Source organism: Populus trichocarpa, chromosome 11 (assembly GCF_000002775.5).
Source record: "Populus trichocarpa isolate Nisqually-1 chromosome 11, P.trichocarpa_v4.1, whole genome shotgun sequence".
Classification (NCBI taxonomy): Eukaryota; Viridiplantae; Streptophyta; class Magnoliopsida; order Malpighiales; family Salicaceae; genus Populus; species Populus trichocarpa.
In genome coordinates this window covers 18,077,727-18,137,705 of record NC_037295.2, presented here as the reverse complement: position 1 = coordinate 18,137,705, position 59,979 = coordinate 18,077,727, and the positions used below count along the sequence as shown (strand labels likewise).

Genomic DNA, 59,979 nt, shown 5'->3' with positions numbered 1-59,979 from the left:
CACCACCCACATTAGCCAACCAGATATCAGGTATCGATTATCAGTCATCTTGGCTAGGAAAAGCAGAACAAATTGCTTAAATTAAGAGATTAACTGATTATCTGACACATAAACTTTTACAAAAATCTATTTTATAATAGTTTTAACTATATATATTTTTTTAAACTATAATGAAAAATTTATTTACTTTTTTTTTAATCATAACCATGAAAATTACCGAGATACCATACACACACTTCATTTTGTGGGACCATGATGACTGAAAAGTCCATCGTGTAAAGTTTTTTTTCTTGAATATTTAAAGACCATCAAGAAGTCAGTGCACTCACAAAAATGGATGAGAAGAGATACAGGAAGAACAATGAGCCAAAGGCAATATCTCATTCTCACCATTCACTTCTTTTCTTATATACTATCTTATTTTCCTCTTGCTGGGTTGCCCTATCAAGTGGAGAAGAAGTGGTTGGCTATGGCTACACCATTGAATCTGTCTCTGTCAATCTACCTGGCAAATGGTTGTCTGCTAATCTCAGCCTTATCAAGAATTCCATTGTTTATGGAGCTGATATTCCACACCTCAACCTTTTTGCCAGGTAATTGGCTTAATCTATCTCATTATGAAGACTTTTGTTACATTAAGCTATCCTTTCCATTGTTTACTTAGATTTCTTGAAAAACTTATGATTGAGCATGATCTTACATGTTGTTTTGAGGATGAAGTACTTTGGTTATGACAGAAGTGATTAGCTCTTGCCTATTCCCTAATCTCTTCTACTTCAGGTATTTGTTGGATTCTATACAGATTACCAGGTTGCTTAAAACAATGTTAAACTTTATTGACTAAATTTAGTCGGGACCAATTTCTTAACTCATCGCCTAAAAAAAAGAGAAAATTGTTGATTCCGGTAATTTAGACCATTCAGTGGATAGAACAGTCGAGTGTTAATCATGAGGCTATGAATTTGACAACTGTGGCTGTCGCATTTAAGTCAAAGTCCTTGAACCCCTTCCCAGCCTCCCAGGCTGAGTAGGGCGCGCTAACCTAGAATAATTTAAAATAATATTATTTTAAGTTTTTTTTTAAAAAAAGTAAAATCGGGTTTTAACTAGATTTTTTTTTTTTTTTGGTAAACAATACTGATTTAAGCATACATGAATTGCAGGCATGGTAGTTTTCTTTAACTAGTTCCTGACTGCTCTCTGCCTTTGTGCAGCTTTGAAACAGAGGAGAGTTTAAGAATCCGAATAACAGATTCTGAAAACCGAAGATGGGAGATTCCACAAGAGATCATTCCTCGAAAAAACAACTCCCCAGAAAAAAAAATTCAACACCATGCCATACAGGAAAACCTGCTCCTCTCCCACTATAACTCTGACCTCCTTTTCACCCTCCGTGACACCACTCCTTTCAGCTTCTCGGTCACTCGCAAATCGTCAGGGGACATCCTTTTTGACACGTCCCCTGACGCATCCGATGCTGGCACTTTCTTAGTCTTCAAGGACCAGTATATCCAGCTCTCCTCCACGCTTCCTGAACACAGGTCTTCTCTTTATGGACTTGGAGAGCACACCAAGAGCTCTTTCAAGTTGACACCTAACCAGACACTGACTTTGTGGAATGCTGACATAGGGAGTGTTAATCTTGATGTCAATCTTTATGGATCCCACCCTTTCTATATTGATGTCAGATCACCATCTGACGATGGCAAAGTATCAGCAGGGACTACTCATGGTGTCTTGCTGCTTAATAGTAATGGCATGGACATTGTTTATGGAGGTGATAGGATAACTTATAAGGTTATTGGTGGTGTTATCGATCTGTATATTTTTGCTGGACCATCACCGGATATGGTTATGGAGCAGTACACAGAGCTTATTGGCCGGCCTGCCCCTATGCCATATTGGTCATTTGGTAAGTAGCATCATTTTTTCTGTGATGTACTTGTTTTCCTCCTTTGTTTTCATTGTTGTAATCTCTCTTGCTCTGAAAAATTGCTGTGATGTAACTAAGAACATGACCAAAAATAAATAAATTACGTTCCACAGATTAGGAAATTACAGGCAAAGAAACATTCAATTTGAGACTTTCTGGAGTTCAATTTCTATCAGTATTTATGTGCAGAATCATCTCTACTCAATATGCTGGATTCCCTTTTTATATCCTGTGAACTATGTCTCTGAGCACTCCTTTTTTCTTTTTTTTTTCTTTTTTTCTGTTTTAAGGATTTCATCAATGCCGATATGGCTACAAGAATGTTTCTGATGTTGAGGGTGTGGTTGCTGGCTATGCAAAAGCTGGGATCCCTCTTGAAGTTATGTGGACAGACATTGATTACATGGATGAACATAAGGATTTCACTCTCGATCCCATCAACTTTCCATTGGAACAAATGAAGCAATTTGTTGATAACCTTCACCAAAATGGTCAGAAATATGTGCTGATATTGGATCCAGGTAAGTGGTAACCTGAAGAAAACATCAACTCTTTTAACCTGAAAGTATCATATTTAGAGGTCTGCTGATTGGTATTATCTTTTGAAGAAGTGCCTTTTATGACTTCTTAAAGAGAACTAAGCTGCCTCTGATTCTCCACAGGTATTGGTGTGAACACAACATATGAAACTTACATAAGAGGAATGCAAGCTGATATATTTTTTAAACGCGATGGCAACCCTTACATGGGTGTAGTTTGGCCTGGATCAGTCTATTTCCCTGATTTTCTAAATCCAGCTGGCAGAGATTTTTGGAGTAATGAGATCAAAATATTCCGAGATCTTCTCCCCTTTGATGGTCTCTGGATTGACATGAATGAGATATCAAATTTCATAACCTCCCCTCCCACCCCGTTATCTACCCTTGATGATCCTCCCTACAGGATTAACAACGCCGGCATTCAACGACCTATCAACAATAGGACCATTCCTGCAACATCTCTACATTTTGGTAACATTACTGAGTACAATTTTCATAACCTTTATGGCTTTTTGGAATCCGAAGCCACCAATGCTGGTCTGAAAAATGCAACTGGTAAAAGGCCTTTTGTACTTTCTAGATCAACTTTCGTTGGCTCTGGAAAGTACACTGCTCATTGGACTGGAGATAATGCTGCGACATGGGATGATCTAGCGTACACCATTCCATCAATTTTGAATTTTGGACTGTTTGGAATTCCAATGGTTGGTGCCGACATATGCGGTTTCAGTAGAGACACGACAGAAGAGCTTTGTCGTCGCTGGATCCAGGTAAATCATTGGTTATTGCTCATGTAAAGATGTTATGAAGTCCTAATAATTCAGACTGATGTGCATTGGATAACATTAACATTCATGTATATGCAGTTACATTTTTGTTTCTTTCCTCTAGATTGAATTTCAGCGTAACAAATTGTTGTAAATTTTCTGCTGTGTAATCGATGCTGAAGTTATGTTACAATGCAGCTAGGTGCCTTTTACCCTTTCTCAAGAGATCACTCGGATCTAGACACCAGACGGCAAGAGCTTTATCTCTGGGATTCTGTTGCTGCAACAGCAAAGAAGGTTCTTGGCCTTCGCTACCAGTTACTTCCCTACTTCTACACATTAATGTATGAGGCACACATTAAGGGGATCCCTATAGCACGACCTCTTTTCTTTTCATTCCCTCAAGACCTCAAAACTTATGACATCAACTCACAATTTCTGATTGGCAAAGGTGTAATGGTATCACCTGTATTGGAGTCAGGAGCTACTTCAGTTAACGCGTACTTCCCTGCAGGAAATTGGTTTGACCTCTTCAATTACTCTAATTCAGTTACTGTAGATACTGGAAAGTACACAGAACTAAGTGCGCCTGCAGATCATATAAACGTTCATGTTCATGAAGGAAACATCTTGGCCTTGCAAGGTGAAGCCATGACGACAAAAGAAGCTCGAAAAACAGCATTCCATCTGCTGGTAGCTCTTGGCAGCACTGGAAACAGCACAGGGGAAGTTTTCATGGATGATGGGGAGAGTGTGGAGATGGGAGGGGAGGAAAAGAACTGGAGCTTTGTGAGATTTTACAGTGAGATAGTAGGAGATATGGCAATGGTTAGATCAAACATCACAAATGGAGAATTTGCTTTGAGCCAAAAATGGATTGTAAGTAAAGTAACATTCATAGGATTAGAAAAGACTAAGGGTTTCAAGTGGTATGAGTTGCAGACTTCCAAGGAAACAAAGAGTGGAAATTCAGGCGCCAAGACAAGCTTTAATAGAAATGGAGAGTTACATATGCTTGAGATGTCAGACCTTTCTTTGTTCCTAGGAGAAGAGTTCAAGTTAGAGGTGAAATTTAGCATGTAAGGATTGACAGCAAATATTTTCTACCATAAAGTTGGCAAGAATAAAATCCAATAAAAAGATTGCAATTCTTGAAATTCTAACTGCTAAATTGTTAATTAACAATTAACAATTAAGAGAGAAAGAAAACCCTAAAAGAAAAAGGATATTTACTGTTTATTTCTATCCACTATTTTCTTTTTCATTTCTTAGCAGTAAATATATTCTTAAGCAAGCTTTTGCATACAGAAAATATATTCCACCCACATCTAGTCTTTTAAGGAAAAATCTTTTTTTTTTCTTTTATTTTCTTATTGGATTAAAAATCTAAAAGTTGTTCCTTCAATTATTAGTCCAAGATGTAATGATCACATAACATAACAACAAGCCATATAATGAGTTTTTCATTATAAAATATAGCTCGGCTAGCTTAGATTAACCTCGGATCCTTATCCGAGCCAAGTTTATATTGAACTAAGTTGAGAATTGACTCGATCAATTTTAGTCGACATCAAGTCTAACTCGTAATCTAGATCCTGGGTAGGGTTAGAATGGATGTACTTAATTAATCTTAGTCAGCATCAAGCGTAACTCGTAATCTAGATGGTAGGGTAAGAACGAATGAATTTCCAATATACTCGTGTATCATATGCAAATTGCATTTATTTTTTGTCGTCCCCTTCTAGCCTATTGTTTTAGGATACAGAAACAGAGGATAGTGACTGGATACCAATCCCAACGTAACAGATTTAGAACACTAGTTCACTTTATGTGGCCAAGAAAGCTCCATTTTTTTTTCAAGTTGCCCGTGGAAACTACAGAAAGGTCACCATGGTTATGGTCATCTTGCTTTCTTTAGATATTTAAGCTTGGAACTTGAAACCAAGTAAGCACCAATGCCTCTAACTGATCATATGACCCAAAAAATGGAGAAAGAGAGGAACAAGAACAGTTGCAGAAACACAAAAGCAACATCTCCATCTCAGAGCAATCTTCAACTTCTAGTCTTGCTGTTGGTTTGTGGGGTGCTGCTGACTAGTGGAAAGGATGTGAAAGAAGAAGTGGTTGGTTATGGCTATAAAATTGGCTCTGTTAACTCTGGTTTAGCAGGCAAGTTGTTGACTGCTGATCTTAGCCTTATCAAGAGATCTTCAGTCTATGGAAATGATATCCAACATCTTAATCTTATTGCCGAGTAAGTAGCTTAGTTTCTTTCCTTATGGTTTTCATGATTTTGCTTACATTAATTTTTTCTTACTGTCGAATGTTCTTGAAAACAGAAAACATATAAATAATTGCTGCTTCTTCTTTTTTTAATTCTTTCTTGAGACTTAGACTAGTTCTAATGTTATGTTTTTTCTTAAAAAAATATAATAATCTTTTATGTTGTCTTTGCTTGGAGTAAATAAATAGACTAACCACTTAATTTATTAGTTAAAAGTTGACTTGCAAGGTTGCATAGCCTGCCTTTTAAAAAAAAAAAAATTCTAACTTGATTTCTTCTATTAAACTCGACCAAAAATAGAATTATATCCTTAGAAAAGAAGGGAAATTTTCATTTGGGCATGAGAGAATTCTTGTTTCTAAGGAGCATTCGATAAATTCAGCTACTTTCGTTGTTTGGTATTCAATTCATCACATGGCATATTTCTTTATTTTTTATATTTTATTTAATTGATCTGTTTGATTATCCTTAAACTTTTAATTTCTGATTAATCTTGACCCCTTTGTATAATTCATTAGCGCTATAAAGTCCAGCTCGACTTGACAGATTAATTTGAAACTTGTCAAAGCTGAGTTAAAAAAAACCAGATTTTTTAATTAAAACAACATTATTTTAGGTTTTTCTTATTAAAAATACTTGAGTTGACCCGGGTTAACCAACCCAACCCTAGACTTAGGTCTTATACATGGTTGATCCACATGTGGGTTCTTAATACAAATTGATTTGTCCAAAAAATAGGATAAAGGGGCTAATATGACCAGCCTTTAAAACTTAGAGGACTATGTGAATAATTTACCCTCTTCAAAGAATCATGTACGTTCCCCTCTGAAACAAGCAAACGACATGTCTTACTCATATATGATTGACATGTCTTCCAGCTTGCATATTCCCTGCTCTATGCGTTGACATGCTTTGCCTCCTACATGCAGATTTGAAACCAAGAACCGTTTGAGAGTCAGAATAACAGATTCCAAAGACCAAAGATGGGAGATTCCGCAACACATCGTTCCCCGGCAAAACCACTCTCCGAAGAACTACCTGCATTACTCTCCATTAAATCATCGACTCCTGCTAGATAACAACCTCCTCTCTGACCCCAACTCAGACCTGCTTTTTACCCTGCACAACACCATCCCTTTTGGCTTCTCTGTCACCCGAAAATCCTCAGGTGATGTCCTCTTCGACACGTCCACGGATATGTCCAATCCCGACACTTTCTTGGTCTTTAAGGATCAGTATATCCAGCTATCTTCCAGGCTTCCTATAAAGAGATCTTCTTTATATGGTCTCGGAGAGCACACAAAGAGCACTTTCAAGTTGAAGCCTGATGACACATTCACCTTGTGGAATGCTGACCTCGCAAGTGCTAATATTGATGTTAACCTCTATGGTTCCCACCCATTTTACATTGATGTAAGATCAGCATCGGCTGATGGCAAAGTACAGGCAGGGACTACTCATGGTGTCCTGCTGTTTAATAGCAATGGCATGGACATAGTTTATGGAGGAGATAGGATAACTTATAAGGTTATTGGAGGCATTATTGATTTGTATTTTTTCGCTGGGCCATCGCCAGATATGGTGATAGAGCAGTATACAGAGCTTATTGGTCGGCCGGCCCCAATGCCATATTGGTCATTCGGTAAGTAGCATTATTCCTTCCTTGAAACTTTCTAGTTGCCAATTTAACATGTTTCAGTCTGCAAAATGGTTTGATGCCTGAACATCAAATTCAAGAATTTTGGGCAATGAGAGATTTATTTTTTATAACTAGTGCTAAGTGATCAAACTATTCCAATTCATTAAGAGAGTCCTGAACTCTCTTACACTCAATGGTCAACTTATTAGACTTGGCCAATTATAGGAACTGCAATAGAGGCCTTAGTTACTGTTGTGTGGTTTCGGTTCCATGTGACACTGGATATTTATGGAGCATACTATTTTACCTCAGTTTTTGTGAACAAAGCTTGTTCCATTTGTAATATGTTTTTTTGGTCCAATGTGAAGGATTTCATCAGTGCCGATACGGTTACAAGAACATTTCTGATGTTGAAGGTGTGGTTGCTGGCTATGCAAAAGCTCGGATCCCTCTTGAAGTTATGTGGACAGATATTGATTACATGGATGCATACAAGGACTTCACATTTCATCCTGTTAACTTTCCCCTGGAAAAAATGAAGAAATTTGTCAATACCCTTCACCAAAATGGTCAGAAATATGTGGTCATCTTGGATCCTGGTATGTGATTAACATGAAGAAGCAAAACAATTATCTTCACATGAAATCCTAGAACTTCCACACTTCTTCTAATTGGCTTTAACAAAAAAGGAAGAAAGAAAGAATGGTTCTGCTACATTCTGTTGAACCTCCAATTTTCTGCAGGTATCAGTGTGAACTCAACGTATGAAACCTACATCAGAGGAATGCAGGCTGATATTTTCATTAAACGCAATGGGATTCCGTACATGGGTGAAGTGTGGCCTGGAAAGGTCTATTTCCCGGATTTCATAAATCCTGCTGGCCGAGAGTTTTGGGGTAATGAGATAAAAATATTTCGAGAGCTTCTCCCTGTAGACGGTCTCTGGATTGACATGAACGAGATATCGAATTTCATAGATCCAACACCCACCCCATTTTCTACCGTTGATGATCCACCCTACAGGATTAACAATGCTGGTATTCGACGGCCTATTAATAATAAAACTGTTCCAGCAACATCTCTACACTTTGATGTCATGAAAGAGTACAACGTTCATAACCTCTATGGCCTTTTGGAATCGAAAGCCACCAATGTTGGTCTGATCAATTCAACTGGTAAAAGGCCATTCGTACTTTCTCGATCAACTTTCATTGGCTCTGGGAGGTATACAGCACATTGGACTGGAGATAATGCTGCCACATGGGATGACTTGGCCTATACTATTCCATCAATTCTGAATTTCGGACTGTTTGGGATTCCTATGGTTGGTGCTGACATATGTGGTTTTTCAGGAAACACAAATGAAGAGCTTTGTCGGCGTTGGATTCAGGTAACTTTGCTGTAGGTGGATGTTGACAGACGCTATACTCTTTTTCTGTGTTTAAATTGTTCTGAACTTTTATTACAATGCAGCTAGGTTCCTTTTACCCCTTTGCGAGAGATCATTCATCGATAGACACAACACGGCAGGAGCTTTATCTCTGGGATTCTGTTGCAGCATCAGCTAGGAAGGTGCTTGGCCTTCGATATCAGCTGCTTCCATATTTCTACACACTAATGTATGAGGCTCACATTAAAGGAACCCCAATAGCACGACCTCTTTTCTTTTCATTCCCTCAAGACATCAAAACTTATGAAGTCAACTCACAATTTCTGATCGGTAAAGGTGTAATGGTATCACCAGTATTGAAGTCCGGAGCTACCTCAGTCGATGCATACTTTCCCGCGGGAAACTGGTTTGATCTTTTTAACTACTCTAATACGGTTTCTGTAAGTCCAGGAAAGTACATCAAACTTGCTGCACCTGCAGATCATATAAACGTGCATGTTCATGAAGGAAATATTCTGGCCTTGCAAGGAGAAGCCATGACAACGGAAGAAGCTCGAAAAACAGCATTTCATCTATTAGTGGTTCTTAGCAGCAGTGGAAACAGCACAGGGGAATTATTCTTAGATGATGGGGAGAGTGTGGAGATGGGAGGGGAGAGAAAGAGTTGGAGTTTAGTGAAATTTCATAGTGAGATTGTAGGAGATATGGCAATGGTTAGATCAAACATCATAAATGGAGAATTTGCTTTCAGTCAAAAGTGGATGGTGAGCAAAGTAACATTCATAGGATTGAAAAAGACTAATGGGATCAAGTGGTATGAGTTGCAGACTTCCAAGGAAACAAGGAGTGGAAATAGAAGGATTAGGGCAAGCCTTAATAACAATGGAGATTTTGATGTCTTGGTGATGTCAGGACTTTCTTTGTTCCTTGGAGAGGAGTTCAAGTTGAATGTGAAATTGTAATGATGGACAACCATTGTCTAGCAAGTTATTAATAAGAATAAATCAACAAGGATTGCAGCAGCTGCGTTTTATATTTTTTATATCTGCAACAGGAAAGAAACATAGTAATGATTTGGACAAAGCACCGGCAGAGACCTGCTCATGTTGTTTTGTTGCTTAATAGTAATGGCATGGATATAATTTATCAAGGTGATAGGTTAACTTATAAGGTTATTGGTGGTGTTATTGATTTCTATTTTTTCGCCAGACCAGCACCAGATATGGTGATACAGCAGTATACTGAGCTGATTGGTAGGCTTGCCCCAATGCCTTACTGGTCATTTGGCATGTAGCATTGAGTAGACATTCTTGCAGTCTTCTTTTAGACATGCCAGTAGACCTGTGTTGATTTCTTATATCTTAGTCGCCGCTTGCTTGACCAAGTCTTTTTGTTTTTTTTTACCTCAATGTAAAGGATTTCATCAATGCTGATAAGGTTATGCGAGCGTTACGGATCTTGATGGTGTGGTTGCTGGCTATGCAAAAGCTGGCATTCCTCTTGAAGTTATGTGCACAGACATTGATTACATGGATGGATGCGAGGACTCTGCTTTTGATCCTGTTAACTTCTCATTGGAACAGATGAGGAAATTTGGGGAAACCCTTCACCAAAATGGTCAGAAATTTGTGCTTATCTTGGATCCTGACATGTTCAAAGGAAATATCTTCACATGAAAATCCTCTGAACTCTAGCAATCTGCTTATTAGAATAGAGAAAACAGAACATTTCGAAGAATTCTTTTGCTGCTAAAGTGGATTTAATGAGTTGACGCAGCCTGAAATATACAGGTTAGGATTGAAAGGAAAATCAGAAAGACAAAAAACAAAAGGGCTATGGTAAAAATACTAAGGATACACAAAAAAATATCCCAAAACAGACCCGGACAACGGTTTCCTGCCATCTTCCCGCTGGTCTGTCCTGTCAAGGAAGTCCAGAGCCATTAATTCCGTATCTGACAGCTCATCCTCCAAAATCTCCTTCACTAAGAGTTTAAACTGCATCTAATTCTTCTACAGGTATTTATGTAAACATAACCTAGAACTTATGATAGAGGAATGGAGACTGATGCTTTTATTAAACGTGATGGCAGTCCTTGTATATTTGTTTTTGCTTTTAAAAAGTGTTTTTAAAAAAAATTAAAAAAATTTTGTTTTTGTTTTTGTTTCAAATTAATATTTTTTTGATATTTTCAGATTATTTTAATATACTAATATCAAAAATAATTTTAAAAAAAATATTTATAAATAAATAACACTTTGAAAAGCTTAGCATACTTTATTCGGTCAAATTCCAGACTGTTTGGAATCCCAATGGTTGGTGCTGACATTTGCGGCTTTCTCTCAACGATGGATTCAGGTAAAATTCTTGTTTGAAATTTTCCTTAAACTTGGTGCCCTCTACTCCTTTCCAAGATGCCATTCAAACAAAGGTTCAAATCGCTGACAGCTTGATCTCTGGGAGCCTGTTGCTGCAGCGGCCAAGAAGGTTATCAGCCTGCGATATCAGCTCCTTCCATACTCTACACCTTAATGTACGAGGCACACACTAACAGGATCCCCATGGCGTGGCCTCTTCTCTTTTCATTCCCTTGAGGCATCCAAACATACAAAATCAACTCACGGTTTCCAATCGGTAAAGGTGTGATGGTGTCACCTGTCCTGACATGAGGAGCAGTTTCTGTTGATGCCTGCTTCCCAACAGGAAACTGGTTTGATCTTTTCAATTATACCAACTCAGTTTGCATCGATTCTGAACCTGCTGATCATATAAATGTTCGTGTTCACAAAGGAAACATCTCTTGGTGGTTCTTAGCAGCAGTGGAAACAATACAAGGCAAGTTTGCCTAGATGATGGGGGGAAGCACAGAGCTGGGAGGGAGGAGAGAATAAGAGTTTCGTGAAATTTTTCTGGTGGAATTGCAGGGAATAAAGTAGCTGCTGGTTCAAATGTCATAAATGGAGAATTTGCTTCTGAGTAAAAAATGATATAGAAAAGGTGACATTCTTAGGACTAGAGAAAACTAAAGGTCAGTTTGAAGACTAAAAGATTGTTATTGCTATTTTAATTCATTTTGGAGAAATCTTAACAGCTTTTCTATGTTCTTGTGTTTTTAGTCAAGATTTGGTTAATATCATAGAACAGGAAAAACAGATACAATAGGACAAAAATATGTTAGGTTAGAGAGACAGAAATATATAAATAATTTCATCTATAAAATAATTTTAAAGTAAATTTATGTATGTTCAAAACAAAAAGTCTATTCTATCTCAATTAAAACCGTTTCTTTAGCTAACCAGCTTTAATGAATTTTAGTGAACACAGACTTGCACTAGATCACACATTACTCCCCATTGCCAGAAATAAAATAAGCCATTGTTTGCACAACACCATCGCTGTTTGCAGCCAAGATTTAAAAAATTATATATATATAAAAAAAGGCATACACAAACCATATTGACAATGTACCCACCCTGTAAAATTTTTGCAAATTAAACGTAGTTGATGATATCTTCAGGCTAATTTATGAACCAGTACATGAAGATAAGAAAGAATGGAAGACAGACAAAATGAACAATGAAATCGTGTTTATGGTACTAGAATACAATTATCTCAAGATTAAGCAATCGAGTGCATCTGAAAACGGCACATGGAAGAACAACTCGATAGCTAGAACCAGCTGTTCACTATTTCAAACAATTAAAAAATTGTATTATCTGCAAACTCCTACAAAAATTCTGCTTCAAAGACACTTCCTTCTGCAACATTTCAATGTTGATACATATGCTGTCAACTATTTACCTAAAAGCAATCAAAACACCTGAAATGAATTCCAATGATCAGAAACCAGCAAACTTTTCCATGCACGGAATCTGGTAGGGAAAATCATTCATTGCAAAAAGGGGATGGTACATCTATCCAGTATCTTGATGGTTTTTCTATGTTCATAGTAATTTGAATTCTTTACCCCCCCTGAAGGATGAAAAAAGAATACAAGAAGCAGATAAAAGAGTTTGACAACTCAGAACAGAGAAGTACCTCAAATTTATGCTACAAGGCAACTGTATAAGTTGAGAGCTGGTTCTACCATCCCATATCTTCCATAAAAATCATGTTACAGCCACACTAGAAGAGCAACCAATTTGACACTTGATGATGACATTTTTCAGCCAGCTTCAGACCCGAATCTTTGAACCAAAAATTCATCAAGTTGTCCCCAATTTGGGGTACCCGATTCACTCAAGTTACCAGAAGGTAATGATCTGATGCATCCAAGGATAAGTGTAATATCCCGATGAAGCCTGTTATATGGAACACAAATAAAGACAACTTTAGCTCAGGAAAATGATTTTCCACACAGAAGAAGACACCATTTAATACGCAGAATACTACTGGATGCACATGTGAGTAAATAAAAGGCAGTACCTGAACTTTGCTTGCTGACTGCTGATCTCCATCCGTGAAAATGCTTCTGAAATTTCTTTATGAAAGATTGTAACCACTTGCCTGAAAAAATCATTAGCAATGCAGGAATAAGCATTTTCTTCAAAATCCAAGGGAAAAAAAAGTTCTTGGGATTTGAGATTTGCTCGGTTTGTTTTCATGAGAATATATTTTTCATCAAGATATAATGCTCTGGATACTGTGGAAGCATTTAACATCAAAAACATTCTTAGAAAATAAGTTAGAACTAGATGCATCCATTCTAGAGATGACTTTCTTTGTTTAATCAGGCCACACATTGAAGCCAATTTCAGTTCAAGAAGATTATTAAATAGATAATCTGTTAAGAAAAAAAAACAAAAAACAGGAAGAGGCACCAAAAACTGCCTCAATATCAACTTCAAGACATTTTACCTCAGGCTTTTTTTCATCATTGGACTATGCATTGCACGACCATGAAATGAAAGTCAATACTCTACATTTTGTAGCATGGAACAGCATAGACACCAAAGTATATGCTGAAATTGTAGCAATCAAGTATTATTCACCAAGTTAAATTTAAAACTCACCTGAAAATTGCTTGAATATCTGCTTCATGTAAAGTTCTAGATAAGATTCGTTGAAGATAGGTAACCTCCTGCAACAAATTGAACAGCTAATTAAGTCCAACCCTCCTAGGAAAAGTTTGATTGAACAACTGTAAAGAGAAAAAAAGCACCTCCCAAATTCTAATATTGTGCTGATTATAAAAGGCACTCGAGCTCAAATTTCTTAAATAAGGCTATTTAGCAGGAATTTTCTAGATTATGTTCTTAACTAAACAAGCAAAGACAAAGTTAACATCGGGGTTGGAACACTTATCCATATCAATATAGGCAGCCACACTAGTTGAGGATTCACAATCAGGAATCAAAATGAGGACTGTTAGCATGCAGTAAATATTCACCAAACAACTCTATGCAGTGAAAAGACATCTGCATATCAACCTGCCATGTCTCCCCACACTTAAGTCTTCCTCAACTATGTGATCAGAGTAGGTATATTTGGAATTTCCAAATTGCCAAAATCTACAGTATGAGGACACACAAGCTTTTGGTGTATTAGGAAGTTTCGAAGTTGGAACATTCTAATTTACGATTAGTACCTTTACAAGCGTTAGAGCAAAAGGACTAGGCTGTGAATCAGTATCTACAGGTCTATTCCAGCTCTCAACAATCTGAGGCAGACTACGTAGATGATGCAACAACCTTTCCCTCATTATCTGAACCAGCTTTGTAAGTATCTCCTCTTGATGAACCTTGTAATCCTGAATTAAGAAACAAAACCCTGTGATATATGAAACTAAACATAAACACCTGTGCGTCCACACACAAAACTAAGTTCCAAACTACAAGAATCCCCCAAAAAAAAGGCATTGAAAGAGCAGTTCCATGAGATCTTCACCCCCATCACCCGCCCCTCTCCAAGAACATGAAGAGCTATGTGCAGTGGAAGTAACTTGATATGATTGGGAAAGAAAAAAGAAGAAAAATATATATTGAACTGGGGAGGGGGGGGGATAGAAATACTATAAGTCAATAGATGAATTCATTGTCATGAAGAAGCTATGTGTTCCTTTCACCAAAGGTATGTACCATGGCCCAATGACAACCATGATGCTTGAACTCATCATAAATTGCATGCATTATCAAATTTGAAGATTGCAAAAGTTTATGTCTCATGCACACCATCAATCAGTAGCAACAGAACTAATCAATTGAAGTTGAACGCATCATAATATTTGCTGAAGAATCAACTTAAACAGACACCTACCTGTGCTACTCGATCAATCTCTGACAACAGTAATACTTTCCGTGCTTCAGGTACTTTAAGGAAAAGAACTCGCCTGATTTCTTTGCTCAGACAGGAAGCACAAAGAAACTTAGAAACTTCAGATAATGAATGAAGAGCTCGCAATAAGAGTGGAAAAAAAGCTGTCTTTAAGACTGTCCATGCACATAACAATTTGGAACAAGAACACTTGTTAACTAGCTGAGGTACCAGCATCTCAGTCTATCAACCTACCAGGAATAATGGCATGTACAAAACCGATGACTTGACTAGCAAGGGCCAAGTGCTTTGAGGTAATAGACTTCAGACCCGACACCTGCAGCATGACATTGACCCCACTTAGTAGATAAATCAGCAACCAAGCTCACTTCAAATTGATTGTAAATGAAAGAGTATAAAATAAAATAATGCAAACAGGATGAGTGAGAGAATAAAATGTGCATGGTATATCAGTTTGTTGGCAGGCACAAAGATAGATAAAGAAACCACTCAAGGCAAGACTGTGGCGTTTGGGGAATCAGTGGAGCACTTCAAAGCTATCAAGGATGAGATATCAAATAAGTACATTCGATCTAATAAGTACCTTGTGTCAGAATTGAGAAATTCTCTGACTCAAATCTTTAATATTCCCTTATTTATTACCTGTGTCTACAAACTGGGATAACTGACAGAACAAAGATCATAAATGCATGCAAGACAAAAAAAGCTTCGTTTGTCTTTATGATATTAACCAGAAAATGTTTGCAAAAAATGATATTAACCAGAAAATGTAGACCTTTTTCTGAGCATTAGGTTATTAAAATACAACAAATTGTAGAATGCAAATCTGACTTTTACCTGCATGGCACCAGCTCCAAGAATAAGTTGGCAAGTCCTTGTATTGAAGAATTTTAAGATCTCCACGACACGATGAACAACTTCTGAAGATAGTGTTGGCAAAAAATTATTCATATCCATGTATTCTGACAACATCTTCAGCAATATTAAGCCACTGAGAAAGAATATACACAAATGGCATCAGCAAATTGTTCGCTTCAGAAAGTTCTTTTGATGGTTGAAAAATAAAAATAGTTTGCAAAATGAAAATAACAATACACGGTAAGGAAATCTGTAGATGATAATCAGTCAAATACACAAGAGAAAGGTAAAGTGTCATCAGGTAATGGAATGCCAAGCCACACTGGCAATAACTAATGGCATTAATTATGTATGGGATGCAAGGATTTCTAGAGGAAATAAGGAAGATTTTGTTGAGGAATTCGCAACCACATGCAAAAAACTGAAAAAAAAAGGTAAAACAAGAAAACTAACCAGTTTACCATGTGATAACCAACACCTCCACAAGAAAGTGTTTGGGAAGTAGATTTTCCACGCTCCTTCGCATTATGATTGTTACTATGAGCTGATGAAGTTGCAGCTATGACTTTATTGCTTTCAGTTGCCTCTGTTGAGGGAGTAGATTTCTTTTGCACAGAATTTTCCAAAGATATATCTGTAGAGTTCATTTGCACAAGTTCTTGTTCAGCATTTTGTGCTTCAGCATCAATCACAAGTGAACCATCATTGCCTGTGCCCACTTCACCATATCTGGTTGTCGCATCACCTTGAGTATCATTTAGGCCCACAGATTCAGAATAAAACAATGAAGCAACAATGGCCTGAAATTCATCAGGGACATCTACTTCCACCCACATCTCCTGATCAAGCACTGCCCTAATTTTTGTCATCTACATCCATCAAGGTAAAGGTTAGCCTGAAAACAAATTGCAAAGGTCTCACAAAAAACAAAGACCTAAATAAAGGGGAAGCTGGAAAAGGAAACTAACTCGCATTTCATGCTGGAAATCAACAAAAGCTTTAGCCTGTGATTGCATTGTTCCACGAATACTATAACCCAACCTTCCACCAATCTGTTTATGTTAGCATACAAACAGCATCACAGACACGAACAGCAAATTGTTTTCATTATGTAGAAAACTAAATAGCTGAATACCTTTTCAGTGGCAGTTATAAAATCTTGGGTGATGTTGTATATGCTTAAAAACTCCACCAATCTCAACTTTGGATGAAGAAGAGCACGGACACCAAGGAGCTTTGCCCATCTTCCATGAGCAGCATCACAAGCAGCAAAGACAGCTTCTGCATTCTCTCTCAATACATCGGCTCTGTCAAAGATTGTTACTTTCAGAAAACTACAAAGATTCAACAAATTTTTAATGAAAATAAAAATGAATCAACACCAATAATTTGGGGATGGAAACTGGAAAACCCAACTGAAGGTTCAACATTCCCTTCGTTGCCAGTCTTATTTCAGCAGGCACTGCTCTAACATCAAATGGCTAGATGGGATTTGAAGGTGGCCAAAATACCAGCCTATAAGAGAAGTGGCAGCCAGGCAGTGGCTAAGTAACAAGGGCAACTTGAAAAACCCATCATTGCAACAGAGCTTCTGATCATCATCAGCACTTTGGAGAGTACCTCCAAACATGGAGGCATTCCCAACCTTCTTCAAGTTTATTGATAATTCTTTTTTTTACAGCACTCTAAACTGGAAAGTTACTTGATGCCCAGTTCAGTTCAAGTTGTAAGAGATGGATACCAAATAAATTCATGCTCAACTATACTATTCCATAATAGATCAGGGTGAAGGAAAAATATAACTAATCCTGTTAAAATCTCTTTGGTATTCATTATATGGAATTTCATAACAGTTTTTAAATCTTTTCTTTGCCAAGATATTACTCTATAACTAAAATGAAGAAGATGGCACCTTTTATTATGAAAAGTTGTTATACACAAATAGCACGAAACATAGCTCTTGAACTCAGATCCTTAAATAGAAACAACCCACAAATTTCCATAAAGATAAATTATAATTATAACAGATCTTATAATTATAACAGATCTGATCACAGGAAAATATCATGAAAGAACTCATAAAATAAATAACCATAACGTTGTACAAAATTATAAGCCCAGCCATTATTTATGTTGTGTAGTGATTCTTGCAACATCGCTTTTTTATATAGTGTTACTCTCACTTAAAAGCTTAACATCACTCGAATAATATTGTAAAACTATCACAACAAAGGGACAAGAGTTCACCTAAAATTTCTTGAAATATTTGAGGGACTTGCTGCATCATTTGCTTTCAGCTGAGATGAAGCAAACTTGGAAGTACTTCTCTGTGGAGAAAAGGGGAGAAGAGAACCACCTAGACCATCACTCTCATGAGCTGTTTCAGCAGCTGCTGCACCAACTGCAATTGCAGCAGCAACTGAATCAGCAGCATAGTGTCCGTCAACGCTACACATAATCCACTCAATTGCCTTTTTCACTTCAGCAGCCCGCACTAAGTGTGCCTGCATTCACTAAAAGAAAATAAATCATATTACTTCTTACTTAAAAGGCACATAATGAGAGAAAAAAATAGAAAATTGAATCAAGCTATGAAATCATGTCTATGATAATCAAGAAGTCAAAATTCAAACCAAGTTCACCATAAGCATAATTAGAAATTAGCAACCTAAGTATGAGTTTTTATAAATATATATAAAAAACAATACTGAAGAATTAACCCCAAACCAAGGAAAGAAGGTGAAAAAAATAGAAAAATGCAAATTGGATTACATCATACTGTTAGAACTTCAAAGTACTGGCTTATGCGACGTGTAACAGTTTCTTGAAAAGTGGTTCCCTTGGTCTTACAAATAGACTACCTATTAAAATGGGCTAAAGCCCCCCATAATTTTGCAACCAGTCCATCCATCCAATCAACCTTGGACCACTGGACAGGCTAAGGTGCAGGGTAGACTACTATCTACTACAAACACGAATTCTGACCTGGGTATTCCATGCTAGTTCATGTGCCATGATTATATGAATAGTTCATTAAAATTACCAATCAAATCACAAGCAGGTTTAGTAGACAAGCACACTCAGTTCTATGATTACACAGTTTAAGCAAACTCAACACTTCAGTTTGAGTCCATAAGATAGATTCCTCATTATAATGTACAGCTTGTAAACCACAAACTCTTTTGAGCAAGGCCTAATCCAGCAACTATGCCCCCACAAAAAAATTAGATTTTGGTGGCAACAATCCACCTTCATTACATTCAGTTGGCCAGTATATCTCGGAATTAAAGTAAAAAATCACATCTAGTACATCATCAAGAACCTTAGAAACTATGTATTGAGGAAGATACTTGTGAAGTATACATTACCTGTACAATGTTGAAAATAGCACTTAAAAGTAGCACAAAATTTTCGGATGACAAGCTCCTTAACTTGCTTGCAAGTGATAAACCTCCACCTGAGTCACTCAGAAGTGTTAAAAAAGGAGAGATAAAGGAGCAGAAACAGATACCAAGTAACTTGTCTGCAATCAAAAGTGCATCTTAAAGAAAATAGACAAGTTACTTCTGAATTAATAAACTCAGGGGGGAAGTGTTAAAATCTAGTATTATGTACTTACCATCTGTATCTGCTGTTCGCTCTGCAGGTGTGAGATCTGACTCCAGAGATTGGGCTGAAAAGGTAGGAAGCAGCTCTGCAACCGCATTCTTAATGGTGTTTTTCATACTGGCTGTAAGGGTATCTCGGTATATTCTCAACACAGGGGGGAGCTTGGCCTGAAAGAAATCACTGAAACAATGAGTCCAGTGCTAAACCAAGCACAATCAACTAGTTCCCCATAATCATTACTGATAAGCTCAAATTGCAGTACTGATAACAACTAACATCTGACAAACATGCTGAAGGATGGAACTATCTCCAACAGTCCCTATCAGGATCTGACTTCAGTATGACCATAATTTGAAAGAGTCTTATTGGATACAAGTAGAACCAGAAATTTATCCTACCCAAACTGGAAACAATATTTGATTTCTGGAATTTGAACTTACAAACTCACTATGCCCAAACAGTTCTTTCCTGTTTCTCTCGGTTAAGCAAGCCTTTCTATCAATGTGAATATCTTAAAATTTACTCATGTTGGGTAATTCATATAAAATCCTAAAACAAGAACCAAGATATGGAACCAAGGAGTAAATATCAACAGCAAGAGTAAAATTATATAAGTGTTTAACAGCAACAAACAACAGAAGAAGTTGTAACAAAGGCAGGTCAGAATAAAAACAAGGGGCAACTACATCAAGTCCATGAGCCAACTCTTCAAACAAAATATTCTGAGGGGAAAAATTTAACTTCAGAGACAGCATTTCCATGAAATAAAACTCACAGTTCTAAGTAACCCAACAATGAGAGGAAGAAGATGATCTCGAAAATTGGACGTCTCTTCATCATCCAACTTAACCTGCTAAACATGACAAAGAACAGCAGACATTACTGACCAAAATTCAATAAAGAAGATAAACTAAAATAGATATACTAATCATTAGAATAAACTAAAATAGATATACTAATCACTAGAAAGTCTGCAGAAGAACAGCTAGAAAAATTTTATTAGGCAAATCACAAGCATTAGTGAGATGGGATACACGGACATCAAGTGCAAAACCAACAACAGCCACTTATTTCCAACTTTATATGCTTGATAGTAATAGAAATCACGAAAAAGACAAATATCATAAGAATAAGCACAATGACAGGTCCAGCTTAAATGTGCTGGAGTGAGAATCTTAAGGTAAGACGTAGTTCATGACTCAAGGCCATGATAGACTAAATAATTTACATGCTGTATTAAACGTCTTAAAATGACATGAAATTCAAATGAATGCTTTCATGTCTACAAATATAATCATACTAAAGTACCCAAAAAAACCACATGTTCTTTTTCAAAAGAAGAAAATGGATAAGTGAAATTAAGCTTACTTCTTCATCTATTCCATTCATATATATGGAATCCCTGGCTTTTGCTTTGGATAAAAAAAGCAAATCTTTATCCCCAGCACCATGTATTGAAGCTCGCATAAATTCTGCTGAAAGGATGCTACAAAAACAAATGTAATAAGTTACAAAAGACCAACTAAATGGCATACATTCCCTTCTCTAAATTAAATGATATGACATTTTGTTTTGCATTATGTAACAAGCAGCACACTTCTCACAGTTAACTACTTGACCTGATAGCTGGCAAAATTGCAAATACAAATAAAAGAACAAGACATCGTACACAGAGCACTAGGACCAGCCAATCTTAATAAACTTAAGGCAAACCATAAAATCCCATAAGCAGAAGCCAAGCAAGATAAAAGCTTATTTAATAGCCATTGCTGTAATCCACCCCCTCCCCCTTAACACTGCCCATCATTTGGAGACCTCATCAGGAAACTCTAGCTCAATCAATCATAGGTCTTCTTCCAACTTAAGAACAACCCTTCTGCCTCTACTCCTGACATTCCCCACTACCAAATTTGACCCCAAAACCATATCATCTATGGAAAGATGCAGTCATTTTGGCAAATATGAAGAGCATAAAGTGATAAATAGCAAAACCAATGCAAATGGCAGGTCACATTGGCAAATAACTGATGCAGTCATATTTTCAGAAGAAAAAAAAAAGGATACCTGTTTATGGACTCTATTGCAGCTGCCACATGATCCCGAAGGTGACGAAAACAATGTAGACCAGTCAGCTCATCTCCATCCTATCAAAGACAGAAAACATAAGATTTCAAGCAAAACAATATGCATGTAACTCAATCAAACTTCTCATTACATCCATAAATCAAAATATACCAAGAACTGCTGCAAATCATCAGTAACATCCAATGCTCCGGCACAATCTGCAGATGCAACAAGCTGTATACCACAAAAAATTAACTTCCATTACAAATCATCAAGAAAACCGAAGAGCAACACCTCTATAACATATTTTTCATAACAAACCTATCTATGAATAGGCCCATCATTCCCTCTCAAATTTCGAATTAATCAAACAATATGCAATGCTAATTACCGATTAAAGCACCAAAAGAGCCTAATTAACCTAATCTAGGGTCATACATTAATTCCTATCAGTTACTTCTAACTTCACTCGATACGGAAAACAACAATCGAGCAAATATACTAACAAATTCAACTTAAATCCAACTAAAACAAACAAAAGGGCACACAAGAATTACCAATTTAAGCGTGGAGAGAGCCTGATTAACATACAAAATAAGCCTCAACTTATTCTGCAAAGAAACCAAATCCCCTCTACTAACATTCAGCTCATGAATCTCCCTCGCCGACTCCACCAAATCCTTATCCAAAACCCTAATAGTCTCCTTCAACTCCCTGATCCTCTCACACCCTTCCACAATCTTCCCATTCAAATCCTCCAACTGCCCTTGCGCCTCGAAAAACGAATTCGACCGCAACGATATCTCCTTCACCAAATGCAACTCCACCACATCCAAATACTGACTCAACTTCTCCTGCAACATCAAATTCGCCGCCGCATTGCTAAACGGACACGCGGCATGAAAGGTGGGCCCGTCTTCCAACGCAAAATCCTCTTTAAAATACAGTGCCGGAACTTCCCTCAAACACGCAACCAGCGCCTCCCCTTGCCCTACAGCAGCCAAATCCGAATTGGACTCCGCATCCGCCAAATCCGACTTCGATTCTTGATCAAGGTCGTTATTTTTAGAGTGGTTTTTGATGTCTTCGAAGCGGGAGTAGGTGTCGGAGACAGCAGATAAGTAGGGGAGGAAATCCGATCGGGAAATATCAGGTGGCGGTTGTTTGGGGAGTATGGGGGAGAAATCAGGAGGAGCTAGAGTGGTGGAGGAGGACCACCAGCCGAGCCAGGCGGAGGGATCGGTGGATTTGAAGGAGTGAGGGTTGTTGAGGATGGAGGAGAGGTTTTGGATATTTGTGGTATCAGATAGTGATTTTTTGAGAGGGGAATTGGAATTGGAATTGGAATTGGAATTGAAGGAAGGGAGAGAATCCATGGCTTTGCTAGCAGTGTATCTAGGGATTTAGGAATCTGATGGAAGGCATGAAAAAGGACGAAATTGAATATAATTGAATTCCAGAGGGTTGGATCTAGAGAGAAAGGAGTATTTAGGATCTGAAGTGAAGGAAAGGAATTTACAGAGGGAGGGGAGGGAGGGAGGGAAAGAGGGAGGAGAGGGTGAAGGATCTGAAGTGATTGGGCCGATGAAGAATGAGTTGGGCCAGGGTGATATTTGGGCTGCGTCTTATAATGGTTTGGACTGATGGGCCAGTTTGGATTAATAGGATCACGATAAAAAAGCCTGAAAGTGGGAGTCCTTTTGGGTTTCCCGAATTACTCCTTCGGTGGGACCCATGTATGGTTACCGTGGCCCTATATCGTTACTCAGTTTGGATAATGCCTCGTAAAAATTTTTAATTAATCAATCAATACGAATTAATTATTTTTATTAAAATAATTTTATTTTATTTATAAAAAATTAAAATTAACTCTGTTGATTTATTAGTTTATTAAAAATTCATTCGAGTGAATTGAATTACACTTTGCTAATATTTTTTTATGTTCAACTTAAAATTCAATTTTAATAGAGCATAAATCATAAATTTTCTAAATCAACTAATATAATTGAGTTAGATTTAATAATAATAGTATGTGTCATTAACACGTACCATCATTACTAAATTCATGGAGCTGTGATTTGATCTTTAAAACTTCATGAATTTTTTATTTTTATTATATTGTTTAGATACAAATTATTCATTTTATATTTTAAATGAACAATAACTTTTACTTGGTTGAGGGGTTTCTTGGTTTTTTATGCTTTAAATGCACAGTAAAATAACCATATGAACTTTAAAGTAAAAATAACAACTTATACTTAAGAGAACTTTGGTCTTTTCAAAACAAGTTTTTTGAAATTATCTATTTGAATAAGGGATAATTAAATCTTTGAACATATCTACAAATAATTTTAAAAAAGTAGTTGACGTGTACGTAGCACGTGACAATAAGTAAGAGTGCATGAGTTATTTGGATGATGTGTGTGGCATCTTTCAGTGATCAAACTTTATCATCTGTGATAGTGTTGGAAGCGACGTGTCATCTTCTTCGTAGTGGTGGGGATTGTGTTCATAGCAGAGATGTGGTTGGCCTCCGGTGAACTTTTTTCCTTTCTTGTCGCTTTTCTCTCTTCTAACCCAAAAATTCATGCCACCCTTTCAAAAATCAATTGTATCATCCACTTTGTATTCCTATCAATCTTGGTCTTAATTTTTTTTTATTACTATTTATTTTGCTTCTAATGCTTTTTGAAGTTTTATATTTCAATTTCATCATTATGCTTTTTATTTATTTAATTTTTATATTTGATTTGATCTTCATTCTTTTAATTGCTATTTTTTGTGTTTTATTATTTTCTTGGTTTATTTATTTCTTTCAATTTTTTTCCTCATCATTTTATTTCATTAAACTTTTTTTTATCTAATTTGATTCTCATTCTCTTGATTGTTATTTCTTTTATCATTTTCTTAATTTATTTTAATTTTCAATTTAGTCCCTCATTATTTTCTTTCATTTAATTTTTATGTTAGTTTGGTCCTTAATATTTTAATTTCTATTTGTTTTACTTTTTTAATTTTAGATGATTATGAATTTTTCTTAGTAATTTTTTAGTGTTTGTCTTATATGATGTGATCGTGATCTCCTGACTCGGGTCACTGATTTCAGATATTAGCTTGATGTAACTTCGATCATTTTTTTATGCTCTTTTTTTTTAAAAATTGATTATTTTTTAAATTTATCCTTTAACTTTAGGTTATCAGGTCTTGAGTTTCATGATTTGTTTTCACTATGCTTTCTACGGGTTATCCCAGGTCACGGGTTTATTGGGTTTTTTTTTTATATTTTTTTTTAATTTAATTTTTTTTCTTCAACTTAATCCCTCGACATTAAATTATTGGCCCTTGAACTTCATAGTTTTTTCCGCTTTCCTTTTAGTGGGGTTATTCTAATCTAATATCCCGAGTCGTTATTTTGTCGAATTAAGCCGAGTTGACTCAAGTTTTTTTCAATATTTTTTTATTTGAAATAGATTATTTTTTTCAATCTCATCATTTGACATTAGGTTATTAGACCTTGAACTTTTTTATTTTCTCTATTGTCCTTTCTGTGGGGTTATTCTAGGTCATGAGTTAGTCAGGTTGACTAGGATTGTCTCCGGTTTTTCTTTCGATGTTTTTTTATTGATTTAACTTCGGTCATTTTTCTAGGACCTTTTTAAAAACTTAATTTTTTTATCCTGATCTTATATTGCGGGTGGCGAATTAGCCGAGTGAACCCGAGTTGACTCGAGTTTTTTCTTTGACGTTTTGTTTTTTGAAATTGTTTTTTTATTTCATCTTTTAATATTAGATTATTGGGCCTTGAGCTTTGTGAATTTTTTTATTTTTTTTATTATCACTAGTTGCATGTTAGTTAAATTAACTAAGTTAACTTATATTATCATCACTTGGACATTTGTTTTTAAGTTGTGGCGGTGGGAAAGGCACTAAAAGGTGGGAAAATCTATAGAGAAGTGGGAAATCGCATTTCGACATCTTAAAGAGATCCTTGTGGTCTCTGTAGAGACTAATTACAGAGACGAAAATGTTTATCCTTGTCTTAAGATGAGTTATAATTATTTGGAAAGCAAGGCCAAGTTATTTCTAGAAGATCAAGAAATTCTTACCGAGGACGTGACTAGATGTTAGACACTGACAAAGAAGAACATGTGAGAAAGCATGATTTTGTTCGCCACGTTTCTGTCCAGATAGCATCGCAAGGAGAGCATGTATTCTTGGTGAAAACTGGCAATGGAGTTACAGGAGTGGCCAAGCTATGAGGCCTTCATGGTTCTTCTATTGAAGAACTGCGGGATGAATTAGTAGGAGAGCTCAGTGGTCAAGATTGCTGGACTTGAGATCGTGCGAGCAGCTAGAAAGGGTTCCTGTGAACTTGATTGAGAGATTGGAGAACTTAGAAGAGCTATACTCTGGGGAAAAGCTTCAAACAATGGCGTGTTGCGGAGACAAGCTCGCAAGGAATCAATGCTAGCCTTACAAAACTAAATTCATTGTCTCAGTTGGCTGTATTATTCTTGAAAGTACCTGACATCAATATCAAGATTTACTAAGTGTAATCTGTGGATCTTCTGGTTTACAAACACCTGAACTGGTTCAGGATTTAAGCTGTTGCTGCTGTCAACCAACTGGCACAGAAGAACTCAAGATGATGAACAGAAAACACTATCTAGAAAAGAACAAGTAGTAGAAGAAGAAGAAACAAAATGTTCCTCATGTTTATTTGGTCAGTGCCAAATTGAGCAAGATATTCCTCAAGATAGTGCTCAAGATGGGAAAGAGCACCTAGATCAGGATACTGACAATAGGGAAAACTCGGGAGAGGTTATTCAAGAAAGTCATTACAATGAACCTGAAAACCTTCAAAAGGCTTCAGAAGAAATTGTGGAAGAAACTTCTCTTTCTCTCTCTACCCAAGTAATGCACTCAGGCAATCAGCAGGAAATGCCAAAGGAAATTGTCCTTGAGCCTGAAGTTATGACTGAAACAACTACAAGTTGCAAGACCCCAACAATAGAGACTGAGCCCGGATCATCAGTTCCAAATTGTACAAATTCTTTGACAAGGTTAACTTTCATTCCTGCTTAAACCTTACTTGCATTTGATTAACTTTTAAAGTAACATACTTAATTTGAATTTTTTGCAGCCTCCAGCTTTTGCTGAAGCAATGCGAATATATGAAATAGCAAAGTCCAAGAGAAGCTCAGGCAGAGCATCAGGTTCCTCGCAGACGACTTCCAAAACCCAAAATCTCTGAAGTTTCTGAAAAGAATTTTGATGAAGACAGAAAGAGATTAAGTGAGCTGCTCAATATGAAAGCTGGGGATCTTGTTGATGCTCAAGAATTTGAGGAACTTCAGGACTTGCTGGCGAAAGTCAATTCAGTTGGGAAAGATGGTCTCCCTATTGAGGCTCAGGTTGATGTTGCGGATATTGCCAATTCTGTTAAATTCTATGGCAGGAGCATGCTGGGCATTGGTAAGAAGAAATCTGAAGTGGCAAAGCAAGTTTAGGAAAAGGTGAATGCAGACCTGCAAATGTTCCTCGATGAACGTGGAATGTTAGAAGTTGAGAATAGTTTCAGAAAGGTTTCTGAAGGGGTTTGATATTTTTCTTATTGCTTATTGCTTGATGAATGTTCAATATACCTTGGCTATTTGTATAGTCTCATATTGTAATCTGACTGGAGTTCTAATAAAAAAATTGCAACAGTAATGAAAATAATCCTAATCTAAGACATAATCTAAGATAGATAATTCTTGTTAGAACTCAGAACTTCTTCTGGACTCAGAACTCAGAAATCTTCAGAATTCAGAACTCATAAGTGAGAGATCCTAATCCTGTCACTTCTGCTTCTGACTTCAAATTGAATTCTGCCACATCATGGAAATCCTTGCTTCTCATCATTTTGCCACCACTTACTGAGATTTATGCTTTGGAAAAACAAATTCAGGATCTTCAGCTGCAACTGCAGAACAGAAAAGAATTACTTTCTGCTAAGCAACAAGACTTCATTAGCTTGTCCATAGAAACAGTCTCTTTAGTGGAAAACAAGAGTGAATTTGAGATCATTGACCTGTGCGTTCGACTTGTGACTTTGGAGGTAGAAGAGTAAAGGCAAGAAGAAAAATGGTGCAAATACAGGGAGGACATACTTGCCAAACTCGCTACTCTGAAATAATCTGACTGAATGACAATGAAACCATGGCTGTTGGTTGCAAGAAAATTCAGAGGTTTTCACTTTAAAGATTTGAATTTGGGTTGGCGCAATGAAGCCAAGAATGTTGACTCCAAGAATATTATGGCTCAGGCCATGTCCCCACAAAAAAAGTTGCAAAGATCATGCTGCAAAATTTCAATACTGCTACGTACTCTTTTTCTATGCTGCCAGCTTCAATCCACATGGATATCATTGCCAACAAAATTCTCTCCTTAATTTCAATCCTATCACTACAGGCTCATGTCAGTGACAAGCATGTGACATTGGCAAGAGGAAACAGGCTCTATCGAATTCGAAGAGCGGGACCAAACAAAAATATAAGGACTCGATTTGATCATGCATTAGAAGGGAAATTCATATTGAATTCTGCAAGCATGGACAGATGCTTTTCTTTAAATTTATTAGAAGCTTCTCCATTGGTTTGTTTATGTATTTCCACATTGAAGTGACAATTGTATCTGCATTCTTGCTGTCTTCTTTTTCACTAACTACATTAGCCTTTTGATGCCCCACCAAATTCTTCCAAGAGACGCTCGATGGTCTTTCTTGATGTAGCTTTGTCAATCTCAAATGCCTTCATGTCATCTCTGAGACCTGCATGATCGACAAGTGAAAGAGCGTTTTAGTGTATAAGAGTGGACCTGCGTTGAACGCCGTAAAAGAAATATTTTCTATTCATATCTAAATAATCTCCACATAATGCAGAAAAACTAACCTGGTCTATGCATAGCTTTGAGTGGCAGATGGGAGGCATTTGAACTGAAGAAGGATAGCAGATTCCTCATAAGCTCCATAGATTCAGCAGAGACCAGTATCTCCCTCTAAGTTACACCAAAAATGCACATAGGAATAAATTCAGTAAACAAACAAAGAAATAATAAATCAAGAATTTCTTCATACCTTGAAGTTCTTCTCAGCATCATAATATCCTGATACAATCATGAGTAACCGAAGCTTCTCCGACTCTGAGATTTAGCAACAAAGTACTATTGGCAACTTATAGTCAAATGCCATCACATAAATGGATGGATGAAATGTTGTTAACTAGAAGACATTGTAAAAGCTAATGATAAGCAGGAGAAAGCACAAGAACAGAAAACATTTTGGCATTTGCATGAGCCCCTATGTAAAATATTCTGTTAAAGTGTTAACAATATGCTAGATTGACCATGCAAAGATATCAGTTGATCATTAATCAAGAATATGTCCATAAAATTAGATTTCAATTCTAAATGTGTATGCAGTTACTCACGCTGGAAATACTTGATTTCTTCTTTCGAAGAACGTTCATGAGCAAGAAACTGCTCCAATGAAATGCCAATGGAACTCATCCCAATATTTGACACCAGTAATCTTGAACCAGTAGGATCTGGCTTACCTGGTCAATTGCAAGCATACGAAAGGCTTTATTCAGAGAAAAAATTATCTCATGACAAGGCATAAGGAACAAAATGATAAAATTTATTACAAACAAGGTGAAAAGTTTCGATAACAACTACATTCTCTAAAATGTCTCAGGCCAATAATGAAAACTTGTCCTGGCACTGTTATAAATCAGTTGCATATTAAATGATAAATATGGAGAATAGCGAAAGTTCAGACCTCCTCTTGTCCACTTTTTAAACTCCTTGCGCAATATGTCAACTGCTTTAAGATCAGAGATATCATACATTTTGTATCTCACTGCAAAAGCAAGGAGTTAGCTCAAAGATTAGAGAAAAAGCAGCACATACACAAGGTTTCAATTGCTTGCAGCAAACTTTAAACACAAAATAGAAGTTCAGGCCAAAGAGACTCACTTATTTGATAAAGACCATTGGATCCGAAGCGACCAGCGCCATTGAGTAACAAAGTAGCCATGTACTTGTCTTTGGTAGTGCAATGAGGACTAGTAAGGTTTCCAGTATCCATTAGGATGCCAGCTAACTGATCGAAAAATAGCCAGATTTAAGAAATTTGGTAGAAAGGTCAAGATTGAATAGAAACATTCATATATTTGTCTAAGGCAGCCTGTCCTTTTGTAAACCATAAAGTAAAGGGAAATACAGGATTCTGTTGTTTTAAAGTTATTCAAATCCAACTGACAAAGAAGATGTGAAGAGAAAACCCTCAGGCAGTATAGACTTTGCACTCCTATACAATACATAGTTTTATAAGCATGTGATGGTGTTGAGAAACATATAAAGAGAAAGGTCTAGTTGGTAAATGATAATAGAGTAGAAAAACTGAAGAAAAACAAAAGAAAAAGGAAGATTTTGTCTTTAGAGGCAGTAGGTACCAAAAGTTTACTGAATCTTTGCCCTGCCAAAAGCTCAGGTGCAGTCAGGAATAACTTTTCAGCAATAAGGCTACAGCATGAGCAGTCCTGTGCAGAAGCAATAGCCTAATCACACACTTGTTCAGAGTGGTAACAGAGAAGTTAAAGCATGGAGATGACAGAAACATTTGCACATGAAATCTGTTTCTAATCTTAGTTGTCCGAGTTTTCACTAACAAAATAGTACTTTGGATGGAATGTTATTTCTAGACTGCCTTTCATTTCTTTACTTCAGCAGTGTTTAGGATTAATCTTATGTATGGATTCATAGTCCACAAAGTAGGCTAGCAACCAGGATTTGGAAGGCTTTCATTCTTCAAAAGGGAATCGATGTGGGAGAAAATTAATATATAGGAGAAACAAAAACTTGAAGTATACAAGAAAAGAAAACAAAGTGCTCATGGTGCATGATGATACAGGTTAGCTTAGAGTAGGCCCGGCGCTCAGCAGTCATCTCCACAACAAAGGCAAAAGGAGTTTCTGATATGCAGCAGATTACCTATCGTTTAGTCATTCAATTGATCTAAGTTATATAGTTTGCAAAGCTTCAAATATCATACCTGATCAACAGTAACAGTCTCCACCCAAGGATACACAGATTCACCCTGTAAAACAGACAGAAACTTTAGTCATTTCACTCTATGAAAACCAAAGGAAAGAACAAGAGAAATGTCAAAGAGAACCACCCTGAGCTAAAAAAATTCACCTTTCTGCAATTGAATACTTCAACGACCGCTTCCTTTAATGCCTGTTCAATGAGAAACACAAATAAATATCATTCTTACTTACCAATAGCTGTTTTAGAAACATAAGAAGTTTTTCCAATGAGCCACTACCTCTTGTCTTGTTGGGAGCTTGTGTCCATTCACTAGCACTAGCTTGAGACACCCGAACAGATCAAAGTATGAGAGATCAATCTGCTCGATGTAACCAACCATTCAGAAGAACAGGCTTTAACACGAGTAAGTTGGTTAAACTTTAGTTTAAATCTGTAGTTCTAAGCTACATATATGACATGAATCCAGCAACCAATTTAGTTCCGAAGAATACCTCATCTACGAAAAGTAAGGATGGCACATCAATATGACAAGAATCCAGCAACCATTTTAGTTCTGCATGAGAACTTAGGTCTGTCCTCTTCATATTAATGATAGGTACAGTGCAGAACTGGTCACTTTTGATTGTCTCATTCAAGTAGAGAGCATACATGATGGTCGAAGCGATGGATCCTACGTCTATAAAAGAAGAAAATGGAAGTCAGATCATAATTGTATTTACATGTCCTTTACAATTGCTTAGAATTTCCAAAACCTGAGTTTCAAGAAAGTAGAAGGAGTAGACTAAGTTATAGCATTGTTCCCAAACTCAATTCCCGGTAGGCTAAGTTTCTGCAAGAATCTTCATGAGTGCTGAAGAATGGTGCATGATCTTAAAAACCAATGACAAGTAAAAGACTGAATTTTGGGAGAGAAAATATCAAGAAATTAAGTTAGTTAAAAGAGTTGTCAGACTAGAAAAAAGGGAATTACCTGAGACATCTTGACCAATTACAGCATGCAAGAATTTTCCAGGAACACCAGCACTCACATCATCCTTTCTGGCTTTCAAGTATAAATTTAGCTTCATGGTGCTTTCACATGATTCCAAAATCTCAAATTGTGGGGAAAATCCATTATAAAATGTTGCGGCCGACTGAGGAAGTGGAATATTTGACAGGTTTGATTTCCTTTTGTTCAGAACAAATGATTTTTCAATCACAGGTCTTGGTAGGAAAGGTACAACTTGGTGTTCTTCGGTTGTTTCAAAGGTACCAGGACTGGATTGTTTCACTAAATGATTTGAACCATCTAAATCAAAGCTCATATCAGATTGAGAACTTTGGGATTCGAATGATGTTGATCTAGGAACTTTTGACAAAGTCCAAAATGTAGTCTGCTCGAAGGGTTCGAGAATGTCTGAGACTGAATCCTTTACTGGCAAGTCCTTAAACTTTCCAGGAATATCTGAAAAACTTATTCCTCTCAAATCACCAATATCTGATGTTGACGGAGAAATATTCTGGCTGCCAGTGTCGTTACCTCTTAACAGACCATCAAAGTATGGATTCTCTCGGCCACGAATGTACGAATCCTGCGAACCAAAAGAGAAATGACAAACTGGTAGCAAATAGAATATCTCTGTGTCCAATTACCACTTTCTTAACGCCTGTTATACTCAACTAACAGTACCACTCGCAATAATTTTTTTCTCTATGCAAGGTTGTAGATGCGAACAAACTTGGGCAGGCTGCTGAATGTAAGAGAAAATGTGCAGCAGCAATGGATTTCCAAAAAGAACTTCATGTGACAAGGACACGAGGGGCAGAGAATTCATGGCTTAGATGTTGCCTCGGAAACTCTATCTCGATCTTGATCCTCTAGAAGCTAGTTTATGTACTAGCCTGGTATATGCATAGATAGGCCTATGGGCTATGAAATCTTGAACCAACTTTCAAAGCTTCTGAGCAAAATGAGTGCATGATATTCTTGGATGATAAAATCTCTAACCATAAGGTTAATGATTGCTTACAATTTGTTCACTTGAAAATTAAATCAACCTCAAAAAAGAGTCTTGAACAAAGTATTAAATTGTTAAATACTACTGTTCTGAACAAGACTCTAAATTACTAAAGGCAACTAATCTGATTTATGAAACTGATAAATACCCTGATAAGATTATTGCTGAATATTGAAAGGAATGATCATATGCTTGCCAGTATCTTCTTTTTATATATATATATATATATAACGATTAGGGTATCCTTAATCCAGCTTTCACGTGCATTTGATTACTTGATTGTTACCTTGTAACAGAAGAAAAGAAGACAGCGAGAATAAAAGAACATGTATCCCTATAATTTATGTTATGAAAGTAAAGAAATTTTTTCCAGAACTATTTTAAAGACATTAATTTTATGTATTTGATTCTGTTTTTTTCAACCAAACAGTTTCTTATCTTTTTTTTAAATCTATCCATTATTTTCTAGGATGCTAACCAAATGCAAGGTGTCATCATGCCCCATGCCTCACATCGGTGGGTTATGAAGAATCACATTGAGACCGGGTCAATATCTATATATGCTTGTTCTGAACTTTTAGTCGCCATCCCTACTTCCTACTCCTGAATATTAACAGTCTTAACGATGAATTGATAAAGGAAAATAAAAAGGCAGACCAAGAAATGAGTAAAAAGGTTTAGACCAGCTGACCTGAGGCTTTGCTTTGGGAGGTCTCATGTTGGTGATGATGGCAATGGAGACTGAAGAGAAGAGACACAGTGAAGTGATGTTGTAGTAGTTTCGAGTGCTTTACTAGACGGCAAATTCCTAGAGAAAAACAGACAAACCTAGACAATACAGTGGTAATCTTTGTTAACATCGCCATTACAGCAGTTCTTGCAATGTCCAAAACTGCAAAACCAAAGTCTTCTTCTTGTTTTAAATGTCTACAAGCTGCTAGATAAGTTACCCGGGATAGTTTTATATTATTCTATAACCTATCATTTTTCTTTCTCTATTTACGTTATATATACATATATATCAGAAAAAATTATTGCTTCATTTGGCTGTTTTTTTATCTCTTACATGGATTGATTTCAGTTATTAGAAGTTCTACAAATTGGAATCAATGGGGGTGCATGAACTCGGGGTTTGGTTAAGCATCCCCATATTTAATTTCACATTCTATTTTTTTTTTTTAAAAAAAAAGAATCTAATATAATTCAAGAGTAAGGCATGGAGTCTGGTTTTTCATAGTGATAGTAAAAAAGTTGATAGATAAATCAACCTTAACGCTATTTAACGAAACCGTGCATGAGTTTTTCATCTAATATCAAAATAATTTTCCATTAATTTTAATTTTATATCAGATTTTAAATTTTAAATAAATCAATGTCATGTATCTATAGAAAGAGAAGGAAAAAAACAGCAATCTTCCTTAGAATTAAAACCCAGAACCAGACATTAATGATCATTAAGGTTAATTAATAACAAAAATCAAAGGTTATTAAAGAAACATCATCTGGCATTTCTCGAACATGGGCTTCAACAACTTACTCCACATAATAATAGATATATATGATGTTACCCGATGAACTGCTACTACTCATCTCATAGTTAGCAGTACTGTAGTACAAGATAAGATCATGCTACAAGGCAATCATGATGTTCATGAATTGTGACTTAATCATAATCATTGTCCGAAAAAGTTGTTTTCTTTTGAATTTCATCTTTTGACTAAAAAAATTAAGCTCTGGTTGATTGGCTTCTGGGATTAATTCTCTGTTGGCTACTTCATTGTCAAAAGCCACCTTCGGCCCTGTCCCATCATGCCAAATAAAGCTCATTAGACATGGAATTCTCCTCTATACTTTCTTGCTTCTTGATATAGACATCTAAACTGAAAAAGGCCATCTCTGTCAACCTTTTTTTTTTTTTTCGAGGACAATGTACGAGTTTCATTTTTCTTGCCCATCATGTGCCCTTACCTTATAGCTGCTGTTAATTGCTATAATTCCAAACCATCGACACGATATAGACGATCCATATTTATGATTAGATCCAGATTGAATGTGTTCATTTTTCTTGCCCATCATGTCGATGCTCTACGTTTTTTCCATGCTTAGTTTAGCGCCTGATTGGCACTGCTATAGCTTATGCATTTTAAAGAGGTATTTATATTATTTTTTATTTGAAAAAATATTAAATTGATGTTTTTTTGATGTGTTTTTAAATAATTTTAATATGTTGATATTCAAAAAAATAATAAAAATATTATTTTATTATATTTTTAATTAAAATTACTTTTAACAAATATCATGTATCATATTATCAAACACTTAGAACCAAAATAATGATTTGACATATTAGAATGTCGGTGACTAAATTTCAAGGTTTATCACTTCAATTATTTCTGGCTTTCTTTTATCAAATTTCTGTTAATTATAAGTTGCTAAAATAAATCATCAAACTTTTTTAATTTCTTTTAACTATGATGCACAACTCTTGATCACATGGTTAAGTAACCACTAACAAAGTAGATAACAACTTGTAAAGTCAAAAATTAGATTTGATAAAACCTCAACTTAAAGGTAACTCTATATCTAATAACCAAAAGTATTAGAAAAAGACTTTAACACAAATGCCCCGTTTGTTTGCTGAAAAGTAATTTCCTTTTAGAAAGTGAATTATTTTCTGATGTTTGGTAGTGTAATGGAAATAAGTTGGAAAACACTTTCCAGTGTTTGGTTATGTCATGAAAAATGAGCTGGAAAATAACTTATTAATGTTTTATTTTTCTCAAGTTTATTACAATAATGAGGAACAAATCTTACAAATTAAAAATTGAATGAGAATGAAATTGAAAAAAAAAATAATTTCATAAATTATCTCAAATAAAATAAATAATAATCAAAATAATAGAGATCAAATCTAAAAAAAAAAGATGAAGAAATTAAAATAATAATAATTAACATTTCATAAATTATTTCAAATAAAATAAGTAACAATCAAAAGAATGAGGATCAAATTTGATAGATAAAAAATTTCAATAAAAAAATAATAAGGGAAAAGCAAATAACAATTATAAAAATAAGGACCAAAGTTAATATAAAAATTTAAGAGATGAAATTGAAAAATAAATATTCAAAACAAAATATATATAGCAATCAAAAGTTTGAAGACCAAATTTGATATAATCAGTAAATAATATGACATTTCTAAATTTTTCACAACTTCCGAAAAGTGTTTTCCGTCCAAATTTTTCAGGAAAACACTTTCCTGGAAACCAAGCCAAATTTTTCTTTGACTGAAAAGTGTTTTCCGTTGACCAACTTTTCTAATGGCAAACAAACACAGGAAAGTTTGGAAAGTGGTTTCCCGAAACCACTTTCCGGGAAACAAACATGGCCAAGATAATCTTGTATCTAAAAAGCTTAAGTATATAAATGACATCACAAAGCCAGTTAAATATCTTCAATAAGTTAATGTACAATCTTTGTTCCTATAAAAAAAGATTATTTACCACAAACAACAAAAAAACTCACATTTAGTCTTCAACCGTTTGCTCAGATTTGTAACTCAAAAAAACATAATATAGTCTTCTTTAACTAACTCTAATGTATCCATTTTGGATTGCAAGCTAATGGATCTAAACTAGTAATCGACTAATATAAATTCAATAATTAAATAAACTCCTAAAGAATGTCTAATGAGCCAGAACAAACCCAAATTAAAAATAAGTATTCAACATTAAATAAATAAATAGAATAGAATAATAAAACAAAGTCTTCAAGCTAAAATTTCTCCATGTAGCTCAAATCTTTAATTTTTGTATATTTTTGGTAGATTTTAGTTCTGACTTCAAACATGATATTCTCTCCCATTTGGATGAATTACTAGGCCTACCATATATGATTGGAAAGCTTGAAATATTTAGTTTTCATTACAACTTGAATCACATGAAAATCTCACATGTAGATCCAGATATATCTCAAACAGTATACGAAGGTCTAGTCTGACAAATTTGACAAGATTCATCTAATAACTTCGGCTCTTTGAAAATAAGATGTTTTCAAACTCATTTTTAGATGAAAATTTACCATAATATAGTTTAATGTATCTGGTATCTCCCTGTAGAATTTTAACTCGATTCAATATACGGTTTGAGAGATATGTCTGATCTCGTAAAATTGATCAACAGATATTTTAAGATCAAATTCAGACATAACTTGATTCGTATCAAATTATATATGTTATAATATCTTAATTTTGAATAATCAAGGGTGATGACTGTTAAGGGTCTATTTGGGAGTATGATAGAGGTTGCTTTTTAAAGTGTTTTCTTCTTTGAAATGCATCAAAATAATATTTTTAATTTTTAAAAATTTATTTTTCACATCAAAATAATTCAAAAACACTAAAAAAATAATTTAAACTAAATATAGTTAGAATGCAATGGTAAAAAAAATTTAAAGCTATGATAATAGGTTTTCTGCATTAAAAAAAAACAGATGTAATTAACTTATTTGAAAGACTTAGATGGTAAGAAGAAGAATCATTTCGAAGATTTTGAGTCCGAATCATATCATTAGAAATCACGAGATCTGTTTACTTTTTAGTAAAATCACTGCTAAAATCATCTCGAAAACTATATATTTTAACTGTACGGACTCCTAAATTCATTTTCAATCACTTCAAACTGTGATCATTCCATTTTCTCTTCATCTTGTTCGAATAAAGCTATTTTTTTTCCTGGTCAAATAACTATTGATTTACACTCGAAGAAACATGCAACCTATCGGCCTGCCCCAGCTCTAGAAAATAAATATCTACAAATAATTCTGAGCATGTTCATTGAAAACATTCAAGTGACTATCAAACTTCAATATATTTATTTTAAAATTATAAAAAAACAAAAATAATAAAGATAAAAACATCAAAAATAAAAATTTATTTGATTGAAAAAACAAAAACAATCATACAAATAAACCGGTCTTTAAAATTTTATACTTTCAAAAGAAAATATAAGAAAACAAGTAAATATTTTTGTCTTGTCGACATTATTTTTATATCTTTTATTTTAAAATAGTAATGAAATGATACCCAGCTTTTAGCTGCGAAGCATCGGGCTAAAAAAGATACTCCACTTGAAACCTTTTTAATTAAATTCTTCTATCTCTCACAGTATTTAATTTGTTTTTTCCTTTTCTTCTTTTTGACTAATTAATCTTGATTTGACGGCAACAAAATTATTTTTCTTGGCTAATCATGTTTAATGCCAAATTATTGTAGTCATTAAATTCAGCTTTGATAATTAATTAATACATGTTTTTTATACATAATTGTCTAAATTTCCAATCCCCCCATTTTTCTTCTTAGGTGCTGAGTACTGCTCATGTTTTTATCATGTCAGTTTGCAGCACTTACGTAGGTTTTATAGAAAATATTTGAAAGAATCTTAAGCCCAGGTATACTTTGATATATTCTCGCGGTGTTTGTATGATATTGTAAAAGCTTTTACGCTAAGATTTAAAAAATACATAAAAAAAATATAAATTATAGTTTTTTATAATTAAGACTTTAAATGAGAATTTCTAATGAAATCTATATAAAATTATTGTATATATTAATTAATCAAATATTTTTAAAAACTGTGATATCAAAACACAATTTCAACCGCACCTCACTTCACTACAAAAAAATGTTATTAGTATCTTAAGCTAAAATATATATACTTATGATACACATTTTTTATGTGTTGAGATCAAAATAATTTAAATTATATTTTTAATAATATATTTGAAAATGATTTTTATTTGAAAAGATAGTAAATTAATGTTTTGTGGAGTATTTTTCAATATCTTGTGTTAGAGAATAATATAAATCATATCTTGAAACCTCACCTAACAGTTTAAGTTTTTTGGTTGAGATAGTTCTTTGACATGGTATCAGAGCCTTGATGACCAAGTGGTCTCGAGTTCGAATCTCACCATCCCCATTTATTTGATAAAAAAAATTAAGCACAAGGTAATGTGGGTCTGTGCAAGTTTCAAGCCCAAAGGGTTTTCACTTGAGGGGGTGTGTTAGAGAATAATATAAATCATATTCTGGAACCTCACCTAACAGCTTAACCTTTTGGGTTGAGATGGTTCTTTGACATCTTGTATTAAAATTATTAAAAATCATCTAAAAACCAAAATGTTTTTGGAAATTATCTTAAAAGGCACCCAAATCATAGCACTAAATGACGCCTAAATTTGTAGCTATATATCCTTTAATTATGGCTCAATCAACTACTTTGTACAACGTGATTTATTAAATCAATTAAATGTTAGTGTTAGTGTTTACTAAAAGATTCTTTATCGTTTTTTTTTATATATTCAAAAAGTTTTCAATCTTTTTATAAGTTAATTTAATATTAAAATGATCATCAAACACACCCTTGAAACTTCGAAAAACATTACATTAAAAATACCCAGAGAAGCTCTGCCAGCATAATATGGACGCGGGTGCCTGTCTGCTACAAGCACAGAAAGATGATCAGTTGGGAACCACCTAAGGGTGTGGTATGATACGAATGGATCATTCGAATTTGTTCGGATTTAAAATTCGAGCAATCTCCTCACAATCTAAAAAAACCAGCCATGAATTCCTCTTTGACAATGGACCAGATTAAATGCAGTAAGATCTAGCTTATTATAGATAGAAAGAATTAACTCGAGTTAACTAATATTTATTCAAAACAATATAATTTTAAAATTTATTCTAAAAATTAAAACATAAAACAACATTGTTTTTTTTTTAAAAAATAGTTAAATTAGATTTTGATTGAATCACTATTTAATTTAAGTCAATTAGTTAAAAAAATAACGAATATTTACAAAGTCAATTCTCATCTATTTTATTTTAAAACTCGACTCGAGTCAAATCATGAATTATTAACCACTGTGTTAATCTACTCGGATATACCGGTTTGATAATTATCAGGATGAATGTGGTAAGTTGGAGGTAATGTAAATCAAATCAAAATTTGACAATGATGTGATTAATTTGGAATTAATTCCAAACTAGTTCCAAATTATGAAGGACGGATTCAGAATTATGGAGGAGTGTTGTGGAAATACGAAGGAAGGATCCACAAATATCAAAAGGAAAGAAGACAATCAAGTGGGGGGACATTGTAGCCATCGTCAATCTTGGTTTTGATCTTTGACCTAGAATAGATCATTCAAAAGCCCCTAGGAGGCTTGTCTAGCCACGTGATTGGCTTGTTCTTAAATTGACACTCGAGCAGTGATCTTGTAGAAACCTAAGAAAACGTTACAGATGCCTACCAGAGAGTTTCATAGTGTTAGAATAAGATACTAATATTTACACATGAACCATGTGTAAACACTATTAATAATTACTACTTGATACTTGGAAAAAAAAAAAAAAAAAAATCATGTATCATCCCACTAGAACGTAATAAAAACCCCATCTTTTATTAAAAATAAAAGATATAATAGATTTTTTTTTATTTTTTTAACATGATAATATGTTTCCAAACCATCTGTAAATACTACTGTAAATGAACAATATAAATGTTTCCAATATGCAGTACCTATCATGTTTCATTCCAAACGTGGAAGAATTTGAAATCAAAATTAAGATGTAACCTGCAAGGAGACCATCAATCTTTTTCCTCTAAAAGAAGGGTTTTATCAGGAAAGAAACGGTACTGGCCACTCATGTATTTCAGAACAAATTAAGGCGAAACAGGAACGAAAGTAGTACTACTGTGTAAGGATCAAGATGGTGCAGGTAGTAAGGTTTAGATTCAATGTCTCATTGATAGGCCTTGGTTGGCAAAAGGAATCCCGAAGTCCTCCATAGGGCACCCGACAAGCCTGGCTCCAGAAGGGAAAAGCATTCACCTTTACTTTAGAGTGAAAGGGAAAGGCAAAACCTATGTAATCAAAGCATTTTGAGGCTGGCCATGGTTTTTAAAAGAAACCAAGTGCAAGTTTGATACAATAATAGCTCTTGTAATTACAGTTTGAAAGCAGAAATGAAGGTTTAAGAACGTTTATGAATTGTAATTTCTTTTTTATAGCTAGCTAGCTAGAGTTTTCTGTGAGATCTATATAAAATTATAGCATATGTTAATTAATTAAATATTTTAAAAATTATAATTAGAGCTAAACACAGTGTTTTAATCGTACCCACCACGCTAGAACACACTAAACAAGTGTAAATCTATTAGGAAAACAAAGAAAGAGAAGGGGGGCCTGCCGGCCTGGGGTTTTCTTTTCACAGGGTAACTATCCCTGTGTGGAATCTCATGCCCATTTGTGGTAGGGGCTGTACTACTAGCTAATGACATGATTTGTTCTTTTTTGACTCCTTGTATAAAAATTTCCAAGAACTGTGTATCCCTCTGTTAATGATTCCATTTCCATTGTGTTGAATACTATTTATTATGTTCTAGTCACTTTAAATTTAAAAATTAGAAATATTTAACAAAAAATGAAAAAAAATAAACAAAATTAAAAGCATTTATAGGTTAAAAAAATTAAAAAAAAAATGTTGAGAACAAGTATAGTGAAAAAGGAATTGGGTTATCAAAAAAGAGAAATATAATCCCAAATCGATTTAATACATAAAATTTGTTGATTTCATTGGATCTCCAACTTAATTAGCCTCTTCCTTCAAATCTTGAATAATCGACAAAATAATTATGTATTAATTGGTGAAAAAACACTCCAAATAGCCATATACTTTTCTTTTGAGTGGTTCTATTTAATTGCCAACTTATAATTCACCTTCCATTTTAAAAATTCTAAGTCTTAAAAGTCGTGAATGACTGAAGTTAATAAGTTTTTTGGAATTTAGAAGAATTTAATAAGTTTTTTTATGCAGATCCTAAATGAATGAAGTATATTTCTTTAACCATATATTGGGTTAATTTTTTGGAGTTATGATTTAATTATTTTGATGAAGAAGATAAAAGGCAGTGAATGATGCATATGGGATCGGAAAACTTGATAAGAAGGCAAAATTGTGGATGAGGATCTGAATATTTCCTTCATCTAAATTAAATCATGTTTGTTTTTATATTTTAAAAGTGTTTTTGAAAAAAATAAAAAAAAAATTTATTTTTTTTCTTTAAATTAATATTTTTTTGGTGTTTTTAGATCATTTCGATGCGCTGATTTTAAAAATAATTTTTAAAAAATAAAAAATATTATTTTAATATATTTCTAAATAAAAAATACTTTGAAAAACAACCATAACCACACTATTAAACATTCTCCTTAAATTATGTTTTCTTAATCCGGGGGTATGCCTTTGGGTTGATTTATATTTTACATTTTTGTTTGATTTTAATTAAAATATCGAGCTATTTCTTAACATTTTATTTAAGAAATCAGTTCGTTTTTGGTAATTCTCGCTATTTTTAAAAACAAAAATATGGGGAAATAAACTTACTATAATAATTATATTATATAAAACAAATCCATTGAGCTGTCACCTCAAAGGTTGAGACAAGCATATCATACACTTAGAAAACCACCATAGGTCAAATATAAAAAGCCTTACCATGCTCTACCTAAACCCATATAGGTGGAATTTTGTATGTTAAGCAAGAAGAAGCCTGTGAGAAGACTTACAAAAAAAAGTTTTTTTTTTTTTTTTATAGAAAAAACAAAGGAAGAAAAGGTTCCTGCAGTGGTTCGGTGCCGATCGATGGTGGCTATAGTGTGAATGTGTACGTAAAAAAAAAATGCTTTCATTAGAATTCACTATTGAGATTTTAATTTTTTTAAAAAATATATCTGTTGATGGTGGATTTATGGCATTATATATGGGAGGCATTTTTTCTCATATGGTAAGAAAACTCTGCTCTTCACTCCTTGCTATAGCTTTCTATACATAGAAGAAGCCTTCGACGTTCACCCCCTTTATCTGGGTTTGCTCTTCTCTATATATCTCTCTAGTCTTTCACAAGATCTGTGTCCCTCAATGGAAGCAAGAACAGAATTCGAAAGAGAAGGGAGATGCATCGAAGAAGGAGGTGAAATGGGTTATGCCTGGCTCCCTGTATGCCACAGCAAAGACCAATCTCTTCTGTCTTAGATTGGCTGCTGCCGGTGGCGTGCGAGGAGCCAAGCATACTCTCTCCTTTCTATCTCTATGTGAGCCTGTGTTGGTCATCATCACTTTATTCTTTGCATGTGCATATCGAGTCTAGCTAGAGAGCTAACACACTGCTTGCATTAAATTAAATGGAAGAATTATTTCTTAATTAAAGGAATTGTGCTAGCTAGCTTAGAGCAGAGAAGTTGTTTCGTTCTTGCAACAAAGAATTATTTTATGTTTTTTTAAAGTTCTTGTACTCTCGAATTTAGAACACCCTATTTTCACGCATTCATTAGGCTCAACAAGCAACGATTGATAAACTTATTTACTAGGTTATTTTCCAAATAAATTGAATATTATCACCCGCATTGAGCAAGCTTCTTTTTTCTTTTTCTTTTTGCGTGTGTGTGAGAGTATATTTCTTGATTTGATCTAATTGGAGGAGCAATGTGCATGTACTTGCTAGCTGGTAGTGTTTTTCTTCTTCAGGTTAGCTTTATGAGCTTGATCACCAGAATCAGTGGAGGATTATATATATTAATGGCGTGGCCTCTCTTCTTGCAAGGAAATCCCCCCATGAACTTCTGATTCGACTCCCACTTGGCTACCAATCTATGTAGCAGAGAAGCTTAAGGGCCATGCTGTGATCAAGAACTACCTTCTCATGGAGAAGAGAGAACATCATTGCAATTTGCCAGCGATCAATTAATGATTTCACTCCTCCGTTGTGGGCTTGTGGTTTAAGATAATGTTGCCTTGTTTTTCCTGAACTACGTACGTACATTGCCTTCTCTTTCTTGTGTCTGTGTGCTAATTTGTTGGCTCACATAAATTTGTATGAATGAACATCAAATAAACTAGCTAGCCGCTCGGTTGTTGCATTACGAGCTGTATTACGATTTGATCTGTATTACGATTTCTTTGAGGTGAAATCCTTTTTATTATTGTTATTATTATTATTATTATTATTATTTGATACATGAAAGATGGAGGGCTGTTTTTAGGATTAATTATAAGTAGTTTTTATAGTTTTTTGAAACTGATTAATTAATATATGTAGTTTGAAAAATAATTAAATATTCTTTCGAATGATATTGATCGGATCATCTTCGATTTAATTAGTAGTATTCTGTTTCAGAATTTTTTTATTTTTAATCAAGTTTTTTTTATAGCTTCTCATTTTTTTTATTATATAACATTAATGTAGGAAAGAAAAATAAAAACAACAGCAATGGAAAAAGAACATGGAATTGGAGTAGATAACTTAATTTATAAACAGACTGTAAAATGTAGGAATTGTATGTATAATTCTTTAAATTAGAAGGGTTTATTAATCAATTTTATTAAATTATATGTATCAATTCACAGGAAAATTAAGAAAATGAAATGAAATGAGGGTAATTAAGTAGGAAATATATCCACTAGTTAATATTTCTCTAATTAATTTCTGGGAAAATTCCTTTATATATATATATATATATATATATAGAAACAAATGATATTGATAATGGATTTCAATCATATGAAATATTTCAAAGATTTGGTAAATATTTTGAATATAAAATGTGGGGCTCATGCCATGTTTCTCACCCTTGAAACGTGACTATTGATTGTGAATCAGCATTTTTCTCTTCTGCCCCAGTTTTAGATTTTACAGCAATGTGATGTTTGAAAAGAAGAGCACATAAAATTCCAGTCAAAAATGTCGTTCCGTGACTTGCGCACGTTCCTTCCACACATAATATATATTTTAATTTTCGCATTTTTTTTCCAAATCGATTAGGGTGTTCAACTTACCCGGGATTTTTATTTGAAACTAACTCGAATCAATTTAATTTTTTATTTTAAAAATTTTCATGTTTTTTTACAGAATAAATCAGTTTTTTTATTGACTTCACCAATACAAGATCTTGAATCGACGGGTCACTAAATTGATTTGTCGAACTGGATTTTATAACTATAATCTTAATCTTTTTAGTATGTATTATATTATCATTTTTTGTTATATTAAGATTAAGTTTACTCTAAGTATGATTAAGATTAAGTTTATAAGAAGTCTTTTCTCTTTTTCCCGGGGGAATTCACATATTGTACGTCTTTTCTTGTGCTTTACAGGTTTTTTTTTCTTAAATGATATTATTATAATAAAAAAAATCAAGTTTTCAACTAACTTAACCCTAGTTAACACCTGAATTGACTTGTCAATTCAGTCTTATAACTATTTTAGGTATTTATTATATGATTTTTTTTTCACCCTTTTTTTATTTTGACTTTTGATTTTGCTTTTCTTTCACCCTTTTCTTTTCTGTTCATATATATCTATCAGTATTACCATCTGAAAATATAATTAATATTGATATTTCCTGACTTTTTGACTTCTAAGTTCTCCCTTTGGCGAATAGGAAAATTAAACTAAAAAATCAGCTTTTTGGAGGTTAAATTATACTCAAATGTTATCTTGTATTACTCGTAGAATTGGTGTATTAAATCATACAGCTTTCTTTTATTTTTATTTTTATTTTTTTTAAGCAAGAACTATGTTTCGTACGTAGCTTATTATGATAAAAAAAAACACTAATTATTAAAAAAACATTTAAATGTGATTTTATTCTTTCATAGCTCGATTTAAGTGATTGTGCTGCTACATTAAGACATTTATCTTGTGCTTATATTCTCTTTTGTAAGGGCTTTTTCTACATAGAATTAATTATTACAAAATGTCTTTCTAAAAAAACTTTTATGCAAGAGAAAAACCCATCAAAATATTAATATTAAACAAAAAAGAAAACTACTTTTATTCTATGTCGAAGTAAAACCAACAATTTTCAAGGTCAAAATTTCTTATAAGAAGCTCAAATTCTTTTCCATGTCGCCATAAATGCCACTGCCTACCTATTTGTCTTGTTCTAAAGAAATTACTGGTCAATTCTGTTAATTAAATCAATCCATACGACTTCTAGACAAAGATTCAAATACGAGATAAGTTTAGATTTGAATTTCATTATAAAAAAAATTAAAGAATTAAATCTCTCACATGAAAAGAAAGGGAAAGTATCCAAAACTTCATTGCATGGCTCCAAATTTTGTGAATCGTCTTACGAGTCAAAGAAGGAGTTTGAACATCCATTTTCTTATTCACACTATAATTTTCTAACGCTTCATCCAACATTTATTGCGATTTAACATGTCTTTAATATTTACTGTAGATTTTTCTTGCTTTAGTGAAGCCAATTTGATCATTTAAGTCTAAATTTGAGAGATCTATTGTAACAATCTTTTTTTAAAAACGAAATCCCTCTTAATGAACTAAAACTAGTTTCGTGGTGAAATCGTTAAAAAAATATTTAGATTGGATTTGATCTTTTCATGACGGACTTCTATGCTCTGAGATGTCTAAACCTGAATCATTCCATGCTCCCTTGCAAAATTAAATCTTTTATCAGAATAGATGATCATCTAATGTCTAAGTTAATAAATATATGAGGGAAGGAAAGTGCAACCAAGAAACCAAGAGTTCATGAGAGTGAATATGGTGATGATTGTGTGTTATTGTGTAATATTCTCTTTTATTAAGTTATGTTCTTGTGTGATCTTTTGTCTTGTGTTTTTATTTGATGACTCAAGGTATTTATGAACCTCGATCATATGAGCTTATCTCATGGGAGCAGAGTAATGATGAAAAATAATTATTTTTCCTTACAGGCAACCTAAAAAAATGGGTTGTGTTATTGATGAGAAAGGTTGGCATTTGCGGGTAATTGAGAAGAAAGGTTGTTGCCCTTTGAGAAGATAAATTAATAGGAGATAGTCATTGGAAAGAAAGGTAAGTGTCATTTTAGGAGACAAATTGGTAGAAGATAGTCATTGGCGATAAAGGTGGGCACCCTTTAAGGACACGGGTTCACAAGAAAAGTAAGCGTCACAATAACAATTCATGTGAAAGCATAAGATACTGTGGTTTAGTACTATAGATGCAGTAACATTGTATTATGGTGTATCCTGGTCACTAGGCTTCCTAAGAAATTTATATGTGAGAATTCGATCTCAAGGTGGTTAGGACGAGGTCTAGTTTAGAGTGAGTGCTTAGACTATAGAGAAGTTCTTTAGGCTGGAGAGCATTCACTTGAGTTAGAGAGGTTGAACGATCAATCATCCTATATTGTTTAAGCTACCCTATGATAATGATAGCATTATAGTGGTAGCATCATATTTACAGTGGTGACAATGACAATATAATAATTGTTGGTACGATACTAATAATAATGATAATTTTTATAGTAATATAAAATTAGTAATTACTATTATTTTATTAGCATATAATGAAAATTGTGGTAAGTAATGATGACATAATAGAAGCAATCAAAATAGAACAATAATGATAAAAGATGGTGGTGCGGTGAGTAAAGTTAATTAAGATGATGATGATGTTAAAATAAGAGATAATGGTGAAGAAGTTACAATGAAATTAGTAGTCAAGATTTAATATTATGACAATAATATTGATCCTAATTATGATATTATGATGATATTAATAGTGTGTTGTGATATAATGATGATAATATCAATAATGCAACTTCTTACATATAAAAAATAAAATAAAAACACATTTTATTATTTTTGAAAAACTAGATTCACTTTTTAAATTATGTACAAAAATAATATAAACACAATTTTCTTAGAATAATAATAAAAAGAAGACACCGCAATGATTCAAAAACACCTAAGTTTATATTTTTCCCTTTATCTATTTTCTCGAGAAAAAAAATTAATTTAGTCTCGAAGTTATAACCACATTACCAATTATGTCTCATACCTTTTAATTTTATCAAAAAGGAGCTGGCACTAGACTATCATCCTTCCATCCTTTTTATCCTATCAAAAAGGGGTAGACCCGGGACCCGGTGGCTAGACCAGTCCGGGTAAAGTAAAAGACTGGCCAGTGCAAAAACTCGACCAAACCTGGTCGACCCGGTGGGTCAACCAGTGACCCAGGCGAACCCGGACGGGACCTGTTTTTTTTTTTTAAATGTGTTTTTTCTCTTAAACCCCTCTTTTTTCATATTTTTTTAGTTGATTATTCACTCTTTTCAAAGTTTACTATATAAATACTATAACATTGTTTTATTTTTTAAATGTGGGATTTGAAACCTTTTAGTATATATATTATTCCCAAGAAAAAAGTTATTTTTTCAATGTGGGATTTGAAACCCTTTAATATATATACACTCTAACTCTATGTTCACAAGAAAAAAATTTTATCTTTCAATATAGGATAAAAAACTTTTTTTATTTAAATACTTCAACCTAAAAAAAATAACATATATTTTTTTAACGTGGAATAAAAAAATTTAAAATATTCATTTAAACTTTATTATTTATAACATGTATAGCCTATATTTACATGAATTATTTCTTAATTTTTTCATATAAAATATTAAAACTTCAAATATATTTTTTTAATTTTTTCGAGTTGACACGAGTAACCCGCGACCCGACCCCGTGACCGGGTCAACCCCGGATCGGGTTTGATAACTATGCTTTTAATGTAGCTAACAATAAAAATTATGTCAAATTGGAATGATAATTAGATTTTAGAGTTCATTAAAAAACAAATCAAGTCTCTTGGTTTTGAGTTAAACCTGACAAGTCATCCAAGTTTGAAAAAGAAAATTGCACACCAGAGTTTTTGTGGTTTTTATGATTTGAACCCTGATTAAATCCCAAATCAACCCGCCAAACCAGGCCGGTTTCATAACTATGACCCAAGCTAAGTGTTAGACGAGCACATAACTGCGTAACATTCGCTGAAAAAACAATTTCTTTGACGAGCAATGCAAAATTGAAATTGAATATTAACATGCAACGTGGACATTTCCATGCTCCAATCCATAATTTGTATACAACAGATCCGAAATCGGTATACAATTGTATTAATTGAAAGAAATCAAACAAATATGCCAAAAAATTAACCTACAATATACATATGCCAGCGACAAAAGCAACCTAGATAACAACAAACCACTCCACTGTCTGCCCAGAGAGTGACACTTCAAAAATCCAATACAGGGAGAACAAACTCCCCGCTGGTTGCTCGATGGACACCCAGCTCTACATGATAATCTACCAGCAGTAGCTCCGATTAAATGGCGATGGAACTCCCCGTCGAACAGAATCTTATAGCTCGGACATACAAAAATACGCAGAAGAGAATCTCAGCTCAACTCATTTTACTTATCTACAGAGGTTCAAGAGATCCACTTTTAAGTCTCTCCATCCGGGCTTGAAGCCCAGACAACGCCTTCTCATCCAAAGGAAGAACCCCGCCAAGCACAGGATTCTCCATGCCTGCAGAGTCTGGCGCATGAAGAATCAGACTAGAAAGTCCATTATTTAAATTATCATTCACAGACATCAGTGGCCTGCTTCCTGAATCAGGAAGCCCAGCAGTGGCAGCTAACTGCATACTCTTCATCCTTTCCCTAATTGCATCTAATGTCCCGCTGGTTACTGCAATGGCAACACCATAACTTCCATCAACAAAGCACGAATATAGCATTCATTTTCCATCAACAATTACAAAGCACGAGCATGTGTGTGCATGGGTGTGAGAGAAGGATAGCGACTGTTGGCAAATTTACCTCCACTAATAAGCTTCTCATTTCTTTGGTCACCCAAAGAATTCTCCGAGACAAAACCTCTAGATAAAATGGCACCATCTTCAGAATATGAGGGAGGTAGATGAAAGTTTGTCGCTTCTGGTTTAGCATGTAAAGGTTTTGAATCATTTAAGGAGTTTGTATGAACAGGGGAAAGAGGCTGCAAATCAGGGGAAGAAACATTTGGAGCGGATGGAGGGGGGGTTGACATAGGCAAACTAGAAGGCGTCCTTCCAGCAGCAGTATTCTTCTCCATCTGCAATAAAATCAATGTTTGTTGGCAACTTGATGTGTGGTTCTTCCAATCACAATGATGAGATTGAGGTATTGCAAACCTGAGCTAGACCATCTCTAATGTAAGTGCGAAATGCCTCGCTAGCATTTTGGAGCTGAGCAAATATATCAACCTGCAATTTCGAAAAAGGAAAAACTGAAATGAATAAACAGCTGATGGACATAACGCCAAAGTACTAACCATTGCAGGCCCCTAATTATCTCTAGTGAACAAAAACAGTATCATAACTCTGCCAGTAGACACTAGAACACATCAATTACTTACCTTGGGATATAACTGAGTAATGCGATAGAGCTCATATAAACCAATGGTGCAGGTTTGTTTGTCACCAATTTTCTTGAATATGGCAGCGAGTTCTTGCTGTAGTCAAAGTAAAATGCAATAAATATTATTGAGAAATTTAGAAGGGTAAAGAGAGATGAAATGCAAAATAAACTAGTTTCATTTATTAATTGAAGACAGCCAAATCATTTGAGATGAAACTACACAATTACCTTCAACTGAGCCTCGGCAGAATGCGTGGCAGGTGATGAATTGTTGGCTGCAGAATCACCCCAATGATTTTGGCCCACGGGGGCTGTTGAGGTCAACATTCTTGCTGCAGCTAAAGTCTGGATAGACAAAAAGAATGAAACAAGCATGAGTAAAAAATGACCAGGTTGAATAAATACAGAACTGTATAGTTCTTAACTTTGTACCTCAAGATTAAGATCAATGTAGGCAAGAATAATTGGCTGAGGTTTCATGTCAATAGGAACCATGGATAGGTGACCCTTTATGGAACCTCCACGGAGCTTAACAAGTTCATGGAGAACAGTTTTCACCATACGCAAAGGCTTGTCATCCGCTCCCGCTCTATTTATAAGTTTGGAAAAAGCATAAAAACAGGGAAGTCATTTCATCAACTTAAGAGACCAAATTGAAAGGTAAGTATAGATGCTCCAGAGAAATGAAATGAAACAATTTGACAAGAACCAGACACCAACAGGGGAAAGGGAGAGCAATTAAACATACCTTCTCCTGATTTCTTCCATTCCCAATTCTTGGAGGTAAATATGGATGCTCCGAAGGATGCGGTCAAGATCAACATCATATATAGTGCTTTGAAGAACCTGAGAAAACTAAACTTTGGTGACATATCCAACAATAATAAACAACGGTTAATAATCTGGACAGTTCAATACACAACCCTGCTGCCGAGGGGGAAGGATGACATCAGCCTCCGCAACTCCATAGATGCTAAAAATATTATGTTTGGGGAACTTCAACTGGAAGGGGGTCAGGTAGATATCTCCCCAACTCCATAGATGGTGAATAACATTCCAGAATAAGGTGGTACCCTGTCTCAGTCTACCATAAGCAGAAATACCTGACTAAAAATACCGGACAACTTTCTTTAATGGGACACATTAAACGCTCAAACATTGCTTAAACTGTTCTTAGTGGCACCAAACATATTGGTTCATTCCTTCATTCCAATTACTTGTTGAACTCTTACAGATTTCTCCAGTTTTGGACAACATGACCAAAGTGATGAACCATGTTAGACTCAGGAGCTGCAATTTTAGTGTGAAATTTACTTCACAAATTTATTGTTGACATGTTAATAGAGTTTTAGGCCTGACCCACTACCTCCCAACCGAGTCTCATGCATATCATGGACAAGACTAGTTTTAGGAAAAGACATTTAATCAGTACATGTCATGCTTAAATCAGCTGATTTTAGATCAAATGTAATTTATAATCGAGCTTCAAGAGGCCAAATCAGAAACAACTTTTCATAGAAAAGGTAGAGAAATCATTGTTTAAATTTTTATAAACATTTCTAGTTTACCAACTCAAAATCAAAATTTTCCATCCATGAAAATCAGTGCGAAGTCAAAAGGAAGAAGGCTCCAAGGATTGAAATATCAAATATATTACCTTTGTAAGTTTGATGAGGCATTTTACAACAAGATCAGAGAACTTCTGGTTCCTTATGGCAAAGGTCTCAGTTGATGCAGGTGAAGGCCACCTGCTGGGATCCAAAGGTCGCAACAGATTAATCAAGACATCAAAGGATGATGTTCGATCCGCATTATCCTGTACATGTGATGGTCAGTTAACAATTATGTAATGGACATCTTCAAACTAAATAGGCACATCTTCCATTAAATCCTCACCAGTATCTTAAGCATCAGCACATTCAATGCTTTTAGGAGTTGGCTGCCATCATCCATATGTGGGACCCTTTCATCCAAAAGCCAAAGTAGAAGCTCCGTTATCAGACTGTCAAGAGTGCTCTCTTTGACAGCATGAGCAAGTGTTTTATTTTGAAAAGTCTGCAGGAATGTTCATATAGTTAATATTTTATCAAGTAATACTCCCTCGGATCCATATTAAATGTCCTACTTTCCATTTTGGCAGTCTTCATCTAAGTGTCCATTCTAAAAATAAACTTACAATTATTACAAACTTTCACTCACTTTCCCTTATTAACCTTTACTTTTTCAAATTTACTGAACAATAATATTTAACCATATAGATATAGTTAGGAGTAAAAGTGGAATAACATGTTTAAAACAAACACCCTTAATTAATTTTTTATATTCCTAAAAATTTGTGGAAAAACCATTAGGGCATTATTTATGGGATTGAGGGAGTAGATCTCAATGCTAGATGGGGTTGTGGAGAAGACATGGGAGGACATGGACCATTTTGAGGAAAAAGAAAAAGGAGGGCAGGTTAGAGTGGAATAACATGTTTAAAACAAACACCCTTAATTATTTTTTTCTATTCCTAAAAATTTGTGGAAAAACCATTACGCTATATTTATGGGATTGAGGGAGTAGATCTCAATGCTGGATGTTGTGGTGAAGACAAGGGAGGACATGGACCACTTTGAGGAAAAAGAAAAGGAGGGCAGGTTATGTACTGGGAATAAAAATTTGTAAATTTTACCTGCATGAGTGTGTTAAGAACATATTTACAAGACCGTGATGATGCTCCAGTCAAACTGAAGTCAAATGTCCTTGCTACCTGTTCAGATGAAAAAACAAGGAAACAAGTGAACTTTAGAGTAGCAAGCTGTTATTAAATAAGCCAGTTGACATCTAAATGCGAGAAGGAAAATATCAGACAAATTTTGTCATGAAACAATTGTTACCTTGTTTGCCAAGCATGAAACAAGTCTATCTGCATCTTTCACTAGTTCATCCATCACACTTCCTTCTTCATCACTGGTAGCCTGTGCCAGCTCATGGCAAACAACTTTCATGCCTTCAACTGACTGCGAGTAGAAGTCACTTCTATAGTTCAGGAACTCACCCATCAATAGGGCAAAAAAAAAAAGAAATATGACCGGGCAAAACAATTGGACATTGGAAAACTTAAGAAACTATGTGATGCATCCAAATAAAACATAACATTTTAATTGCAATGACAGTCTCATCACATGCTAAACCAAATAATAACTGGAAAGAACATACAATTAATTTTGAAAACATATTAAAGACAAGCAAAGAGGACATGCAGGAATGGTAGATAGACATGTATAAGACAGTTTGAGACATCATCCAACATGATAGCGCTATTTTGCAAAACCAGACGCGACCAATATATGGAAGTGAAGGAGTATAACTTCTAGCACAATTGCTTAAAATTTGATACTTGAAACCATGCACTCTAAGGACTCAAAAAGATCAAAATAAGGTACCTGCTCTGGGGAACTAAAAGAAATGATGTCCAGAGCTTCATTCCAGTCCGTGGGGCCACTGGCACTAGTGAGTGCACGGGGCATTATATGTCTCTCCACCTGAAGCTCCTGAGTACCAAAGTTTTTCCTGGACATGGACAGCAGTTTACTTAAGGAGAGATTATTAAATCAAAGATATGATAATGAAGAAACAAAAAAAAATCCTATGATACCTGGCTAATATAGGGCCAGAGACTGATTGTGAAACTTCCCCACTCTGTTCTGCTATATCAGACCTAAGTATAAATAAAGAATATAAAAGCAATGTCACCAAAATTAAAAAGATGGCATGGAAAACTGGATGGTAGAAAATGAAGAAAGAAAAAATGGAAGTAGAAAATATTTTAGCAGTAATAATCTTAAATAGGACACGTTCATAATAATATGAACAAAATAGAACTCCAGTGAAAATAAATGCAAGTATGAAAAGATACCCATTTTCCCGAACAGAGCGCCTTAAAGCAGCTCTAGCATCACCAGGGCGACCTTCTTTCCTTTTTTCCATCTCTCGAACCTGCCAAAAATATCAGGATGAGTGGACTGAAAGTGGACAAAGATCAAAGCACCAATATATACTCACCTTCCACTTAAATCTATCATCAATCATGCTTTTCTGAGCATCTGTTAGCTTCCCAAGATATCTCCAAATGTCCTCACCTATTGAAGAAAAAATACCACTAAAAAATGCCCAAATATGCATCTTTAATATGGCAATGGACATTCATAACACTAAACTTTACATATCAACAATCCCACTTAAAACCAGCAAGGTGACATGTTATTTCATGGAATCAAAACATACCAAGAATCTTATAACCAGTAGCCAGAGCATTTAATGCAGCTTTTCTAATTTCACCATCACGTTCTGCAGTCAAGCTTGCAACAATTTGCAATGACTTTAACTGTCCACTTATCTGTAAAGCAAGAAAATATGGATGTAATTATGAGCAAAAAATGCCAATAAGAATAACAGCATAAATTATCTAATTGCACCTCAGCCCCGTGCTGATCAATCAAGAAACCAACTAGATCTGCACACTCTATCCGAGTACGGTTGTTCTTAGAGCGCAAACCCTCCAGAATGTACGGGAAAGATTTTGTTGCTGAATACGCATGCAAAATTTGTTTGGCTAGCTCACGCATTTTTTCCCGCACTTTCTCAATGTTATGCCCCAACTGCAGCATACAACATCGTATGTTCAATATATTAAAAGTATTTCCCATCAAAGTACAGGATAATGGCACACAAGAAAAACATTTTAAATATTCATTTCACTTCCTAAAACTATTAACATGATTTTTCTCCAAGTGCAGCACAAACATTCAGACCATAAGGAATATAATGATATCTAACAGATGGATGACAATTTATGCTACTGAGATCTAAGTAGAACCTTTTCAATCAAGCATGGAAGAAATATAGCTGCTTCTGATTCACTCAAAGTGTAGGCCTCATCCCGGAGCAAGTCAAAAAGTGCAGGGAGGAATTCCAAAACCTGTCCATTTCAACAGGTCAAACTTCATATGATCATATCTTATGAAGCATCATACTCATAAACCATATCAACAAAAGTAAGTGATACAATATAATGGAAACAGAAAGGAAAATATACCTTTAACAGGCACGTTGTGTTAGATTTACAAAACTGCAAAACAAACCACTTCAAGAGTATGTCCAGAACTTCAATTATTTCATTTCCAATGGATGGAAGGGCCTGGAAAAAACGAAACAAAAAAGTTTCAAATTCAATAACAGGATGCCATTCTCAAGAGTAATTTCCAATAGTCAAGAAAATAGCCAAATACCTTTTGTAACATCTCTAGCCCATCAACTTGTTTCTTAAAATCCAGACTTAAAAGCCTCCTGTTCAGATCCTCTCTTAAGTACTTCATCATATCACCCTGCGTATAGGGAATGTGGGAAGAGACATCTCAAAATGCAGTAAAAAAACCAATAGAGTTAACTAGAAGCACTGTATAAAACCAAACCTCAAGATCTTGAATTTGTTCCATCCGTGGCTCTTCAAACTTAAACCTTCGGACTACCATTCTTTCCCTATCCTCCTGTGAATAGGCAAGTGCAAATGGAAAATGTTGAATGAATGCTATTTACATCTAATGAAAATTTTGATGTGTAATGTCAACTACCTTGTTTGAGTCCTTGACATTCAATAATGCTTGAGACTGAACAGCTCTGTCCTGAATAGACATCGCTGGCTCTGGCTTTGACCCTTTTGTTGGTATGACTCTCTAATAAAGCCAGGACATAAATAATCAATCTCCGCATTGAATTCCAAACAACACAAGTCAAATAGGAGAAACATACCGAAGATATAGATCTATTTGAATGCTTTGATATGCCATTGGAAGCAGCTTTCCCAACCTTTGAGCTTGTTTTGGATGATGGACCCATTGAAATTGTTTTTGTTGATTCAAATGACTCTGAGAAGCCATGACAAACTTCAATATGCAGAAAAACAAGAGGTATGTGCATGCATGCAGAGACACAAAATTGAAGTCATCCAAGTTACCAAAGAACAGACCTTGATAAACACTAGCAGGCCTCACACGTTCGAGAACGAGAGCTAAGGCTGGCCCATGAATATCTTTCAGATTCCTCTCAATCTAAAACAAGGGAATACATAATTGAAAGTTTAGTCATCAATCAATGCAGGTGAAAGAGAAAAACACCATATCTAATTCACTTATTCACTTACCATTTCTTGTCCACACACTCTCAAAATCTCAGAGATGCATGCTTCAGCTGCTTTTCGAACATCTGCTGATTTATCCTAACAAAATCCCAAAGCAAATGTCAAGAACGCAGGTGTCAGGAAATGTCTTGGTGAAGAAAACAAAACTAAAAGCTACCGTCATAGCAGAGCCAGCAGGTTTCAGCAAATGTATGGCATCAGGAAACTCGCTTAATCCAGAAAGTTGCTTTGAAAGCCAATCAAAAAGGTCCTTGCGGCCTTCAGCACCAAGCTTACTTTCAAATAAAGCAGCTGTGATGTAAGGAATCTACAACCAAAGAAATATCATTACTACCAGACCACAACATATCAAAACAGCCCAAAATTAAAATAACACGTTACCAGTAATTCCATAAACAATTACCATTTTATCAAGATGAACAGCAGCAACCCAAGAATCTAATGTATTCAGAGCACATTCCCTCATATGTTTCTTATTGTCCCCAAGACATTTCAAAATATCTGACAGAACACCCTGTGAAACCCAGTGCACAGCAAACTTAAGCTCTTCTCAAGACCATAAACATAAATGTAAAGAAACATGATCATCTTGAGTGGTCAAACCTTGCTTGACTTCTCGACAGCTGGTCCCATAGCAGAAGCAACACCACCAATGGTAGTCAAAGCTGTCATGATTAGATTTTTATTGCTGTCATACAGACGCCCTCTAAGGGCACCAAATAATTCACCTGCAACCACACAAGATATTAATGACCAACAGATTTCTGGTTATAACAGCAAGCTTATTATGACACTGCATGTCTTAATAAAACTTTATAATTATTCAAGTCAACTTTAACTCAAATGCATACCAGTTCCATTTGGTTGAATGCGTTTATTAGCCTCCTCCAAAATTTTATTGACAGCTTCAATTGACTCAAGTCGAACCTGTAATGCGGATTTAAGAGTCAAGTTGATACCAATAAGGACACGGTTTTGCAAAGGCAATCATAACAAGTGAGCTGGCTTCATCAGCATTGACAACCATACCTTCCAATCAGGACTTTCCAAGCTCTTGATCAGAGTAGGTGTTACCTTTCCACTAATATCTTCACGTGGCAGGCTATCCAGCCCACCACCAGAAACACAAGTCATGGACTCTGACGTCCTAACTGTTTTCTTTGGAATAGCAGAAGCACCCTGAAGACATGTGCAAAGGCTTCGAGTAAACAATATAGAACACACATTTTGAGAAAGGAATTTGATCTTTGGCCTCCTATTACCTCAAAAGGATTTTTTTCATACTCCGCATCAAGTGCACTGAGCAGTGCAGGTTTGACATCAGCCAGAAAACCTTTAATATCTAAAAAAAAATCAGAAATATATATTAGGATTCAAGGCATGTGGAGAATTGGAAATAATAATACAACTACACACCTGGACCAACAAACTTATGTAAGGCACCCAAAAGTTTGATAGTTGCATTTCTGCTAGCAGCTACACTGGACTGTAGCCCAGTATCTTTACAGAAGTCAATTAAATCCTGCGAGATAAAATTCACATTTCCCCTTAGATAACCGCAACTACCGGATAAAAAATAGAATAGAAAGATAATCTTCAGTAAGTCAAGGAAGAGTTATGCGGAGGGAGAAATAGAAGCACCTTAAGCTTCAAATGTGACACACCAAAGTCATCAATTGCCAAAACCATCCAGAGTATTCCCTCACTAAGAACCTTTGGATTCTTGTGCTCTTTCATAATTTTGTAAAGCTGCAAATGATGAAATTCCACACAGATTATTCCACGACACATAAGAAAATGGTTCACTCAATGCATTATACTAGACCAAAAATAACACAAATTGTTAAAGCAAGCACCTAACTTCTGTTTTGAGAAACACAAAATTAATGGTGAGCTGTAATTATACTTACTCGGTCAAAAACGAATCCTGGACCTACTGCTTCCGTGAAAGTAGTAAGGCACTTCATAGCATAAGCTCTGGTTTTAATATCCGCTACCCGTTCACTAATACCTGAGAGAAGGTATGAAGTGTAAGCTAAGCTGCAACTTTGTATTTTATCCAATGCATGACAAGGTCAAAAAGAGAAAAATCAATTTAGCACAGAATTGGGTTCACATTTACAGATGATAGAAAAAAATATAAGCAGTTTTTTCAGAATATTTGGCTCACTACAAACAAAAGAATAAGGCAACTAACACCTAATACCCACCTAGAAGGCAGAGCACTACACATTTCTTTGGAAATTTTGATGCAGTTGAAGCTAGGTAAGTAATGACTTCAATGAACTGTTGCTGAACCTGCACTTTTGTTTGTATTTCAAATTATTATAACCATCACACATTTGATCTTGATGATAATCTGTTCATAAGAAAAAAAAGTGAAACATAACAACATTTAAATACCTGAACATTTTTCTCATTCCAGCCAGGAATAGCACAGAGTAAACGAATCAAAATCTCCACAGATTGATTACAGTTCTGCAACCCCTCCACTTGTTCTTTCAATGAAGATATTGCTGCAACAATTTCCAATGGTTAAAAACCATAAATCAATTAAAAAATAAAAAATGTAACCAAAACAGGAAAATTAACATTGTATATGAACAAAACAAGATGAAAATTAACCAATTAACTGCATCAAAATGAACAAGCTATATAAGATAAATTTCTGAATTCTGTGCACCGAGAAATAGATATGCCCCACAAGATGAAATTGCCGTACAAATTCACACACACACAGAGATATGCATGCATGCATATACATATCCCCATAGGAAATTAGCATCAAAACAATTTTACAAAGAAACATCCAAATAAACTTTAAATACAAGTCAAAGAAAAAACCTAAATCTAAGGAATTTACTTAGAACCAACAAATCATGATGTAAATTCTACTGAACAGTTGCATAAAAATCGCTGCTATTAGTTCACCATCTTGATGTTAGAAGAAAACATGTTCACAGAGAAGCACCCTAAAGAATAATTAAATGTCCCTAGCAAGTTGTGATAAAAGATTACTGAAATCAAACTAATATTAGTTAGCAGTCATGTTTCAGCTTTTATAGTGGAAAAAAAGATCATTTAAAACCTAAGATAGACAAAACAACCAAACAACCTTCAGTTTTGAAATTGAGTGGAACCAAATGCATCAGAATAGCAGAAATAACAGCTTAGTAAACCTTCAGTTTTTAATGCACGCACGAAACAGGCAAAATGTTCTTATAACATACCTTCCAGCCGCTCTTTCCATACTGCACTCTTCAGTTGAGAAATGGTATCTGCTTGAATGAGAGAGCCTAATCTGGTTTCAATTTCTTCAAGACTCATCTCTGCTGGCTGCAAATATCAAAAAGAGAGCAACTCATGTATCAAAAACTATGAATGTAAATGCCAATCAACAAAGAGCACTTCCAGAAACAAAGGAATGCTCACCTCAACATCTTCAGGTGGTTCAAGTGCTCGTGAAGTTTCTGGTCGCCCAGCTCCATCAACTTTCTTGCTGGCCCCTGATTTTGTAGGTGCCGCCTTTTTGTTAGCAGGCTGAAAAAAGGAACAATATCACAATCAGGAAACATCATTGTGATAATGTCCATTTGAGTGGAACTAAGTGATTGATAAGAAACACAAAAGGAAAAGTTAAAATAAACTCACAGCTGCTGGAGCAGGCCTCTTCCCAGAAAGCATGCTTGCCGCTGACTTCTTAACAAATGAGCTTTCTGATGTCTGCAAAAGCAAATTAGTTACAACGCTTTTGTGACGGTGATTAAAATGAAATTGAAAAAACCACCCTTAATGAAACCGAAGTGAGGTACATAGAACAACTACAACATACACTCAAGGAATTAAGAAATAAACAACGAGAAATATAGCAAAAATATTGAGATGAGGTAGCAGAAACATGGATAAATCACTTTTTATGTGAACATGATAACCATTGAAATGAGAACAATTTACCAAGGGGCACAAGAAATCAGCCAAAAGGAACACTATTATTGTTTAAAAAAAAAAAACACTCCATGCGTGTATCTTTTTT

The 59,979-nt window shown here is 34.9% G+C and overlaps 5 protein-coding genes across 16 annotated transcripts in view; 2 read left to right on the top strand and 3 right to left on the bottom strand.

The window, feature by feature from the left end:
• Positions 1-329: 329 nt before the first annotated feature.
• LOC7455044 (alpha-glucosidase) lies at positions 330-4,396 on the top strand. 2 transcript variants are annotated; one of them, XM_024611791.2, is made up of 5 exons: positions 330-593; positions 1,215-1,912; positions 2,224-2,454; positions 2,596-3,242; positions 3,438-4,396. In XM_024611791.2, the coding sequence occupies exons 1-5, from the start codon at positions 334-336 to the stop codon at positions 4,320-4,322; spliced, it is 2,721 nt and encodes a 906-aa protein (XP_024467559.2). In that variant the 5' UTR covers positions 330-333; the 3' UTR covers positions 4,323-4,396. The 2 variants fall into 2 exon arrangements, with proteins under 2 accessions (XP_024467559.2, XP_024467560.2); XM_024611792.2 differs by lacking the exon at positions 330-593 and adding an exon at positions 619-780.
• A 604-nt stretch (positions 4,397-5,000) lies between these two features.
• Positions 5,001-9,574, top strand: LOC112323401 (alpha-glucosidase). Its single transcript, XM_024581493.2, has 5 exons — positions 5,001-5,493; positions 6,453-7,165; positions 7,531-7,761; positions 7,906-8,552; positions 8,636-9,574. The coding sequence occupies exons 1-5, from the start codon at positions 5,195-5,197 to the stop codon at positions 9,512-9,514; spliced, it is 2,769 nt and encodes a 922-aa protein (XP_024437261.1). The 5' UTR covers positions 5,001-5,194; the 3' UTR covers positions 9,515-9,574.
• A 2,548-nt stretch (positions 9,575-12,122) lies between these two features.
• Positions 12,123-22,891, bottom strand: LOC7455043 (vacuolar protein sorting-associated protein 54, chloroplastic). Of its 4 annotated transcripts, none has more exons than XR_002976825.2 (19): positions 21,914-22,891; positions 21,528-21,590; positions 21,357-21,436; positions 20,661-20,778; positions 20,068-20,145; positions 19,303-19,459; positions 19,052-19,140; positions 17,931-18,187; positions 16,819-16,990; positions 16,652-16,735; positions 16,137-16,552; positions 15,663-15,816; positions 15,060-15,141; positions 14,808-14,887; positions 14,140-14,301; positions 13,565-13,632; positions 12,978-13,058; positions 12,591-12,853; positions 12,123-12,372 (listed from the first exon to the last, which is right to left on the bottom strand). XR_002976825.2 is itself a non-coding variant. In XM_024581492.2 (18 exons), exons 1-18 carry the CDS (start codon positions 22,730-22,732, stop codon positions 12,718-12,720), a joined length of 3,096 nt encoding a protein of 1,031 aa, XP_024437260.2. In that variant the 5' UTR covers positions 22,733-22,891; the 3' UTR covers positions 12,123-12,717. The 4 variants fall into 4 exon arrangements, 1 of the variants encoding a protein (XP_024437260.2); XR_002976826.2 differs by having other exon boundaries at positions 12,123-12,353; XR_002976827.2 differs by having other exon boundaries at positions 20,068-20,142.
• Positions 22,892-26,093: 3,202 nt separating this feature from the next.
• LOC7455042 (uncharacterized) lies at positions 26,094-33,423 on the bottom strand. 8 transcript variants are annotated; one of them, XM_052445669.1, is made up of 14 exons: positions 33,138-33,422; positions 31,420-32,020; positions 30,941-31,125; positions 30,727-30,807; positions 30,597-30,638; positions 30,451-30,495; positions 29,852-29,956; positions 29,373-29,499; positions 29,176-29,256; positions 28,826-28,951; positions 28,474-28,538; positions 28,289-28,394; positions 28,063-28,167; positions 26,094-27,321 (listed from the first exon to the last, which is right to left on the bottom strand). In XM_052445669.1, exons 1-13 carry the CDS (start codon positions 33,162-33,164, stop codon positions 28,067-28,069), a joined length of 1,692 nt encoding a protein of 563 aa, XP_052301629.1. In that variant the 5' UTR covers positions 33,165-33,422; the 3' UTR covers positions 26,094-27,321; positions 28,063-28,066. The 8 variants fall into 8 exon arrangements, 6 of the variants coding, with proteins under 6 accessions (XP_052301629.1, XP_052301628.1, XP_024436686.2 ...); XM_052445668.1 differs by lacking the exon at positions 26,094-27,321 and having other exon boundaries at positions 27,697-28,167; XM_024580918.2 differs by lacking the exon at positions 26,094-27,321 and having other exon boundaries at positions 27,697-28,167; positions 29,852-29,938; positions 33,138-33,420.
• A 14,941-nt stretch (positions 33,424-48,364) lies between these two features.
• Positions 48,365-59,979, bottom strand: part of LOC7489090 (protein MOR1) — an 18,755-nt gene continuing 7,140 nt past the window's right edge. Inside the window, exons 16-54 of the mRNA XM_024581075.2 lie at positions 59,598-59,669; positions 59,379-59,486; positions 59,177-59,282; positions 58,350-58,462; positions 58,157-58,244; positions 57,857-57,957; positions 57,588-57,695; positions 57,363-57,468; positions 57,209-57,288; positions 56,976-57,125; positions 56,798-56,873; positions 56,550-56,674; positions 56,350-56,460; positions 56,104-56,253; positions 55,950-56,024; positions 55,776-55,857; positions 55,559-55,674; positions 55,381-55,482; positions 55,222-55,296; positions 55,039-55,134; positions 54,846-54,947; positions 54,627-54,728; positions 54,226-54,408; positions 54,035-54,146; positions 53,813-53,889; positions 53,667-53,746; positions 53,406-53,468; positions 53,194-53,320; positions 52,645-52,767; positions 52,440-52,517; positions 51,662-51,820; positions 51,423-51,581; positions 50,514-50,611; positions 50,198-50,354; positions 49,994-50,110; positions 49,764-49,859; positions 49,540-49,611; positions 49,187-49,460; positions 48,365-49,055 (exon numbers count right to left, since the gene is read on the bottom strand). Of these exons, the coding sequence (XP_024436843.2) occupies positions 48,784-49,055; positions 49,187-49,460; positions 49,540-49,611; positions 49,764-49,859; positions 49,994-50,110; positions 50,198-50,354; positions 50,514-50,611; positions 51,423-51,581; positions 51,662-51,820; positions 52,440-52,517; positions 52,645-52,767; positions 53,194-53,320; positions 53,406-53,468; positions 53,667-53,746; positions 53,813-53,889; positions 54,035-54,146; positions 54,226-54,408; positions 54,627-54,728; positions 54,846-54,947; positions 55,039-55,134; positions 55,222-55,296; positions 55,381-55,482; positions 55,559-55,674; positions 55,776-55,857; positions 55,950-56,024; positions 56,104-56,253; positions 56,350-56,460; positions 56,550-56,674; positions 56,798-56,873; positions 56,976-57,125; positions 57,209-57,288; positions 57,363-57,468; positions 57,588-57,695; positions 57,857-57,957; positions 58,157-58,244; positions 58,350-58,462; positions 59,177-59,282; positions 59,379-59,486; positions 59,598-59,669 (4,491 nt within the window). The 3' untranslated portion in view covers positions 48,365-48,783. The remainder of the gene's footprint in view (positions 49,056-49,186; positions 49,461-49,539; positions 49,612-49,763; positions 49,860-49,993; positions 50,111-50,197; positions 50,355-50,513; positions 50,612-51,422; positions 51,582-51,661; positions 51,821-52,439; positions 52,518-52,644; positions 52,768-53,193; positions 53,321-53,405; positions 53,469-53,666; positions 53,747-53,812; positions 53,890-54,034; positions 54,147-54,225; positions 54,409-54,626; positions 54,729-54,845; positions 54,948-55,038; positions 55,135-55,221; positions 55,297-55,380; positions 55,483-55,558; positions 55,675-55,775; positions 55,858-55,949; positions 56,025-56,103; positions 56,254-56,349; positions 56,461-56,549; positions 56,675-56,797; positions 56,874-56,975; positions 57,126-57,208; positions 57,289-57,362; positions 57,469-57,587; positions 57,696-57,856; positions 57,958-58,156; positions 58,245-58,349; positions 58,463-59,176; positions 59,283-59,378; positions 59,487-59,597; positions 59,670-59,979) is intronic.

What these genes read in the sequence shown, in the direction of transcription:
- LOC112323401 (XM_024581493.2), top strand. Translation starts at nt 5,195, where the DNA reads ATGCCTCTAACTGATCATATGACCCAAAAAATGGAGAAAGAGAGGAAC. An exon ending in AATGCCATATTGGTCATTCG is followed by an intron (nt 7,166 to 7,530) that starts GTAAGTAGCATT and finishes TCCAATGTGAAG; the next exon opens with GATTTCATCAGTGCCGATAC. An exon ending in TTTGTCGGCGTTGGATTCAG is followed by an intron (nt 8,553 to 8,635) that starts GTAACTTTGCTG and finishes ATTACAATGCAG; the next exon opens with CTAGGTTCCTTTTACCCCTT.
- LOC7455044 (XM_024611791.2), top strand. Translation starts at nt 334, where the DNA reads ATGGATGAGAAGAGATACAGGAAGAACAATGAGCCAAAGGCAATATCT. An exon ending in TATGCCATATTGGTCATTTG is followed by an intron (nt 1,913 to 2,223) that starts GTAAGTAGCATC and finishes TTCTGTTTTAAG; the next exon opens with GATTTCATCAATGCCGATAT. An exon ending in TTTGTCGTCGCTGGATCCAG is followed by an intron (nt 3,243 to 3,437) that starts GTAAATCATTGG and finishes GTTACAATGCAG; the next exon opens with CTAGGTGCCTTTTACCCTTT.
- LOC7455042 (XM_052445669.1), bottom strand. Translation starts at nt 33,164, where the DNA reads ATGAGACCTCCCAAAGCAAAGCCTCAG. An exon ending in AGCTCCCAACAAGACAAGAG is followed by an intron (nt 30,639 to 30,726) that starts GTAGTGGCTCAT and finishes CTCATTGAACAG; the next exon opens with GCATTAAAGGAAGCGGTCGT. An exon ending in CAATGGTCTTTATCAAATAA is followed by an intron (nt 29,257 to 29,372) that starts GTGAGTCTCTTT and finishes TTGCTTTTGCAG; the next exon opens with TGAGATACAAAATGTATGAT.
- LOC7455043 (XM_024581492.2), bottom strand. Translation starts at nt 22,732, where the DNA reads ATGGATTCTCTCCCTTCCTTCAATTCCAATTCCAATTCCAATTCCAAT. An exon ending in ATGATTTGCAGCAGTTCTTG is followed by an intron (nt 21,437 to 21,527) that starts GTATATTTTGAT and finishes TGTCTTTGATAG; the next exon opens with GATGGAGATGAGCTGACTGG. An exon ending in TTATAACTGCCACTGAAAAG is followed by an intron (nt 16,736 to 16,818) that starts GTATTCAGCTAT and finishes TAACATAAACAG; the next exon opens with ATTGGTGGAAGGTTGGGTTA.